Source organism: Glycine max, chromosome 19 (genome assembly GCF_000004515.6).
Source record: "Glycine max cultivar Williams 82 chromosome 19, Glycine_max_v4.0, whole genome shotgun sequence".
In the NCBI taxonomy this organism is placed as follows: Eukaryota; Viridiplantae; Streptophyta; class Magnoliopsida; order Fabales; family Fabaceae; genus Glycine; species Glycine max.
Genome location: NC_038255.2, coordinates 35,037,564 through 35,105,293, shown reverse-complemented (window position 1 = coordinate 35,105,293; position 67,730 = coordinate 35,037,564). Strand labels below are relative to the sequence as shown.

The 67,730-nt window shown below is 34.3% G+C and overlaps 3 protein-coding genes, 2 non-coding genes and 1 pseudogene across 9 annotated transcripts; 3 read left to right on the top strand and 3 right to left on the bottom strand.

Moving 5' to 3' along the window:
* Window positions 1-15,295: 15,295 nt before the first annotated feature.
* LOC100811435 (acyltransferase-like protein At3g26840, chloroplastic) lies at window positions 15,296-28,976 on the top strand. 2 transcript variants are annotated; one of them, XM_003553922.4, is made up of 15 exons: window positions 15,296-15,405; window positions 15,592-15,994; window positions 20,540-20,591; window positions 20,763-20,818; window positions 21,031-21,189; window positions 21,830-21,934; window positions 22,935-23,041; window positions 24,751-24,872; window positions 25,324-25,438; window positions 25,602-25,732; window positions 25,995-26,364; window positions 27,396-27,509; window positions 28,158-28,243; window positions 28,391-28,500; window positions 28,596-28,976. In XM_003553922.4, the coding sequence occupies exons 2-15, from the start codon at window positions 15,634-15,636 to the stop codon at window positions 28,784-28,786; spliced, it is 2,079 nt and encodes a 692-aa protein (XP_003553970.1). In that variant the 5' UTR covers window positions 15,296-15,405; window positions 15,592-15,633; the 3' UTR covers window positions 28,787-28,976. The 2 variants fall into 2 exon arrangements, with proteins under 2 accessions (XP_003553970.1, XP_014627298.1); XM_014771812.3 differs by lacking the exon at window positions 15,296-15,405 and having other exon boundaries at window positions 15,479-15,994.
* On the top strand, window positions 23,048-24,769 carry LOC102670220 (uncharacterized). Of its 3 annotated transcripts, none has more exons than XM_006604114.4 (2): window positions 23,048-23,806; window positions 23,915-24,769. In XM_006604114.4, the coding sequence occupies exons 1-2, from the start codon at window positions 23,507-23,509 to the stop codon at window positions 24,284-24,286; spliced, it is 672 nt and encodes a 223-aa protein (XP_006604177.1). In that variant the 5' UTR covers window positions 23,048-23,506; the 3' UTR covers window positions 24,287-24,769. The 3 variants fall into 3 exon arrangements, with proteins under 3 accessions (XP_006604177.1, XP_006604176.1, XP_040868403.1); XM_006604113.4 differs by having other exon boundaries at window positions 23,903-24,769; XM_041012469.1 differs by having other exon boundaries at window positions 23,048-24,296; window positions 24,377-24,769.
* Window positions 28,977-29,915: 939 nt separating the features above from the next.
* MIR10444 (microRNA MIR10444) lies at window positions 29,916-30,038 on the top strand. The gene has a single exon (NR_161746.1). It is a non-coding gene; the product is annotated as a microRNA MIR10444 (primary transcript).
* A 628-nt stretch (window positions 30,039-30,666) lies between these two features.
* On the bottom strand, window positions 30,667-34,605 carry LOC100784365 (pentatricopeptide repeat-containing protein At1g77405). 2 transcript variants are annotated; one of them, XM_026127178.2, is made up of 3 exons: window positions 32,658-34,605; window positions 31,764-32,009; window positions 30,667-31,251 (listed from the first exon to the last, which is right to left on the bottom strand). In XM_026127178.2, the coding sequence occupies exon 1, from the start codon at window positions 34,143-34,145 to the stop codon at window positions 32,805-32,807; it is 1,341 nt and encodes a 446-aa protein (XP_025982963.1). In that variant the 5' UTR covers window positions 34,146-34,605; the 3' UTR covers window positions 30,667-31,251; window positions 31,764-32,009; window positions 32,658-32,804. The 2 variants fall into 2 exon arrangements, with proteins under 2 accessions (XP_025982963.1, XP_040868402.1); XM_041012468.1 differs by lacking the exon at window positions 31,764-32,009.
* On the bottom strand, window positions 34,292-34,394 carry LOC113000502 (U6 spliceosomal RNA). Its single transcript, XR_003265838.1, has one exon. It is a non-coding gene; the product is annotated as a U6 spliceosomal RNA (small nuclear RNA).
* Window positions 34,606-48,469: 13,864 nt separating the features above from the next.
* On the bottom strand, window positions 48,470-51,001 carry LOC100783836 (blue-light photoreceptor PHR2-like; annotated as a pseudogene).
* Window positions 51,002-67,730: the final 16,729 nt, after the last annotated feature.

Sequence of the window (67,730 nt, the reverse complement as noted above, 5' to 3'; positions counted from 1 at the left end):
ATGATAATGTTTATATGAGGTGATGTTGTTATTGATTATAATATTGATAAAGAATGATATTGTTATTGGTGATGATATTGATATGAAAATGTTTTTGTTATTGATGATAATGTGACATGAGGTGATGTTATTATTGATGATAATATTGAAATGAGATTATGTTGGTAATTTCATTGAGATGAGATGATGTTGATGATGATAATGCCATTGAGATGAGATGATGTTAATGTTGAAAATGACATTGAGATGAGATGATGTTGATGTTGATAATGACATTGAGATAAGATGTTGTTGATGTTGAAAATGTCATTATGATGATGTATGTTGTGTATGTACATGGGGGGTGCAGTGACCGTGATGGATATCCCTGGTGGGGGAAATAGAGTGATTAAAGAATTTTAAGCATCTCTAGATAGGGATAACTTAAAATCTTTAATTATCCACGGTCAATGCATTGATGGTGCCCATGTTTCATACTTCATACTGCATGAAAATAGTATAAACTTTGTCAATAAGTAATTGTAATTTCTCATGAGGGGAAATACCCTTACTTGGGGGCATGTCACTCGGTTTGGAACTCCCTTGAGACTCGGGTTGATCACCATGGGGGAGGGAGTTGACTGTGCATGACAGGGTGACCTTGACACTTGTTGTCCAGTTTTCCTAAGTGTGAGTGTCGCATGGACATGCTTAGGCTATTTCCTGATGATACCACATTGCATTTAAGAGTTGAGGTCAGGTGCATGCATCATACTGAACATGATTGATTGGAATTCTGAAAAAGTTTATGAATAGTTATTAAGTGTATGTTGTATTGATTGATAGTTGTGTATGACCATGGTACTTGTTATTGTTTCTCTTGCTAGTTATGGTTATTTGATAATTATTGGTTTCTTTTGTCATAAACTCACCCTTGCAATTTTTGTACCACGTGGTTGGTACCTGTGATAATCACAAACCTTCATTCATGGTAGAAGATGGACAACAGTAGATTACATGGAGTGAGATTCTTTTGTTGGAGCCACTAAGCCGACATGATGACGTTGGGATTATTTTAGGAGTGAGTTATGTTTTGTTAATCAACTCCTCCGTAGCTGATTCTATAGTTCTTTTGAATTGAGGATGTAATCACGATTTAATTATATGTATGAACTAATTTACTTTCCATCATGTGAATGATGTGTACTGAGTTAATATATATATATATATATATATATATATATATATATATATATATATATATATATATATATATATATATATATATATATATATATATATATATATATATATATATATATATATATATATATATATATATATATATATATATATATATATATATATATATATATATATATATATATATATATATATATATATATATATATATATATATATATATATATATATATATATATATATATATATATATATATATATATATATATATATATATATATATATATATATATATATATATATATATATATATATATATATATATATATATATATCATGAAAATTTACTCTCGTTTTTCAGAAGCAAATTAACGGGATTTTCATTTAAAAATTGAAATTTTACGCGGTTTGAAGTAGTGATATCATAGCGACGAGGTGGGTCGTTACAAACCACATTTTGACATGTGTCATGATCTAAAAATCCCTCACACTTTGTCTTAAATTGAAGGGTCACAACGAATCCAATATAAAAAATTACCATCTTGTCAAAACACCTACGTCAACCAAGTTGACCATAATCAAACACTTGACCACCTCGACCATTAAAGCAGACTGGCCATCTCGATCATCATACTCGCCTTAACACATCATATCGACAACATATTGAACAATACTATCATTCATCCAACATAATCATCCTTGCCATATCTCCATTAATCTCAAGCTCTTTCTTTCTCATTGAACTTAGAGCTTGAGGACTTTTGTACCATATGGGACCCATGAAGTCCTTAGACGACACCAACAAACCATGCACGATACAAGCACGTCCATAATGGATGCTACTCAACAATTACCTACTCAATAACCATTGTCGTTATAAAGAAGAAAATATCATAAAGGAAGGTAGGCATTGTTCATTTTCACCATATACACAAATCAGACACCTACTTGTGTATTGGAGTCCTTTTTCAAGTACTCCACGCCTCACCTAGAGACAAATCTTGGAGCACAAAGAAGATAGCAATCAAGAGATCAGACGAGTGAGAACTAGGTAAGAACAAATAGTGATGTCATGTATATTTTAAATAAAAACTATTGAGAAATCATACAATATACATGCATTATTTATGGTTGATCAACAACAAAATGGACATGATGTAACACATAAAGATATAATTGAATAGAACTTAACGATTTGCAGAATTACATAGGAAATAATGAGTATTGTCGATGGATCTAACTCGGACTTCATCCTGTCGTCTTACTTTATTAGTGCTTCATTTGAATTATTCTAGTTAAAGTAGATTCCCATTATGCTATTGTCGCAATGAGACGATGAAAAATAAGTTAAAATTAAACAGAGAAATCACTACCAATGTTTATTAAAGGAAAACATTAGAAAAATCCTTTTTGAAAACAAAATAGCCTTTGATACTAAATTTGAGTCTATGAGTCAATTAGGAATAGGGAAAGTGTTAGCATCGTACGCCATTTGTCTTAAAACAATTACCACTAATTAAATGTTCAAATTTGAATAACTTTAAAGTTATTTATTATATCCCTCAAAATAAAACAAGAATATTTTTGGATATCTTATTTATTGTTATTAGTATGAAAAAATTTATTATTCAAAAGAGAAATGTATTATTATGAAAAGAGAGGATCATCATTAAACATAATAATATTTAACCTTTTTAATTTCTTAATTTTATCTTTTTTTTAGCTCGACAAGAGTGGTTCCTTGCTCCTACTATCTCCAGGTGCAATGGAGAATCAGAGTTACACATTTATTTGCAAAATATTTGGGTGTTGATGTTTGTTATTAAATCTTTATTTTTATTGAGTTTATTCTTGGTGGCATGTGAAGGCATGTATACTAAAACATTAACTGAACAAAAATTCAAGACTAAGGCTTGTCAAACTTTTGTTTAGGGACTAAAAATCGAAAGTTGGAAATGTTCAAGACTAAAAACATAATTAACCCTTAAAAATAATGTCCGAACAAAAATACTCTGAAGATAATAGTTATCTAGAGTATTTTAGATTAGAAATAAGTTTTACATTTGAAAGAAACAAGATAAAAAAATCAATGTTCCTTTTTTTTATTTAGTACTACCATAATTAGGATTTTAGGCTCCCCAATGGTACCCCAAGGTATTCCCATTAGCTTCGATCCAAAGGACCGACTATGAGACTAATCTATCGTTAGAGCTTAGTCACACTAAAAGCTTTTCTTCCTTCCTCAAGAGTATATCCTCTGACGATCAAACTCAAGATTTTTTTCTACAAATTCAGTGTGTGTTATCAACTAAATTATACCCATTAAATGAAATCAATATTCCTAAGGAAACTCATGATTCTCAGAATAATATATAATTAACTTGAGACATGCAATTAGAAAAACAATGATTAGAAATTTAGAATTTCTTAGTAGAAAATTTACATGTTTCTAGCTACTCATGGGAGTATACGTTAAGCGTGAGTGTTTATGTCTTTTGTAGATGTTAGCATCTAGTATTTTAGCTTCTTTGGTCCTATTATAATTATCATGTAAAATAATTATTATTTTAGTTTTTTAGTGTAACAATAAATTATTTTTTATACCCCTTATATATTAATGATAAATTATAAAATTTTAAAATAAATTAATAATAATATAAGGTTAATTTTATTTTTTTAATTTATTTATTATTTTTTTAGAAAATAATTTAGAACCATATATAATTATTTGCCACTTAAAGAAGTAATTAACGTTGGAATTTGGACTTTTGTCTCCGAACATTTAGAATGATGTACCTTTTCATCTACTTAATTATAAAAAGTGTTCGTCACTTCAATATTTAAGGTTTTAGTTTGGAATTAGATTTTTGGGGGTCCAGGAACTGCAAATTAATTAACTTAGCTAGTTTGGAGAGTTTGATGAAATAGTCTATTGTTCATTATATGGAATTTGGAAACTTAGCTGGAAAATTATAAGTGTAATATTTAATTTTTTTCCTCAAGTTTTATTAAAATGTTTAATGACATCCTTATATTTTAAAAAAATTCAATTAGGTTCTTAAATTTTTTATAATTCATCAATGTTATCTCTTCTGAACATAGCCATTCCTTCACCATCGCCACAACACTTTCACTCCTGCACCACCGCCGCACCACCAAAACCTAGATCTGCAGCGCACCAATCGCCATAGCCGCCACTATTATTGCTGTTCTAAGGATTAAACGGCTTTTCACACGATGAATTGGTCGATTTCTGAAATTCAATGGGAATAAAAAGTACATTGACAATGAACAACCACCACTATCCATAGATAAAAACCGTCATAATTAATATTTTAACATTAGTTTAATTGAATATGAAGGACTTGATTGAAACCTTTTTAAGAGTCAGAGGATCTCATTGAATTTTGTTTAAAATATAAGAAACTAATGGAACACTTTAATAAAACTTCCACACCAAATTTAGCGTTAAACCAAAATTGTATAATGGTCTTTTCCACTTTACTTGCCCAAAATATTTTACCCCTTTGGTCCTTTGCGTGATAGAGCCATCGAGAATTGATTCATCTTTGGTAATTTATAGTGAAGTGCAACATGAAGTGTAAAGAAAAAAATTTAGAAGATAACCAAAGTCTAATTAAGTTAATTACTTGAATGGTAAGTAGATTCAGCATATCATTGGATGCCTCCACAAACGATATATGAAGAAAGCAAAGTCTCTACGGATATCTAAATGAGAGTTCTCAAATTAGTCACGTTGAAAATTCAAAATCTTTTACGTTGACACTTAATTATTATAATTTCATAATTTTGCTTGATCAGAGAATCAATATGAATCTTGTTAACTTGAGGCATTGTTTAAATTTATGCAAGTTAGAAGAGAAAGAGACTCGACACCCGAAATGGGTGGAAATGCACAATAATGGTTAAACAATAATTGTGTTGAATAGACTTTAAAAAAAATTGTGGAATAAACTGATCACAGATTCATATTCTTCTTGACTTTGTAAATGTTTAGGTTAAAAGAAAGAAGCAAAATTAATTGCCCTGATATCATGACAGTAAAGGATAAATTTTTCCAAAAAATAAAATATTTTTTTTCATTTATAGTACATAATTATAAATGAAAAGTTAATATGAAAAAACTTCTAGAAATAATTTATGCATGAGTTAATTTTAACTTATAATTTTTTTATTTTCTTATTATATAAATACTTATAGAAAAATTTATCCAAATTAATCTTAATTACCATCATTTGTCGTTTGGATAAATAATAATTGACAACAAGGAGTCGTATAAAATTGCACCGTCACTAGAGAGCAAAATGGCTAGTATAAAAACCATACGGAACAGCAAAGCTACGTCCAAACAAACAGTTGAATGTTGATTTTTCAACGTATTCTTATTTTTATTCACTTAATTCGTATAACCAAACAAAGAATATTACTCCAGCATTCCACACGAACCAAAATTAAGTTGGAATGGTACCTACTAATGATAATTATTAGGATTGAGCTAGCGACAAAATTAAGTTAGACTGGTGGAGAAGAAAATATCGCCGTTGTCGTGAGAGAATTCTCGAATGAATCCATGATTAATTTCCTGTATTTTTATGTTATCGTTGTCATGAAATAATACTCATAAATATTTTAAATTTTTATGTCACCTTCTTACATAAGAGAATCACTGTTAGAATTCTGATAATTTTGTAAATGAGTGTGTGATTAGAGTTCTTTTATATTCCTCTCATGTAAGGTGACATGACATGAAAACTTTCAAAGGGAGTACTTTGAAAACAACTTTTGATAAACAAACCACAAAACTCATTTTATTTTGTTAAATTACAAATTAGTTCTATGTCTCACACTATTTTTCTTTTGTTTTCTTCCAAATAATTGAAGAAAGATTATGATTTATATCTGCACACTAACATAAATATCCTAAGTAAAATAAAATAAAATATGATATAAGTAAGAATGTTTTGATACTCGTATTAAAAAAATGCTTCACTCCCTTTTCTGTTCCAAAAAGAAGGGAAGGCTAAAAAGCCATGTGACACACAAAATGCTCACCTTGTCTCCTCTGAATCTCATTATCAAATGAACGAAGGAGTAGTTTTAGTTTTTTTTTAACTTTTCCTTTCGATATTCTTCACACTATCCTCCTCTATTCTCGCGAAACAAATAAAACCTTAATCTCTTTGTCTTTGGAAAGAAAAAAGTTTAGTAATATAGTAGTGTTCTTAGTGTTGTTTTAAAAAATAAATTGAGTTCAACTTCATGTTTACATTTGGCTCTTTGTTTTTTTTTTTTTTTAATTAGAGTATGATATTATCGAAAGCACTGCAAAGTAATGATAGAAAAGTCACTACCACACAAAGAACATATGATGAATAACCGATTTCCAATAGTTTTGATATGAAAAAAATGACCTATTTAGTTATTTGTGTTTTTTTTATTCTGATCTTTTATTTTTTTAAAATCTTATTTTAATCCTTTGTTTTTTTTTAAAAGATTCAAAATGATTCTTTCATTAATTTGAAGGTAACGATAATCAAATTTACTGACAAAAAATTGCCACAAAATAAAAAAATAAGGAAGAAACAATAGTGTATCATCAATAATTTCATCATTCACAAACTATAACTTTCTTTTTCCCAAATCAAAAATTACAAACCTTACAATTCAATTTCAGTATAACATCATCCATATAAAATTTGATGCACAACCTACCTTTCCTACAACCACATGCACAACATCCTCTTGGTTTTCTTATCTCAACTCACAAAATTGTCAACCCACAACCTTTTTCGTATTCAAACCCAAGAAGGTCGTTAGATTCAACAAGAACCTTGATTCTCCAACGAGATCATTTGCAAGATGTCAAAATGCAATTATCCTTCATCCTTTCAACAAGAATTTGGAAGCCCACCTAAATGATTCTTTTTATTATTTTCTTTGCTTTGATTCTTGAAGGTTTGGTGGCGATTTTGGAGATTTCAATTTGGGTTTGAGGTTTGTGATTTTTAATTTGAGAAAAATGAGAGTAGGGTTTGTGAAGAATGAAACTATTGGTGCACTACTACTTCTTTCTTATTTTTCATTTTGTGGCGGCTTTTAGCTGCACATATTTGATTATTGTTAATTTTAAATTAATGGAAGGATCATTTTGAATCTTTTTAAAAAGATAAAGGATTAAAATAAACTTTTCAAAAGATGAAAAATCATAATAAACCAAAAAATAAAATAAAAAATCAAATACATCATTTTACCTTTTGATATTATTATCATGAGTTGTGTATGGACGCTTATTTTCGAATTGGGTTTATATTTGGATGTTAAGGCCCAATCTAGTGCCTGAAGATAAAGCAATGGACTACCAAAAACAAAATGGGCATGCATGGACTAGCCATACGCAACACATTACACATGCTAGTATTTATTTGACACTTATTATTTACACCCATGTTTGCTAAGTACGCCCTTCCTTTCTCTTTATATTTTATTTCCAATTATACCCTATTATTTGTTAAAACAATTTTAAAAATTACTTTCCAGAACATTATATATCAATTCCAGAAGGAAATTCCTAAAACTATGTTTTACCAAAGTACTATAGTTTTGGAACTACTTTCTAGAAGAACATATATATCAATTCCGCCAAAAATATCAACAATATGCAACGTTAACACTTGATTTGAACCACCCAAATCGTTTCAAGCACTTTCCACAAGCACGAGCAATTAAAATTGTTTTAATAAAATTAAATTTATTTTAATTGAACCCAAATTCTTAAAATTGTAGCATTTGAATCGTAGTTTTGATAAGGCACTGTTGTTCGTGGCCAAGAGAGTGAAACAAATGCAGAATTGTTTGATTTTGATATGAAAATAGCAAACTATGAAGATAAGGGTCAACGATAAAGAGATATAACAAAGAAGCTAAATCCCATAGATAAAATCATCGGTAACTTTGCCTCGATGTGGGAGCACCACTCAAACATTGGTTGTAGTGTTAGTAATTTTGGGTTATATATATATATATATATATATATATATATATATATATATATATATATATATATATATAAAAAGTATGGCTAAGGACATATATGTCGTCATGAAAGGCTAATTATATAGATATCATCCGTGATGTTATAATGTAATGAGAGACCAAATTATAATTATTAAATTTGGGATAACTGATGGCGGTTACCAAGTTTATGGTCCCCATTTGTAGAGAGCAACGCGTGAAGTTTTGCTTTTTCTCTTTCTTTATCTCATGAGAAGATAAATAATATTCAGAGAAGAAAAAAAAAGGGGTACTCTACGTTTGGAAGATCATACAATCAATCTTCTCATCAACCCTTCCATCATCATCCCATTATGACTAATCCACTTACGCTTCCACATTTAGTTTTTTTTTATCATGATTTTGAGTATGGGAAGACAAAGAGGTTTTATTCATCTTTGTACATACAGTATGTGATTAGGATTGATGATTATTTGTTAGAATAAAATTAGGCTGATTGATTTGAAATTGAATCCCAACATTTGGTATCAGAGCCACCCATACTTAATTCATGTATGATTTTGGAAATTTTATTATCCAGGCTGCTGGCATATTCTAAATTTTAAATGAATTTAGATATTTTATATTGTTGGTAAGATCAAGCAAATTACTTTAGATATTTTACATATTTTCATGTACTTTGGGCTCGTTCTTACTTTTAGGGTCCATTACACTAAATTAAAATAACAATCAGGGGCTTTTAAAATTTAAAATAAATAAAAAAGTTAAAATAATTTACTTTAGAAATGTTTTAATTTTGGATTTGGTGCATCAATGTTCAAAATTTAGTTATGATATATCATTTTAATTATTTAGCATTTAAATGAGCTAATTGAATCAATATATCACCAAAGTGACCTCTCTTGTGTAGATTGTTGATGAGAAATATTAACGTGCGTGATTATTTATATGAATGGTGATTGGCCCAAAGGAAAAGTCACCTGTGATGTTAAACGTTTTACAGATAAATGATAAGTCACATCAAAAGATGAGTTTGTTATTTGATATGTTTTTATTATCAATGTTTGAACATTACAACAAGGATATGACTAGCAATTAATACGAGTGTCCAAAGACTTGATATTAATAATGGTGCACTAGATATCTTGAGATGGGATATACCATTATCTAAATGCATTGATGACTGCTACATGAGCTTATTGTATTATTTGTTTTTATCTTTTCAGTTGTTGCTTCTATATCTACTAATATGAATTCGATTTTGGTTCTTAATGGTACAAATTTTAAGGACGGGAAAAACATGCAAATTGTTCTTGGCTGCATGGATCTAGACCTTGCATTAAGGATTGAGAAACCCCCTCCTCATACGGATTCCAGCACCTCTCTAAACAAAGGAAACTTCATGAGAACTGAGATCACTCAAATCGCATAAGTCTTATGATCATTAAGCGTGGCCTTTTTAGATGATATAACTAGTGCCAAAGAGTTCCTTACTGAGATTGAAGAGCACTTTGCAAAAAGCAATAAGACGGAAACAAGTACTCTCCATCAGAACTTGATTTCCATGAAATATCAAGGTAAAGGAAATGTCATGGAATACATTATGGGAATGTCAAATATTGCTTCAAAATTAAAGACACTAAAGCTTGAGCTATCAGAAGACTTGCTTATTCATTTAGTGTTAATTTCTCTACTTTCACAGTTTAGTCAGTTTAAGATCTCTTGTAACTGTCAAAAGGAGAAATGGTCTTTTAATGAGCTCATTTCATACTGTGTGCAAGAAGAGTAAAGACTGAAGCAAGGAAGGACTGAAAGTGCTCATGTTGTGAGTACCTCTAAAGACAAGGGAAAAAGAAAAAGAACTGAGGAGCCCAAGAATGAAGCTGCTAAGGGTCCAACACAAAAGAAACAAAATCAAGGTGATAACTATTTCTTCTGCACTAAGCTTGGACATGTAAAGAAGAAATGTACCAAATATCATACTTGGCATGAAAAGAAGGGTATGTTTCTTACTTTGGTTTGTTCTGAGGTCAATTTAGCTTAAGTACCTAGAAACATTTGGTGGTTAGATTCTGGTGCCACTAGTGTTTCAATGCAGGGTTGCCTAAGCTACCGGAAGCCAATTGATTCTGAGAGATGGATCTTTGTTGGAGATGGTAAATCGGTGGAGGTGGAAGTTATAGGACATTTTAGATTATTATCATTACTAATTTTTTTATTTGAAAGATACTTTTGTTGTATCGCCATTTAGACGGAATTTGGTTTTAGTTTCTTATTTGGACAAATTGGGTTATTTGTGTTCATTTGGAAACAATGTGTTCAGGTTGTCTTTTAATTTAGATATTGTTGGAACTAGTTCACTCTTGGTTAATGATAATCTATATTTACTTGATAATGTAGCTTCCTATGGTGAATCCTTTAATGCAGAATTGTGTGGTACTAAGCGTAGAATTGATAATACAAACTCAGGAGCATTATGGCATAAGCGCTTAGATCACATTTCTAAGAACATAATTGAACGACTTATGTCAAACAAAATCTTGGATTCCATTGATTTCACAAGATTTAATGTTTGTGTTGAATGCATTAAAGGTAAACAGACCAAAAGCAAGAAATTAAGTGCATATAGGGCTACAGATGTCTTGGAATTGATACATACAGACATTTGTGGGCCATTTCATACACCTTCATGGAATGGTCAACAATATTTTATATCATTCATATACAATTACTCCAGATATGCATACTTGTTTCTTATACATGAAAAGTCATAATCTCGGGATGTGTTCAAAACATTTAAAGTTGAAGTTGAAAATCAACTCAACAAAAAAGTAAAGTGTGTCAAATCTGACCGTGGTGGTAAATACTATGGCAGATATGACGGTTCAGGTGAACAATGTTCGGGGCCTTTTGCTAGGTACCTAGAGGAATGTGGAATCGTCCCACAGTACACCATGCCAGGGTCACCTATCATGAATGATGTGGCTGAAAGACGAAACAAAACTCTTAATGATATGGTAAAAAGCATGATTTTTCATTCTAACTTACCAGAGTCACTCTAGGGATAAGCACTAAAGACTGCGGCTTACATTCTAAATAGAGTGCCAACCAAGGCAACTGCCAAAACACCTTATGAACTTTGGGTTGGGTGAAAGCCTAGTCTTAAACATTTTCATGTATGGGGATGTCCAGCTGAGGCAAGGCCTTATAAGTCAAATGAAAGGAAATTGAACTCCCGAACAGTGAGCAGCTACTTTATTGGTTATTCTGAAAGATCCAGGGGTTATAAATTTTATGATCCCAAATTAAAGACAATTTTTGAGACGGGAACCGCCACATTCTTTGAGGATATTGAGTTTGGGGGGAAGAATAAGGTTAGAGACTTTGTCTTAAAGGAAGAATCAATAACAATTCCAGAACCAATTCATACAGTTGCTTTTGATAAAGCAAATTCGGAACCTCTACAAGACATTGTTATTGAATCTCCCACTCAAGATAATTTGGTCGTTCATGAAGAACACACTTAAGATCCTCAAGAACATATGCTTCATGAGCTAGTACCTTTGCGGAGATCTAAAAGAGAAAGGAGAAGTGCTATTCCAGATGATTATGTGGTATTTATCCAGGAATATGAGAAAAATAATGGTATGATGGAAGATGACCCAGTCAACTTCCATTAAGCCATGCAAGATTCCAACTCAGAAAAGTGGATTGAAGCAATGAATGGGGAGTATAAGTCCATGCAAGACAATAAGGTTTGGGAACTTGTCCCATTACCAGAAGGTGTGAAACCCATTGGTTGCAAATGGATATTTAAGACCAAGCGGAATTCCAAAGGCAATGTGGAGAGGTATAAGGCTCATCTTGTGGCAAAGGGCTATACCCAAAAGGAAGGGATTGACTTTAAAAAGACTTTCTCTCCAGTTTCATCGAAAGACTCTTTTAGGACAATCATGACTCTTGTTGCATATTATGATTTGGAGCTTCATCAAATGGATGTCAAGACAACATTTTTCAATGGCAACATTGATGAGACAATTTATATGGTGCAACTAGAAAACTTTGTGTCAAGAGATCCAAAGAATATGGTTTGCAAACTGACAAAATCTATTTATGGGCTAAAACATGCATCTTGTCAATGGTACTATAAATTTCATCAAGTAATTCTCTCATTCGGTTTCGAGATGAATCTTGTTGATGATTGTGTGTATCACAAATTTAGTGGGAGCAAGTACATTTTCCTGGTCTTATATGTTGATGACATACTGCTTGCCACTAATGATATAGGCATGTTGCACGAAACCAAGAGATTTCTATCAAGAAACTTGGAAATGAAAGATCTTGGTGATGCCTCCTTTGTATTAGGAATTCAGATACATCGAGATCGATCTCGGGGTATTCTAGGATTATCACAAAGGAGCTATATCAAAAAGGTACTTAAAAGGTTTGGTATGCAGTAATGTAAATCCGGGGATACTCCAGTTGCTAAGGGAGACAAGTTTAGTCTCAAACAGTGCCCAAAAAGAAATTTGGAAATTCAGGAAATGCAAAAGATTCCCTCTGCTTTAGCTGTAGGGAGTTTGATGTATGCCCAAGTATGTACGCTCCGGATATAGTATACATAGTTGGGGTATTAGGCAGATATTTAAGCAATACATGAATAGATCATTGGAAAGCAGCCAAAAGAGTTATGCGGTATTTGAAGAGAACAAAGTCTTATATGCTCACATACAAAAGGTCAGATCAGTTGGAGATCACTGGGTATTTTGACTCAGATTTTGCAAGATGCCTAGATAGTTTGAGATCCACTTCAAGTTACATTTTCATGTTAGCCGATGGTGCGATTTCTTGGCACAGTGCCAAGCAAACCCTTACTACTTCATCCACTATGGCGGTAGAATTTGTGGCATGCTATGAGGCATCAAATCATGGAATATGACTGAAAAATTTTGTCACAGGGCAACAAATTATGGAAGGAATTGAAAGATCATTTAAGTTATATTGTAACAACAAATCAAATGTATTATATTCTAACAACAATAGGAGCTCGACCAAGTCGAAGCATATTAACATCAAGTTTCTAGTTGTTAAGAAAAGGGTACAGAGTGAATAAATTTCCATAAAATACTTAGGGACAAATTCCATGATAGCAGATTCTCTTACTAAGGGACTTCCATCCAAGGTCTTGCATGAGCATGTTGCTCATATGGGTGTTTTACAGTTTGAGGAATCTTTGGTTTAGTGGGAGTTAGTCACTTTTATGTATTTTATGTTCTATGTTAGATTTTATGTATGCATACATTGACTTTTGGATATATTTGGTTATATATATATATATATATATATATATATATATATATATGATTTATTATTCAGTTATTACACTTTGTATATTAATGTTATTAAATGATCTCATTGAGGTAAAGTAGGACAAGTTAAAAATAGACGTGTACAGGTCACCTTCACATAATTTTTCATGCTACACATTTCAGGATGAGTCTATGTCATTTAATTCTGTTAGCATTAGTGATCATTGACGAGTTTAGTTGTGATTGATACAATAAAAACTGCTTTAATTTTACATGTGGATGTAATCAATGGACAAGAATTTTGGAATATGCTAAAGGCATGTAATGACAAATTTTGAGCTCATAAAGTCTAACACATTCATAAGGATATAGTAATTTTGGGTCATACATATATATATATCACATAATTGAATGAATTAGGGCCATTATATAATTAGCAAAAATATTAAAGTGGTATAATCAACATAAAAGTATGGCTAAGGACATATATGTCATGAAAGACTAATTGTGTAGATACCATCAGTGATATTATAGTTTGATGAAGTACTAAATTATAATTATCAAATTTGGAGTAACTGATTACGGTTATCAATATAAGAGAGAAAACAACGCAGTTTCGCTTTTTCTCTTTATACTGTCATAAGAAAAAAATGACTCTCTACATTTAGAAGATCATACAACCAATCTTCTCATCAGTCTTTTATCATTATTCCATTATGGCTAATCTAGGTACGCTTCTGCATTTAATTTTTTTTTTATCATGAAATTAGGTTGATTGATTAAATCTCAACATTTAGAATTGAATCCCAACATGTACATCTCACACACATGTTTGTCAAATTCAAGTAAGGTGGAGGTTGAAACCGTGCGTCAAATGAAAATAATGGCATCGTCGTTCATAGATTTTTTCAAATTTGTGATACCTATGTTCAAGTTCTGGACATATACCACATTTTGGATCTGGATCGTACCCCTTGATTTACAAGCTTCAACGACGAAGGTTGTATGAGTGGCGCGAATTTGGGTAAGGCGTGGTTTTTCATACTCATGGTGATTGTGTTGTGAGCGGAAGACAAAGGTTTGTGGGTTGAAGGCACGATTTTGTAGTTATTCTGACCATCTTTAACCGTTATTATTCTAAATTAATTATTTCAACATTAAAAACTTAGCAAAACACTAGCAGTAACATTGTTAATGAAAAAATGAAAGAAAAGATGAAAATAAAACTTTCAACACATAAAAGACCATCAGACTTTTAAAATTTAATATATTAAAACTAAAAAAAATATTAAAACACAAAGAACCAAAATTAAAATTTAACCTAACTTTAAAGATAATTATTAAAATTAATAAACCTAAATTATATTATAATTTGTAATTAGACGAGAATTTAAATTTTGAGACTGAGTTTGCTGTAAACCATTTACTCAATGTCTAAAGTAATTTCATTGTAATTTTTAACAATTTTTAATATATTGATTTGAAATTAATATCATTAAAACATTGAAAACAAAGTATATTTAAAAAAAGGCTTTATATGATATATTTCCTTTTCAATTTACTACCTACAAAATATTTTTTTATTATTTAATATTTTTAAACTTTTGCTTTGCATATCTATTCTTAGTCTAAATAATGACGTAACAACATATACCAAATGTAAAAGTTTTAAAATATTAAATAATAAATAAAAAACATTTTCAAATAATAAATTGAAAAGGAAAAAATTACAAATATAAAAAATATATTAAGTCTTAGAAAAAAAAAGTGTGAAAAAACAAGTAACTGGTGACGAACAAAGTACGCAACAGAGACACCGGACACACCCATGGAAGAATCGTTGCTCTTCCTCAAACCTCGTGTCTGATTTTTCCACAATTACGTAATATAATAATACACTTACTTTTAAAAATTATTAATATTATTTAACTATATATACCAGTGTGTGCTGTGTATATTTTCACTTCCAGTTTCAGATTCAGATTTTCATTTTTGTCAATCATTGAGTCCTCATTCAAACATTTCCGCAAACTATAATCATTTCCGATTCGCCTTTTTTTTTTCCTAGTAACTTCCTCAAACGCTACTCACGTTCGAATCTCCCGCCGCCATGGCGGCCGCCGGAGCATGTCTCTTCTCCGCCGCGCTCTTCCGCCGTGAGCCGCCGTCTCCTGCCGGGAAACCGAGCTCCCACCGGATCTCGAGTACGACTCCGCGACTCGCCGTGTCGGTGGACCGAGTTCCGGCATCGACGGCAGCGGTGGAGAGCGGAGAAGGAAACGGTGCGGTGGTGAGAGAGAAGCGTATGGAAGAGAAGGAGGAGAAGGAGAATCGACGCATGAACGGTTGGAAGGAGTATTTGGAGCAATCGAAGGAGCTGATAGAACCGGACGGTGGACCGCCACGTTGGTTTTCGCCGTTGGAGTGCGCTTCCCGATTGGACTATTCTCCTCTTCTGCTCTTCTTGCCGGGTAAGTATTTTTTTTTCTTTTTCTTTTCAATTATAATATTTTACTACTATTTTATTTGTTCTTTTTTTTTTCCTCCTCTGCTTTATGGTTGCGCTCTAGTTTTGTTTTCTTCGTTTACTTTTAAAATAGCTCATTTAGTCAGGCGATTATGCGACCGCGTTTGTTGTATGTCTTAAATCTTTATTCACTTCCTGAAGTTAAATAATTTAGAGTTTATTTTTGTTAGTTTAATAAATGAGTAAATAGTTTATATGTTATCACCGTATACAAATAATTAAAAATTAATTTTAGTAAAAATTTAAAATAATTATTATAAAAATTGATAAGCTTACTTTTTTATAAAAAAAATTTGTTGACAAATAATTAAAAATTAATTTTAATAAAATTTTCAAAATAAACTTACCTACTACTTGATTCAAAATACTTTGTATGTGCTTGATTTCATATTAAATAATTAATTTTGAGTCTAAAATTAATTTTAAATTTATTTTTTTATGTTTAGTTTAAAAAATTTATTTTGGGTTTAAAATTAATTATAAATTAAAATAACTTTGATCTAATTTATATATTAGATCCAAAAATTTGTATTTAAATTTATTCTTAATTTAATTTTACAATAAAATATCTAAATATTAATTATGTAACTTCAAAATTAATTTTAGTTAAAATCAACTTATTCAAAATTAATTTTTTCAATACCGGTGAAACACACACACTTTGTACTTAGATGATGGATAAAAGTCACTTTACACTTCATATGTTATTTATTCAACAAATCTAACCCACTTTAATGTTGTCACAGCTCACAAGTCAGTGAAGTCACAACCGGACTGCTGAACTGAACTAAGCATGGATAGAGTTTCGTTATTTAAAAATTGAATAATTTACAATATAAATTATGCGTTATATAATTATCTTTATTTTAAATTATTTATTAGTTTAAAATTGTTTATTTGTACCAGAATATTTATCATTTTAAAATATTAATTATTCTTTATGATAATATTCTCATTTAATATCTCACTTAAATATTAATTAATTTATATTTATAATTATAATAAAATTAATTTGATAAAAATACTTTTGTTAAAAAAAATACTATTTTATCCTAGTCATAGTAATTAATATAATTAATAATATTTTAAGAAATATATATTACTTTAAGACACAAATAATATGGGACAGAAGAAATATTGTTTTTTCTGTATACATACATTGCAAAAATACTTTAAAATTATCTCAACTCCTGTTATTATTGTTACATTTTTCATATAGTTAAATGTTAAAGTTGTATTTATGGTCAGATCAGTTTTAACTAGTCTACATTCATTAAAAATGCAATTCAAGCTAAGCATGGCAATAGACAAATAAACCCAATTGGCAAAGATAATAGTAAAAAAAAATTGACAAAATAAAATAAGAGATTATCAATTACAAACGAATTAGAAATATATGTTTAAATTCACTGGGATCGACCAAATGGTGGAAATTGAAGTAGAATGCTGCAAACCTGTGCGACCATTATTAAAAAAAATAGAAATTTATGTTAAACCCTAAAAAATAAATCCCACATATTAACTCAACAAATAATTATCCTTGGATCATTATAAGTTATAGTCGGATTTCATTAAATGTTTTTTGGTTGCATACATTTTTGTTTTTAAGAAAAATAAGGTATAAGAATAATCTCTAGAATGCAGTAAAAAAAAGAATAATATATAAATTAAGAGTTTTCATAAATTGATTTAATTTTCATAAGAAAATAAATAAATTGATTTAATTTAATGCAAATTTTAAAACTTGATTTGAAAATTAAAATCAAATAAATTAAAAATTTTAAAGTATCATCATATAGATTTGTTTAAAATATAATATAAATATCTATTAGGTTAAATAAATATAATTTAACTTAATCATAACAAGGATATTAGTTTATTTTATTTAATAGTTCATTTTAGCAAGTTATTATTATTTTTTCAGTAATAGGCATCAAGCTACTGGTGTAGACAGAAAAATATTATATAGACAATGAGACAAACTTATTATTTAAAATTATTGAGTAGTTAGAAAAAAATATTTTTTGTTGATACGTATTATATATTTTTTTGATACATAGAAAAAAAATTATATGAAAATACCCAAATATAAAGACTAATGTCTTTAACATTTCTGTTTAAGCAAAAAAATGTGAAATTAATGCTTACATTTTTATCTTATATTAGAATTGTTGAGTAGCATTTTAAATAGTATTTTTGCGGTAATCAAAATTTATTTTATATTGTTTCCGTTCTAACTTCTAAGTATAACATTTATTAATTATTGCTTTGAATAAAGCGATACAATGCAATTAGTGATATACGATCAAAAACCACTTTCCTCTAAAAAGAATTCCTATAAAGATTGTGTTCAACATAGCCACTTTCAATTAGTGAGAGTGGGAGAGTGGGAGAGTGGGTGCTATTCCACTGGTTCATATACGATCAAGGTAACATGACTTTTTATTTTTTTGAAAATAGGTAACGTGACTAAGACTTCAAAAGATGAGACAAAAATAAAATAAAATAAAATTTGAAAGGCCTAAACATGTTGAAGGTTATGGTATTGAATAAAGACAAACACTTTAATTAGGCTTAGCTTCAGAGTTTGTAAAAAATTAGGACATCTCTCGTCCATGTCTTTTTGCCTGCCCCAGTAGTTTGTCTTATTTCGTCCCTCTTTTTTTATTGGTTAAAGTCTTATGTTGTCTCTAACACTATTATAAAATTTACTGCAGTAACATTATTTCTTAGGTATATAGTATCTATATTTTCTTGTATATAGTATCTATATTTTCTTGTTTGAAATAATAAGTGTAACAATGTCATTTGAAATGTATCTTACATTTTTCATTTATTTATATTATATAAATAATTTGATCCTTAAATTATTCAACTTTGTTTTACATTGGTCCCTATCAAAGAGAAAAAAAAAGTCGAAAATGAATTTGCATAATATAAGAAGTTTGGGTTAATTTTTATAATAACTAATATAAAAATGTAATTTTTTATAAACTACAGTTACTAATTTATGAAAAAACTATGTAGCTATTTAAAAAAAAAGTTATTTCTTTCAAAAAATTATGTAAATATCTATTTTAAATTTAAAAACATTACAAAAAACACAAACATTTTCCATATTTAAATTAAAAATAAAATTATAAGAAATAATATAAATATTTTCAGTCTCCCTCAGGTCTAATGAGTCAATAGTAACTTTTTATTTTCAGTCTAAGCTTCTACTTCAAGTTGCTCTTAGAAATTAAAAGTCTTACTTTCATTTATTATCTAGGTTTATTTTCTTTTTCTTGAATTTTTAGGTCACAGGTTCTTTTTCATTTAATTAGTCCTTTTTCCTTTTTTTAGCCTTTCAATTTGTTAGCTGGTATCTCTATCTCTTTGTTTGGGCATCTCAACAAGGTCAACTCAGTGGGTAGAAGGATTTGGATAATATACATACAGTGTTTAAGTTTGATTCTTATTGCCCCATTGAAAAAAAAAACCCTCTTTATTTGGGCTTCCGATATAAATATAAGCTTTCACATCATATTAGAATTTGAGTGGACATATGTCTAAGGGTATGAGAGAATAAATTAGTAAGCGATCAGCACTTGTCCTTCATTTGAAGGTCACAGTTGTCTTCATTTACTATGTTTTTGTTTTTTTTTTTTATTTAAATTTTGGTCTTACCTTTTTTTTCTGGGGCCATTCATTTAATTTCTAGTCTTTCTCTCTTGGTTTAATTTATTTGCACTTCACGTTTTTATTGGTTTAATACGGTATTGGAATTTGTGTCATCGTTTGTAGTGTTTTGGAGAATAAGCCAGTAAACTTTCAAATTAAGTTAGCATTTTATCCAAAATTGCTTTGATGCTTTGAATTCATGGTTCTCTTATTTATATGCTCTTTTATTTGTTTCTAACTCACTAATCTGAGATTTGTTCTACAACAATGATAGTTAACTTAATCGGCTCAAATATTTTTGTTTATCTATAAGTATTGATAATTTATCTATAAGTATTGAAATATCAAGGGATTTACAATAACTCACACCCCTTATAAGTATGGAAGATAGTATCAAGGGTTTTACAATAACTCTGCACCCCTTACATCAGCTCAAATATTTTAATAATACTTCTCAGTATTAATACCTTTTAATTCATTTTTTGATATGAATGTAACCTTTTACTTTAGTCATTCAATTAAATAAATGGTCAAAATTAAATTTAAATTAAAATATTAATTTTTCATGCATGGTCGTATAACTATATATTTCGTTCAATATTAAAAATGATTTAGTTGTCACATGACTATTTTAAAAAACCATATGTATCAATCAAATAAGATCTAATAGTTTATAATTATAATTCTTATTTTTCACAGTATGAAGTGTTCTTATTTAACATACTTCCTATATATACAATGAGAAGCTTATCTATTATTCATGTCATGATTACAAACAAGGTTACTCATAAATTTGTGTGAATAACTTGTACTCCAAATTTTGCAGGGATTGATGGCGTGGGACTTGGACTTATTTTACATCATCAGAAACTGGGGAGGTTTGTGTTCATTTAATTTTAAGGCCTAAGTGCACCAAATTTTCATTTTAGGAATGCACTTTTTAGGCGATTAGATGAATTTGAAGCCAAAGTGTATCTTCTAGCTGGATGGTGCTCTTGGGTTATTTTCTGATATGTGAGAGATACTTTTTTTTTTTTTCTCGAATGAAGGATTTTTGATATGTGGTGCTTGCATATTCCAGTCGCTGATCGGACACCGTTTACAGGTAGGTACTCTTTTTCCCTTGTCCCTCATTATACTAACCATTAGTTTATTATGTTGCTTTTGCTGTACTTCTTTAAAATGGTTAAGAGCATGTTTATTGTGTTAAAAATGGGATCACATGTTCTTTCTTCCTTACATTTTCAGAAAATTGATGTAGCCTTTCAGCAATGTATTCGAGCATAATTTATTGTTCTGTATACTTCCCACTTGCAGATCTTCTAAAAATAGTTGAGAGAACAGTTAGGTCAGAACATCAACGTTCACCAAATAGACCCATATATCTTGTTGGGGAATCTTTAGGAGCATGCCTTGCACTGGCTGTTGCGGCACTTAACCCTGATATTGATCTTGTTCTAATTTTGGCGAACCCAGGTAACTTTTAGTGATGAAGATAAGATTTATTCTCTTGGATTTTATTGTTCCAGACAATTCAGCACCATTAACATGACTGAAAGTAAAAGTTTAACTTTAGAGAATCTCCAATAGCCATGATGAACTACTAATTCACTGTTATATATGTGCACTGATCTGTAAAGTCTGGCAATTAATATTCTGACAAATGAAAGCTGTAAATGTTAGAGTAAGCCACATGTGAGTGAGTGGATGCAAGACAATGTTGAAGAAGTAGATCACACATTGAGTAGAAATTAGAATTTAAAATATACCTTGACTTGAGGGTTTAAGTCTTGGATCATTTTGGTGCTAACCCAAGTGTGTCATCCTTCTCATAAGCTTGGAGTTAGCTTATTGATATTTAGATGGCAAGTCTGATAATTGATGCTATCAAGCTTTAGCTTGGACATCGATGGCTGATGTTGTTTACGAATATGGTGGGGAATAGTGCTTTTAGAATGATGCCATTGATTGACATTTGACAATGGTATAGCGAAATATGAGATCCTTAGCTAGAGCTTTGAATGAATATTCCTATATAATATTCAAGTTGATTTTCTGTAGCTGCACATCAATTAAAGATGGACAAAAATCTCACCTTCCCCACCCAATTTGGCAGCTACATCATTCAGGAGGTCAAGCTTGCAACTTCTAACACCATTATTGGAAGCGTTGCCCAATCCACTCTCTCCTGGCCTGCCTAACATTCTCAGGTCGACAGAAGGTTTGTGTTTCTTGTTCTGAAGGCTATGCTTTTTTTTTTTTTTTTCTTTTTCTATTAACTATTTTCTGAAGATTCATGGCAGATGTGTTTTAGGTCTAAATTCCACCTTAAGAGCTCTTTTATGTCTTGAATACTTTTGCATCGTTATGCAAGCCAAAAGAAACTTTGTGTGTTTTGGTTCAGCTTATTTTAAGAATATAATATCTTATTTAGCTTCTTGAGAGAACTTTTTTAAAAATTCTGAAAAAAGCTCTCCTAAACATGCACCATATATAAGACATTAAATACTGTTGAAACACAACCTGATGATGAGGACCTAGTGAAAGACTCCATTTGTAGGTTGTTTATACTACCAGGCAGTTGTCTAAGTCTCAGCAGTGAGTAACTTTTGCTTGGTCAGTTGTAGGTTTGTAGTTGTTTTCAATGCTTCAAATCATAAGCATAATTCCTTTCTTATGTTTTTCTCTTTGAATCAATTGATGAGAAACATTCATGGATTTCATGTCATTTACATATAATTTCATATTATTTCCATTCATCTTTGAAGCCATTTATGCTCCATTGTTTTACATCGTATGATATTTTCATGGATCTATCTCGTTTTCTTCCTTTACCATATAAATGTTTCATGCCTTTGCTAGATCTTGTGACTTGTCTATGATTCTTTTTGTCATTTCCCCCCTTCTGCATTTCTTTCATGATATAATATTTAAATGGTGACTAGTGAAACAAGACTTTCCCATGTTTTGTTGCTTTTGCTTATTTTTAACTAAATATTTATGAATCGTAGTTCTTTAGTTAATTTAATATAATAAATCAGAAAGCACTTAACTTCAATGTCTTTTGCTAAGTTTTCTACTTCAAGATCCTTAAACACTGAATAATTTTTTAGGAAAATGTCATTTATCATTCATAGATCAAGGACCAATATACTGATTTTATCTTTTACAAAAGAAAATTATGCCTTTTTCCATTTATGCCTTCAACATTTCTTGTTTAGGTGAATCTCTGAGGATGCTGTTGGATAATGTGGTCCAAGGACTTCCTCTACAAAATACAGCTGGAGAGCTAGTGAAGGATTTTACTGCTTTCTCATTATCTCTGCCTGTAAGGTTCAATTATTGCTTTTGTTCAAAAAATAAATTGGAATAGCAGCGTGTGACTTTTTCTTTATTCTTTGAATATATGAAGCATTTTGTATGAGAAGTAATGACCATGCATGAGGCATATTCCGAAGAAACCTAAATTGAAAATTGGATAGCTTATTTTCTTTTCTTTCTTGTAACCAAAACTTCATAAAAATGGAATATGCTGGACTTTTGAAAAACATAGATTGACATGACTCAATTTTCTTTACTTTGTCTTCTTGGTGTATTAGAGTATTCTTACTCCATTGTATTGACTACTTACTGTCAGTGTGCTGTCACCAACTGTAAGGTAGTTACAGTTACTAACTATAGTTATTTAGTAACTGTCAGGATAAGTTTACAGTTGAGAGTTAGTTACAGTTGAGTCTCTCTATATAAAGAGATAACACTGTTGATTTTAACCTTGTCTAATCTTTTCAGATTAATGATAAACACTATTTTACTTTTTTCTCAAATTCTATCATGGTATCACAGAGCTAGGTTGCAATCTGCCACACATTTTTTGGGGATTTCCTCATCTTCTTTATCTTTGATTTTTTTTTCTTTCAATCTCTTCTTCGTTTTCATTCTCTGCTTTTCCCCTCCTCCTCCACCTATCTCTGCCGTGCTTGCGGTCATGATGACTACTCCGGTTACCACCGGTGGTGGCGGTGGTGATCCTCCGCCAAACGGTGGCCATGTGCAGCTGATTCAACCTCCATCAGTGAACACAAACTTCAATCAGGTCATTATCGAGAAGCTCAATGCTGTGAATTATCTCTTCTGGAAATCGAAGGTTGAACCTGTGATTTGTGGCCATCATCTTCTCCATTTCATTCAGAATGATGTGCAGATTCCGGCGATGTTTGTGATGATTGCTGATCGTGATGCTGGTCACGTAACTGAAGCTTACCATGCCTGGGAGCAACGAGATCAATTGTTGCCCTCGTGGCTTCAATCCACCATTTCTGCTTCAATGCTTTGCAAGTTCATAGGTTGCACAAATTCTTGGTCACTATGGGACAAAATTCACAATTATTTTCATGCTCATACAAATGAGAGAGTGAGACAGCTGCGTACTGATCTTCGCCAAATCTCCGTTGAAGCTCAATCTGTTTCTGATTTTCTTTCTGCAATACAAAATATTGTTCACTTTCTTGTTTCTATTGGTGATCCAATTTCTGTGAAAGAATACATAGACATCATTATTGAAGGTTCTAAATAAACTACTTCAGGTAATTTATGTTCCTGCTACTAGTCAGTATACAGATATTCTTACCAAAGCTTTGTCCCCGAGTAATTTTGAAGTGTTCAGGGCCAAGCTCACACTGTGTGATCCCTCCAATTCTTCTCAGTCTCACCCACCATGAGCTTGTGGAGGGTATTAGAGTATTCTTACTCCATTGTATTGACTTTTGCTTACTGTTAGTGTGCTGTCACCAGCTGTAAGGTAGTTACAGTTACTAACTGTAGTTAGTTAGTAACTGTCAGGATTAGTTTACACTTGAGAGTTAGTTACAGTTGAGTCTCTCCATATAAAGAGATAACACTGTTGGTTGTAACCTTGTCTAATCTTTTCTGATTAATGATAAACACTATTTTACTTTCTCTCATGGTGTTAAGCTTGTGTTTGAACTTTCCCATCATTTACTTTCAATATTGAAAATCTATCTTTGATTGAACTCTCAGGTTCTTGCTGATATATTACCAAAAGAAACACTTGTGTGGAAACTAAAGATGCTTAAGTCTGCTTCGGCTTATGCCCATTCACGCCTTTATGCTATCAAAGCTCAGACTTTGATTCTTTGCAGGTTCATTCTCTGACATTACACATCTTATATCTGTCACAGACTCATAATTTGAAATCTCATGTACTTTGTTAACTTTTCACTTCCTGCTGGAATTGAAGTACATCTTATAGTTAGGCTTCAATGTAGGGAATCTGTTAACTGAAGAACTCATGATCTATTAACCAGATTCTGATCAATTGCTATGGGTTAACTTGGACAATAAATAAAGCTTAAATGATAAAAGCAGTTGATTTTATCTGAAAACAAGATTGCATTATGATAAACATGAACCTAGTGGGATTTCCCATTCCTGACTGCAATTCCTTTTATCTAATATGTGCATTTACTTAAACTGAGTAATGAACTCCCAGGGTGGATGCTAAATTAATCCCACCTAATATCGCATATACACAGTTTATTTTCAAGTGTATGAACTATGAAGTGAAACTTACTTTTCCTTTTGCCCTTCTAGTGGAAATGATCAGTTACTACCTAGTCAACAGGAAGGTGAAAGACTACTGAAGTTACTGCCTAAATCTAAATGCCAGCTTCGTAAATTTGATGACAGTGGACATTTCCTATTCCTGGTATATATTTCTCGATTTCTACTTTTCTGCATGCATGTTTCTCCTGTGTTTGCATTCAGGCATGCATCACGATCCTTTTCATCTGATAGGAGAAAAAAGATATCAAATGTCAGTTGGAAGTTCAAACCAACCCTAATATGGTGCCTCTGTCCACTGCTAACAGGAAGACAGCATTGACCTGGTAACAATCATCAAAGGCACTTCATACTACCGCCGTGGCAAGTATCATGACTATGCATCAGATTTTATACCTCCAACACTTGATGAGGCCAAAAACATAATAGAATCAAACAGGTAAAAATAACAGGATGAATTTGATCGTATGAGCCATCAATTAAGAATAACAAGATACTTCATAGTATATATTATAAAGATAGTAGATTGCAAGGAGAGCTCAGCCTACTGCTAACCAGGATGAGTTGCTTGATAAGTTGATGTTTCAATGACTATATATATCTGGCGATTTTTCTTTGTTCATTTTTTATTAACTGATTGTAGTATAATCATTAATCAAACTAGATATAAGATTGACACCTTTCAATTGTAATGCTTCCAGTTTGTTTAACCTTATTGCAAGTGCTGTAATGCTCTCAACTTTGGAGGATGGGACGCTTGTAAAAGGCCTTGCTGGAATTCCTTCAGAGGGGCCTGTTTTGTTTGTTGGGTACCACATGCTACTCGGATTAGAAAAAATTCCCCTGGTTTCTCGAATTTTTTTGGAAAGGAATATCCTTCTTCGAGGGGTAGCACATCCCATGATGTTTATGAGATCTAAAAATGGAAGGTTACCAGATTTATCTTCTTTTGACAAATTCAGAGTTATGGGTGCTGTCCCTGTAGCACCAACTAACCTCTTCAAGCTCTTTTCTTCTAAGTCTCATGTCCTATTATATCCTGGAGGGATGCGCGAGGCTCTTCATAGAAAGGTAAATCCCAATAAGTAAACTCTTTCTATTGTAAGTGAGTTTCATCTTTCACATGAATTTGACTACTTCTAAGGTCTTTAACTTGTATATACCATCCTGGGCATTAATGCAATCAGGGCTATAAATTTTGGAAAGAGCATGCGAAAGTTACACGATTTGAATGAATTATCAGATATCACTATTGTGTGTTTTAAATTTCATTTAAGAAGAAAAAAACAAAGAGAAAAGGGAAATTGCATGAAATATCATAGGTTGTAGGTATGCTGGAGAACAAGATCATTACTTTCCTTTTACAACAAGCAAGCCATGTTTAGATAAACTATTGACCTTTAGTTTCTTCTTATTGGTTTCACTTGTAGCTTGACACTCCAAGATACTTAAACTTGTATTATAGTCTCCTATTTCCCCCTCTAAGCAACAATTTATGCCCTTCCTACTAAACTTATATTCCATATTCTCCATATTATTTCTACTTGAGCAAAATCCATGTGCTTCCAATTATTACTTTCCTTTATTATCATAAAATTACTCAAACTAGTTGACTGTGAGGTGATATTTAATACATTGGAGTTACCATGATAGTCCCCTATGATTTTTCAATCAAATGCTTGCCATTCAATTTGCCAATGCCATACGATGAATGCAGAGTTCTGAGGTGGAACATCGAGTGTAGACATATAAGATGTTGGGGTATCTTTCAGGTTTTAAAATAATCAGGCATAAACAATGAAAGCAAATGCATATTTTATCATTCTCACATTCATTACCTATTTGGAAACACCTTTTCATGAAAAATAATCTCTTTTTTCAAAAGCTCTCCCAGGAAACTGCAAGGGGGGGGGGGGGGGGGGGGGGGGATGTGATTAATATTCAAAAGTAAAAATGAAACACACACTTAATATGAAATTTTTTAGGATTGGTTATTTTTTAGGTTTGGTTATTTTTTAGGTTCACTTTATCTGTGTCTCTGTATTTGTGCTTTGAAATGCACCGGAGTAGTTTAAAATCTTCAGCATTGTAATAATTCTCAGGGTGAAGAATACAAGTTATTCTGGCCTGAACAATCTGAGTTTGTAAGGATGGCAGCAAGATTTGGAGCTAAAATTGTACCTTTTGGTGCAGTTGGAGAAGATGACCTTGGTGAAGTAAGTTTTGGTCTTTTCTGTACCAATCCTTTTCCTTTACAAATCTATTATGGCATGAAAATGCTTGTATCAGGAAAAGAGTGACCACTTGTTTTTATGAAAAGCATAATTCAAGTAAACTACCCATATTTACAAACTTTTCTGTATGAACTTAGGGATTTAATTGTGCTTCGCTGTGAGTGAAGTGCATTTATTTTCACTGTCATCCAAAGTTTTACCACATCATTAAAGATTTTGACTTTGCAGGTGGTTGTTAGCATAGTCAACTCAAGTTATTTACATAAAGTGATAGCACATGATTGGAATTTTTTTATAACATTGATATTGGGTAAAAAATAAACTGTGTGTGTGTGTGTGTGTGTATTTGCATGTGTTAGAGGGCTGAGTAATTAGGAAAGGCTTTGCATTTCGTGGGGCAGCAAATGTTATCATTATTTTAGTTATTCAATGGTCCTAATTAAATATTTAGAAGCTGACTTTTCCATATTTTGTACCGATCTTAGGGTAGCTACGGCTCTACAAGTAACAGAACACTCTTGTTAACTTAATGCATGAATATGGCCATCTTTGAATTTCATTTTCCCATGATCTGTGGATGCCTTGGACATGGATTGACCATAACACATCATATCACATTGGTCTTTTCAGGTAGTTTTTGATTATGATGACTTGGTGAAGATTCCTTACTTTAGGTCGGAAATAGAAAGCCTCACAAATGAGGCTACGCAGTTGAGGTATCTTGTTTGGTGTTGTTTTTCTTTTATTCTTACCAAATCATGAAATATAACGTTTTGTATATGCATCTTTGTTGTCATTTTTTTCCATCTTCTAATATGTATGTATATACATTATTATATATCCGTTATATATTGGAAATCCAGGAGTGATGCTGGTGGTGAGGTGGCAAATCAGCCAGTGCATATGCCGTTGATTTTGCCTAAAGTTCCTGGTCGGTTCTACTATTATTTTGGAAAACCATTGGAAATGGAAGGTATACTAAATGCATATTTACAGCTTGGTATGTCCATGAAAAATGGTGCTAAAAATGGTTTTTCCTTCTTAAAATTAATGAGATATTTTTGACAGGGAGGAAACAAGAACTGAGAGACAGGAAGAAAGCTCATGAGATTTATTTACAAGTGAAATCTGAGGTAGAGAGATGTATTGCTTATTTAAAGGTGAAAAGAGAAAGCGACCCCTACAGAGGTATAGGGCCTCGACTATTATACCAGGCTACACATGGTTTTGAGTCAGAAGTTCCAACATTTGAAATTTGATTGTTTTGCACAAAAAATAAGGCAATTTTCTAATTGGTTCTGAGGCTTGTTTTGCATTCCCTAGGTTAGAGGCAAACTATGAATATTGCCAGTAGTTTCAGGATTGTTTTCGGGCCGAAAAGGCATGATTTCTTAATAGAAACATTGTACAATTTTACCAAGTTTAAATCAATAAGAGATAAAATACAAATAATAGATTATTGGGGAAGGAGAACAACTACCGAAGTTCTATTTAAAAGAGATTTTCTATTTTGTGTGCATGACACATGATAAAAAATTCTTGGGTGTATCAAATTCCACTCGGTGCAACTGAAAAAATTAAAATTTGACAGAGGTCTACGATTGAAAGTTTTTGGTAGCATATTTGTTCTTGTATACCTTCGTATGGTGTCCATGGGAATGTCACTTGTACTTGTAAAATAGACAAATATTATAGTATTAAAGGTTCCCTCCATCTTCTCTCCAGCAGCATCCTAGACCATTGGAATCACAAAAGTTTAGTGCTCCCTGCAATGTATTTTTTTGGAAACAGAAACAACGTAATTATTTAGTGCTTTGTCCCCATATTATTAAAGATTATAAAATAATAATGAAAATTAGCAATAAAAAGAGAATTGTTAGCACCAAAATATTTTTTGTTTTGGCAATGAACATATCTTTTTTTAGATAGATTCGAGCATTGTTTATTTTACAACAAATTTATTTGACGTCTTATTTTTTTATTTATACCTTATATATTTTTCTTTTTAATATCACAGTACTTAATTTATTTTTTTTCTTTTCCTTATCTCATCTTTTTATATATATATATATATATATATATATATATATATGCGGAGAAGCGGGGGAAGATAAAAGAGAGTGGGCAAGAAGAGTTGGTATTTTAGTCTTGGATAAATTATAAGTCTTCCTTGATATTCAAGGAAATTAAACATGTTTTTTTTAAAAAAAAATATATATATACACAAATACATAAATGATGTCATGTGTGTTAATAAATTTGATTAAACAAAAATAAATTACGTTTTTTTCCTCATAAATATGAAAATATTCAAAATTTATCATGCAAAAAATAATTATCTATTTTTTGTAGTCACAAAATTTAAATATTTTACTTTTTAACTAAAAGTTAGGTTTGAGTATTTTCGAACTTACATGTATGTTATTATAGAAAGTATCAAGCAATATAAAACAATTGAAAAATCTGATATTTTCTACGACATACATGTGAGTTCGGATGTACCCGAACCTAACTCTGGATACATAACTGATGTAGAAAAATTAACCTAACGGTGTCTATAACAACATACACATAAGTTCACATGTATCCAAACTTAACTCTGGACCAAAAAGTAACATTCAAATTTTACGAGGGCAAAAATTTTGCAATTACGAATTCCGAATATTTCCATATTTATGAAAACAAAAAAATATTTTAACCTTTTTAAACCAAAATTGTTAACGCACATAATTTGCTATTATCAAATACTTAGACAACATTTAAGAAGTTTGTGTAGGTTTTAAAAATAAAAAAGAAACATATATAATTTTCTTAAACCTCGGGAAAAACATGTGTAAATTTTTTAAAAGAATAAAAGACGTGTAATTTTCTTAAATCTTAAGAGAAACATGTGTAATTTACTCTTAAAGTCTTTGAACATTTTGTACCTTTAATAAAAAGTTATGTTGTGGTTGAGTGAGTATAAAAAAATTGAAGTTTTGTGTTGTCCATTGTTATTTCTCTTGTGCTATCCCGTGAGCAATTTTTTTAAAACAAACATGGAACAGTTGAATTTGTGCTGTTATGTACTGTCATTTAAAACAAACCAAACGGACCCATAGGAAATTTAGGATAACTTCATATTCTTTAGTTCAGAACCTGTTGGAAATTGTAATAGGTGATGCTTGATTTATTAGCATTAGAATTAGAATGTAGAAATGCGACCCCCATTGGTTTAGTTCATCACCGTGTTTTATATGTCCATATACTTTACCCGTGCTTAAACTGCACTTTACAAAAAATGTTGGCCAACCAATTCTATTTAGCTACATTTAAATCTTCAACACATTATCTTCTGGAGTGTCTTCACTGTTCCTATTTCGATACCAGCCACTTCTTATCTGCATTAAGGGATATCCTTTCTCCCTTGTATTGTTGAAGCATGTGGTTACAACACATTGTCTTTGATGCTCTGGAGCATGTAGTTACAAGAGAGTTAAAAGTTCAATTTCTCAAAACCTATTTGCTTCCTCGTGGATAGTGGATACTTTAGGGGCATGCTGCTCGGATGGCAATTAATCTAGAGCTAGTGTGTTAGCACCAAGATGGAGATGTGGCTTTTCTCGAAATACACGGATGCAAATCCAAAGGCTATATATCTTTAGACCAGATCCCGGGTGGTGACCTTGCAACTGTGGATCTGCCAATCATGAAAATTCCTTCTGTCTCTAAACATTGGAAATGCCTACAGACATTAGGAAACCAAGCTATGTTAACTTTCCAACAGAAAAAACAATCTTGACCATGCTTATCAAACTGCAACTACTTATGTAGGGCTAGAACATGCAAACAGAACAAGCAATGCAATAATATTCCCTGGATATTATGTAGCAAGTTGGAAAGTAAATATTCTCTAATTATAAGCCTATTATCATTCCTTTCTACAATACCAACACACCTGCACATTCATAGATTAGCAACAGCTAATCAATTAAGAAAATTCTTCATAATCCAGCTTCGTCCTCTTTCAAGTGCATAAAGATAAATTAGAAATGCAAAATACAAGAGTAAGCATAGCATGAATTTCAATGGAAGACTGGTGAGAAAATGTACAACTTGAAACAAATGTGATCTAGTATGTTTAGAATATGTATATATGTATATTATTCAACTGAGAGAGAGAAAGTGATATGTTATTAATCCTGGGCTGAACCAAAAAAAGAAAAGAATTATAAGTTTATAACTATGAATAATTACCCAATCATCAAGATGCTTTTCAGGGCCATGGGTATCATCACATGCTCTATGTCCAGTAATTAGCTCCAATAACACTATGCCAAACACGTAAATGTCAGATCTCATCGTTAATTTTCCAGGAGTGGTATATTAAGTTAAGGGTACAATAATCTTGTTTTTCCCATAACCCTAGGGACAACATATGATTGGCCTCCAGCTGCCCCAAACTGTCACTATCCACATTTGGAGTTCTTTTTTACCTCAGTCCTGCATCAAACCATGTGATGTCAACTTGAGCACATAAGTTTACGGCACTTCAAATTTGTCATCATCTCCATAACATAAGCCATAAGTCATGGTTTCTGATAAACCAAATTTGGTTTCTAGAGTAGTGCCATTTCACAAGGTTTATCAGCGAAGGAAAAGGAAGAACCGAGTTTATACTATCAGTACAACTATTATGCGTAAAAAAAAAATAATGTAGTGTTAATGCAAGTTACTACCACCTGTTAGTATGATGGCTTCTTATGTTCGAATAGTCCTGTAATTCTGTAATTTATATTTCTTAAGATGGGTAGGACTAGTTTCAATATTCAACATTAACAACAAACAAACCCCTTTTCCCTTCCCATTAGGGGCAGCCAGTTAAAAACATCAGGTAAATTCAGCAACTGAAAAAAGGTAATGCAGAAACTGCTGCAAGCATAACAATGATTTACACAGATATACTACTGCAACCAACGCCTTAACAGTCTTAAGCATGGTGTTATTCCTTCAGTGCAAAGGAAAGGAAAGATTATTGATATTCTAAATCATTATCATGTTACTTCCTTGGAGTAACTATACAAAACCAGTCCACATATCTAGGCAACATGTTTTGGAAGCAAAACAGCAGTACAGCGTAATGTGGAATACCTGCATCTGAAGAATCAAGACCCCTCCCCCCCCCCCCACCACCACCCCCCTAGCTCAATAATAATCATTTGAAGAAAACCACACTCCTGATTGACTTCACTAGCAGAAATTCAAATCCAATTCAACATTTGATTTATGCACTCAAACTCAAACTGGTTCCTCCATCTCGGGATAGCCCTTGCGAGCCATAACAGGTTTCACCTTCATCATTTGCCTGTACCTATTCCATATCCCATCCTTAATTCTCTTGTGCACCCCATCATGATCCTCCAACAACCCACCCTCCCCCGCCGCACGAAGCCTGTCACAAACCAGCCCATAAGTATATTCTCTTGGCACAGACCCTCCCTCAACCAACTCAACAAGAAACCACCAAGCCTCAACAACCCTCCCAGCTTCACAAAGCGCGTGAATGATGGGCGTATACGAACTCGAACCGGGAACCCCGTGCCCCAGCCTCTGCATCTCCCTCAACATCTCAACACCCTTATCAATCTCATTAACAACACAATAGTACCTAATGAAGCAACCATAAGTAACACGGTTCGGCACAAGGCCCCTTCTTTTCATGTCATCAAACAGCTCCAGTGCCCTCTCCACGCGCAAAGTCTTACAGCACCCATCAATCAGGGCATTGTAAGTGACAACATCAGGAACCAATTTTCTGAAGAGCATTAACCGGAAGAGACGCCCGGCCTCGTAAATTCGCCTTCGCCTGGCCTTCCGGCAGCCGGTGAGAATTCCATGGCGGCAGTAGGAGCTTATGAGTATGGTGTAGGTGAAGGTGTCCGGCGGGCACCGGAAACCGGGGAGCTCCATTTGCTGGAGAAGGGAGCGAGCTTTGGTGAACTTCCCGACACGGCAGAGCGCGTGGATTAGGGTATTGTAGGAGTGAGTGTCGGGTTTGCAGCGGAACTGCTTCATTCGGTGGAAGGTGAGAAGTGCTTCGTCGGCGAGAGCTTGTTCGCCGAGGAGTTTGATGAGGCACGTGACAGTGGCAGTGGTCACGTGAGGGGAGTGTTTGAGGAAGTGCCATAGGGGTTTGAGGGCGTTGGCGCGGCCGAGGAGGCAGGCGAGTTCGCGGCAGGTGGGTTCGGAGTGGGGGAAGTTGAAGCGGGCCTCGACCCAGCGGAAGAACTCGAGGGCTTTGAGTGGGCCCAGGTGGTGGGCCTTGCGGGGGTCGAGATGGGCCGCGGGGCCGAGGAGGAGGGTGTTGCTGCGGAGCTTGTGGTGCTCGAGGTTGAGGTTGCGCTGCCGGAGAGGGGTGCGGTGGCGGAAGGTGTGCTGGCGGCCGATGGAGCGAGGAGATTGGAGGGTGTAGCGGGAGATGAGGCGGAGGACCTCCGTGACGGCGTCGTTTGTCCATGGAGGGGGTGAGGGTGAGGGTGGGGGTGGGTGAGCATCGAATGGGAGGTCTTTGATTACCAGCACCAGGGTTTGGCTCGCGAGATGTTTGTGAAAATGTCGCAATGAGTTTGTTCTTATCATCCAGAATTTGCTCTATGGAGTGTGGGGGGTTGCAATTTGCAAACGGCTGTAAACTATGCAAAGCATAAAACAGAGGCCATAAACATAGGAAGAAGCAGGGAAATCGAAGTGCTAACTGCTATAATCGGAGAAATTGGAAATGGAAAAAAAATTTGGACCATTTCTCGATTTGTGCGTGTCATCCTTGCGCAGGGGCCATGCTAATCTTCTCTGTATCGTTCCAATTTTATCGGATGTCCCCGAAGGGACAACCAGTTTGTTCCATCTCTGTTATATAAACAGACTGTATGAAGCATAATTACTCGATGTGGGACTAAAGAGACGGTCACTGCAATAACTAACCGGAGCGCGACGCACAAATCCTGCACGGCCCTTTGCTGAATACAAACAACATGAATGTTAGTCAGAAGGATAGAGAACACAGATACTTCGATGTACTCTTTTATTATTATTATTTAAGTTTAAGTTTTTGTTCTTAAATTATGTTTTAGGAACAATGAATAGGTGCTATATGTTGAATGAACCACCACCTCATAGACCATTTGATTACTATCCTCTCCGACTTATTGACATAATAATGATATTATTTGGGTTTTCATTTACTTTACTATTTATTTTTTTCTTAACGATTCTCTCTATTTTAAAATAAATCTACTATATTTTTTTAATATGACGTGTGGTGTGATGATTGAATCAGCCGTCCTTGTATAAAAAAACAAAAAAAAAAAATTATGAATATAAATGGATACTTGGATAGAGAAGCGCAAAAACATGGCAACAAGAACTTAGAATAAAAGAAACAAGGTTACCGAGGAAAAACATATGACGTGATTCTATAATAAACCACTTTTATATATCATTGTTTATATGATTCACCCTCTCTGTTAGATTTTTTTTTTCTCTTTCCTTTAATTTTTAGGTTAACTAAGTTTTTAGTATTTAAATTTTTTGAAATTTTGAGTTTTAATCCTCAAACAAATTTTTAATTGATCAACATCATTAATCTTTTATTCCGTTACACATTTTCGTTCTTTCTGTCTATCTCTATGTTATATGTTGATATGAATACACAATTATCACCTATCTATGTTCCACACTAATCTTTATGCTCACTTGACATATGTTATGTTGACATGGAATTTTTGTGAATTAAAAAATATTAAATTTTTACATTAATTTTTCTCATTTTGGTAATTGAAAAAATAATTAAATAAATTTGTCATTTAGTTAAATAAAATAAAAAATAAATATGTGCTTTATTTATTCCTCATCTTTTTTTAATTTAAAATGAAAAATGAATCTTGTACTTTAATTTATTTCCCCTTTTTCTGTGAATTCTTAATAAAATTGTTAAATAAAATGAAAAATGTATATGTACTTTAATGCTTTCCCATTTTATTTTGGTGAAATTAACAAATAATTATTAAATAAAATGAAAAATAAATCTGCACTTGAACTTTTTCCTTTTTAAACCTGTAGTGCCTTTATCCCCAAAACCAGATGCCTTTTTATACCATTAAGAGGTATAAAATAATTTGATAACACACAAATATGATAATAAATAATTCCATAATTGAAGGTATTGCATATTATATCAAATGACATGTCATGAGTTTATAATTTACACCATCATAATTACTTGATTGTAATAATGATGGTATAAACCAGTTACATTCTCATTACCAAATCCCACCATAATTGTCATTACTTACAACCAAAAAGTAAGTTATCAATCAACCATCCCTCCAATAAAATCAAAAAAGTGAAATCCCATGAACCAGTCAATACTATAATCAGGTGTTACACAACAAAAAACATATGACTATAAATGTATTAAAGCTGCATCAATTAGCCACAACCCAAAAAAAACCCACTATTCTCCAAGCAACCTATTTTTTTTTTTTCCTTTTTGCCATTTACATGATTTGGGAATTTTCCACCGCTTCTTGCAAACAAATAAGAAGGGGCAAATTGTTAGCTCCAAAGCTCCATTCATGTTTAACTGAAATTATAAAATATCATAAATTTACATGAGTTTCTTTTATAGCATTGTAAGATTCAAGAATTCTCATTTGCCTTTGCTTTATCCTTTACCTACTTAGAACCACTCAGTGATTAATGAAAACAAGTTTGCAAATGGTATATTATATGTTACCATCTTTTCTACTAGAGGGACCATAAACCCAAGCATTTCTTCAGTTTTTTCAGTCACACGACTTTTAAATCTTGTTTTTCTTACAACCCTAAGTGGTGTTGCGTTTGTTGGTGTTTTGGTACCTTTATTGGCTTTGGTTGTTCCAACTGGTCCTTTGCCTTTTGCACTAGATGATGATGATGCACTTGATTTTGTCTTCTGACTTGGTCCAATGTTAACTGCAACAACTGCAACCAAGCCACCCTCATGCAAAGTAGATGCAACTGATCCAACATTCGGTGCAACATGTAGTATGTTAGTACTAGCAACGGTTGTTTCTGGTTCAGCAGTTGCATTATCAACATTGTTTATGGTTCTTGAATCCTACAAAAGAATAAATACAATGTAAACGATCACATTATTGGTATATTTCACCAAAAAAACATAACAAAGCAAAGGTTTATTTGTTAAAGATGCACTTGAAATGCAGTCCGGTTTGCCCCTTGAGATCCACTCTAATGTGTTCCATGAATTGTAGGTGAAGTTGCATCTATTACTATTTACTACTAATGATCGAGCATGTTGTAACAATTTTAAATTCAAAATATAATAATCTTCATCAGCCAAAAACAATAAGAAACATAACTTATTGAGTTTAGGGTCTATACATATGTGGGAGTAGCAGATTGTTGTGCTTCTATACTTGATGTTGTACCATTATCACATGTTCTCCTATTATGTCCATGTTTATCACAATTCCACAATTGATAACAAGTGTTTTGCCTGTCTTCCTTAATTTGGTTTTGGGCCCTTCTTCATCAGGCTCTCTTTCTCAATTTCTTTATCCTTACAAGTTTATGTTTATAATTTGGTGGGAAACACCCATCATACGGAGTTTTGGGCCATTGAGGTTGACCTTCTAAGGGAGATATGACATTCTCATAGCATATTTTTTACAAGTTCTTATGGTAATATCTATGCACATACATTTTTGGTTTTTCTGGAATTGACTGTAAGGCAACAACTACATGCCTACATGGGATACCAACTAGATGTTGGGAATAAAGTTGTATACTCACGATCCAAGTCATCATGTAATCCGTTCTAATTTTAATAATAAAATATTATTTTATTTTCATTGTCCTATTTCACTATTTGATTAAATGGTCCATTTGATAATGTCCTTGATTAAAATTAAAGACTTGTTATTATAATAGAAATTATGATAATGAGAAATAAGTTTGTTCTAATTTTAATCTAAACCGTTCTTGATCATAGGATTATTGTAAATAGGATATCAATGATTCGGATAGATTAATATATATGTGATAGTATTTATTGGATAAATATTAATAGATCTCATTTATTAATTTGCGTATATAGATGAGTCACATGTTGATGTGATTATTGAACTGACTCAATTGAAATTTTCTAATGGTTAAAATTTACCATAAACTGTCAATAGAAAATTCTCAAGAAGAGGTATAATAGCTTTCTTAGAGCACTTGTTGAATGGATATTGGATATGATTAAATACCTGTAGAATTAATGATTAATTAAGAAGGAATCCATCAACTCTTGGTAATGAGTTTGAGCTCTATGAATAAAATTATATCCTGGCCAGAAAAATTAAATGAAAGAAGAAATGAGTTCCTTAATTCATTATGAGTTAACTCAAAAGGGTTTGACAGTAATATCATACTCTAGAGTTAACCCAGAGCTGTAAAGATGGAAGAAATTATTACACTACTTTTCTAATGGTTCTTGAAAGTAAAATGTTACTTCATGCTGTCTAGACGTTAAGGAGTGTTGCTAGACGCATACCTTGATTAGTATATTAATTTGATTAATATATTATCGGCTTAGTATTGAACCTACGGGGTCACACACAAGCGAGTGCTCTAATCTCTGTTAAAGAAATTATTTTAATATTTGATGATTAATTGATTCCAAAAAGGTGGAATATTATTATATTTTTGCTAGCACTGAAAATATAAATAATATGAAAGATTTGGTGAAAGAAGAGAAACAAACATGTATGATTTTATATTTGGAATTTGGGTTGAAAAGGCGGCTAGAGACAAGTTTGACTTGGTCAATTATTATTTCAATTTTAATTGCTAAATGGTTAGCAATAAAAGATAACAAGAAATAATATAGCTTAAAAAAGGATACTATCAATAATGATTTTGATTTGATCAGAAATTTGATATCTTTAGCGTGCTATAAATAGAGCCTTAGGCTGCATGTTGAAAAGATCTGAATATCACTTCTTTATTCTTATTTTCCACTTGTCAAAGTTGTTGACGAATAGAGGTCAGTTTCAGTGTGGATACACGTAGAGTCTTCACATTATTAAAGAATTTTTATGATTCAAGAGCTCATCAACTAGTACACTTTTTAATACGTCATCTGTTTATAATATAATTTAAATACAAAATAAATCATTTTATTCCGCAATGTGTGTTTTGAACACCTTTTTCTCCTACACTAGATTCCAAAAGTTACATGTGCATGTTTTTTTTTTATCCATGTCAACTATAAACCTATTTGTGAAAAGGTTGTGGGTCACTTCAAATATTGACCTTGTTGAAGAAGATGCAAACCAATTACCACTATATTCAATCTCTATTTAACATTTTCAATGGTTTGGGCATTATCCCTCCATGTTGTTTAAGTGATTTCTCTTTTAGTGCACTAAACTTATGCATTAAGTATACTTTAATCCAATCAACCACGGTGAGAATTAGTTTGTCCCTAGCAACTAAAAGTGTATTATTCAAGGACTAAGACAAATTATTGATAACAACATCACATTTGGAATGATACCTGATTTTATATCTACACCAACTATTCCTAGGTAGATTGCATAACCACTGATATGCCTCCTGAATAATGGCCCTGATTTATTCCATCTTCTCAACCCATGCAACTTCATATGCTGCCTTAGAAGCCCCTATCTTAAGATCTCTCATCATAGTGCCTCCTCCAAAAAAATTCTTGAAGTTCTGGTATAAATGTTTGACATAGGACCTGTGTTCACAGTCTGGCATCATTTCTTATACACACATATCGAATCCCTATAAAATGATAAAAACCATTAACATTATCAAATAAAATAATAATCCAGCAGTGGGGTCAAAATAATAAAGAAACATTATTATACCTTTTGATGATCTTACATAATTACCCATGGAACAAGTGTTGGACTGCCTATGTCTTCAAAAAGCAGTGTCAAAAACCATCTCCATGTGTCCTTTGTCTCGGCCTCAACTCTCAACAACATAAATACTATTGGTAGATTTTGTTCATTGGGGTCCCTCCCAATAGCCACCAACAACTGCCCTCCAAATAAGTACTTCAAGTGGCATCCATCAACCCCAATAAAAGGTCTACATGCTTGCTTAAATGTTGTTTTACACGCTTCAAAGTAGAGATAAAATCTACTAAATCGAGGCTACACATCCAGAAAAGGCTTATGAGGTGCCAACATAGAAGTGCTTTTTTTCACATGCACTTCTTACTGCTTCACAATAAGACCACAACAACCTATATTGTTTCTTAGCATCCCTTTTAACTTTTTTCCAATGCCAATTTCCTTGTTGTATCAATAATGGTTTTTGTTAGACCCATTGAGAATGTATTCTTAATGTAATCAATAACCTGTGTTATAGTCATCTTTGGATTTGACTTCAATTGGTCTACCAATTGTTTTGCAACCCATGGAGACTTAGCTTGGAACTTTTAGTATAAAACACTCTAGCAAACTAATGCTCTGGATGTAAAGTCTTCACCCTATAAGTAAGGTCATCCCCTTCTTTGCTAACATAAATTTTAAATCCACAATTCTGTAAGTAAATGGCCCTTACTCTAGTATTGTCATTTTTGTTTATAAAAGTAACTTCTTTGCCATTTAAAACTATATGCTCTAATATGGCTTCTTTACATTCTTACAAATTGCAAAACTCCATGCTAAGTGTAAACTTGAAGTCTTTTAACATTGCTTCCTCTCTCTATTTGTCCAATTTATTTGCATTTACATCTTTTGTATTAGAATCTATGTCAATATCCAATTCCTCAAATAAATAATATTCATCTACATCTTCCAAATTTGGCAAATCATATGCTACCCCACCAAAGTAAAAATGGTTATGTGTTTCCTTCGAATTTACATCAGCAGTATCCTACTCATTCTCATTGTCCAAGCTAGTCTGCAAACTATCCTCCTCAACTTGAATACGTATAAAATCTTCATCTTCATCACTACTTTTAATGTCACCGTGTCCACCATGTACAATTTCAACACCAACCATCTCTGTCCATGCAAAACTTCCTCCACATTAATTTCATCACCAACATGATCATCCCCAACTACATGCACATTAATTTGAACACCATCATCCACAACTGCCATGCCATTATTTATCCAAAGCAGTGGGTTTATAATACCCACATCAGTAATAGGAATTGGAATATGATCTACATATATATGCACTTCTTCATTAGTTGAAAGTGCATAATTTTCTAACTCCATTGCTTGTATGTCATCACTGATTAACTTTAACCCTTGCTCAAAATCCATATGACTATGCTTCCACCACAATTTGAACTTATCTTTTGGGTACCCTTTTTCAACAACCAAACCAACAACTTAAAAGAATAACCAAGTGACCACATCCTAGTTGTGAGTGGCATCTAGATCTTCTTCTTTGTAGTGCACATGAGGATCTCTGCAGAAAGAACCCCTATGATGAAACACCACAGAAAAATCCATGGTTGGAAAAAAAATATTAAAAAATTTAAATAATTTGTCCAAAAAATAAATATAATATTAAAGTGTCACTCTATTTATATCACATGCAAGCACAAAGCATAGTCATATAAGATGTTGGGGTATCTTTCATGTTTTAAAATAATCAAGCATAAAATGAAAGCAAATGAATATTTTATCATTCTCACATTCATTACTTATTAGGAAACCCCTTTTCATGAAAAATAATCTCTTTTTTTAGAAGCTCTCCCAAGAAACTACAGGGGGGAGGGAGGGATGTGATTAATATTCAAAAGTAAGCTAAATGAAACATGCACTTAATATTAAATTTTTTAGGCTTGGTTATTTTTGAAGTTCACCTTATTTGTCTATCTCTATATTTGTTCTTTGAAATGCACTAGAGTAGTTTAAAATCTTCAGCATTGTAATAATTCTCAGGGTGAAAAATAGAAGTTATTCTGGCCTGAACAATCTGAGTTTGTAAGGATGGCAGCAAGATTTGGAACTAAAATTGTACCTTTTGGTTCAGTTGGAGAAGAAGACTCTAGTGAAGTAAGTTTTGGTCTTTTCTGTACCAAGTCTTTTCCTTTACAAATCTATTATGGCCTGAAAATGCTTGTATCAGGCAAAGAGTGGCCAATTGTTTTTATGAAAAGCACAATTCAAGTAAACTACCCATATTTAAAAACTTTTCTCTATGAACTTTGGGATTTAATTTTGCTTCACTGTGAGTGACGTTGATAGCAATCGTACCAAGAACCACAGGCCCAAGAGGATAAGCAGACCACTTGGGAGATTACATGTGAGCTCTAGCAGGCCGTTATGGCATTCCACTACTTTGCCAGTAATTAGTTGTAACAACCTACCATTCAAATTATCAAAGTCTCTTAGTTTGTTATCTCCAATTTCCTGCAAATTATCTTGTATTCAACTATAAATATAGAGAAAATGAAGGAATAAAGGTAGAGATGAATTAATACTTATCTTGATTGTCATAGTAGAATAGTTTCCCTATCATTTTGGTCCAACCTTCCGCCACGACAATTCTAGAACACAATACACTCCATTTTGCCATTGAGCGACTTGAGGAGGCAGTCCATCATTTGTCGTAGGCACATTCCACCCTGAACGGCAAGCTCGAGTCGATTTTGGAGTGCCTCTCCATGTTGTCCTTACCACCTTCGCCACCCACCCTTGTCCCACAGCCAGTCATGCACCATCCGCACCTCAAACTGGAGGTCTCTCGTTTCGATGGACAGGACCCGTTTGGATGGATATTCAAAATATTCCAGTTCTTCGACTACCAAGGTGTGCCTAAGCCTGAACGACTCACCGTCGAGAGTAGGAGACACTACACCTTGTCTCCCTTTCAAGCAACCGCGACCTATGTTACCATTGTGATGAACAGTGGAGCCGTGGTCATTAGTGCAAACCATGTCCCCAATTGCTCATTACAGATGAAGACGATGATTCCATCACGACCTCTTTGTCTCCTACTCTCGATTTTGCTCCTGAGGGTTTTTCTCCTCAGCTTAGTCTGAATGCTTTAGTAGGAATGCCGACCTCGGAGACCATGCGCCTCTTCGGCACCATCAACAACCACCAGGTGCTCATCTTTGTGGATAGTGGGAGTACCCACAACTTTATCCAGAGTCGTATCGCGAAGTTTTTGGCATTACAGTCAACCCTGACACCACCAGTGAAGGTACTGGTGGGGAACGACACCACCATGGACTATGATACCTCTTGCCCTCAGATACCAGTGCTCATTCAGGGCCACAGATTCATGGTGGATTTCTTTGCCCTACCCCATAGCGGCACAGATGTTGTGTTAGGGGTTCAGTGGCTATGTGAACTGTAAATCATGAAGATTTTGATGATGTCACAAAGATCAAGCCTTGGATAATGAGCGTCATCATCAAAAAGGGGGGAGAATGTGGATCATGCATTGTTTTGATGATGTCAAATGTGAATGTATGTATACATAATTTTGATGATGCCAAAGATAAGCACTTTTCAAGTTTGATCCAAGTCAAGAATTCAGAAATTCAGAAAATAACTTCTAAGAGTCACAACTTTTCATAAAAACTACCAACAATCACATCTTTTCATTGGATTGGTGAATGACCATCAAAGGCCTATAAATAGGTGACTTGGACACAAATTTTGGAGAGAGAGTTTTGTTGGTCCAGAATGTCTTATCCTCTCAAAAGAAAATGAGAGAGATTCCAAGAGAACTTCATTGTCAAATGCTCTCTCAAAAGAAATTCTTAGGCAAACACTTACAAATCCATTAAGAGTTTCTCCATGGACTTCAATTGTAATATCCTTCTCTTCAAGAGAGAATTCTTCTTTCTTTCTTCTCATTCAAAGAGATTGTTTAAGGGACCGAGGGTCTCTTAAGTTGTAAGGAATGCTGAACACAAGAGAAGGGTTGTCCCTGTGTGGTTCAGACTTTGTAAACGGATTTTTACAAAGGGAGTGAAAAATCTCAAGTGGGTTGCTTGAGTACTGGACGTAGGCATGAAATTTGCCGAACCAGTATAAAAATGTGTTTGCATTCTCTCTTCCCTTATCTTATTTATTTTGTTACAATCAATTGTGTCTTGCATGTTTAAAGAACATTATTAAATTGATTGCTGCTTCTTCTGCATTCTGTGCGTATCTTTTTTAGAAGGGGGTTAAAAGTTTGTTAGTGGAAAATTAATTCACCCCTTCGTAAGTTATTGAGGCCACAAGGTCCAACAAGTGGTATTAGAGTAGGATTCTTGTATAAAGTTTAAAAACTTCAAGAATAGATATGGCCTCATCTAACTTATGTTCAATGGTGAGGGTTATCATTATTGGAAAACTCAAATTCAGATCTTTAAGGAAGCCATAGATTTAAAGATATGGGAAGCCATTGAATTTGATTCCTTTATTCCCACAATGGTAGAGAGAAATACAACTACATAAAAAAAAACTAGAGAAGAAAGAAGATGATGATGAAAGAAGAAAGAAGAAGATTCCTCCTTAGCCCCAAAATGCTGAATGCGATCAATCTGGGCACATGAGATTCAATTGTCTTGTCTTCAAAAGAAGAATGAAAAATATGACAAGAGGAATTTCAAAGAGAAGAAAGAAAAGAAAGGATACATCACTTGGGAAGATAATGTAATAAATTCTTCAAGTGATTCAGAGAATAAAATCATAAGTCTGAGTATCATGATGAAAGACTATGAAAACGGAGAAGAGCAAAGTCGATACATTGATAGAAATTTCTCCAAATACATGGCATGCATCAAAGTTTATTCATATTTCTCCCCAAGATAAGTGGATATGTGATTTATGAAGACAACAAACAAAGGCCACATTTTTCCCCAAGAAAAGTGAATATGTGATTTATAGAGACACCAAAGGCCACTTGATCAACAAGTCCAACAAGTGATATCAAATGATACCAACAGGTCACTTGTCTTTGATTGATTACTTTTGATGCTTGTTTTCTACTTGAGTTTAGACTGTTCTTGATGATTGTGATTGAATTTGATTGATTGTGTTTGATGATTGATTGATTGTGTTTTTTGATTGATGTTTTTGTCTTTGCTTGATTGATATTCAATGTTTGTTAGTTTGATTGATTGATTATATTTTATATTTGATTAATTGTGTTTGATGATTGTTCTTGATTGAGTTTTGATTGTCTTTGATGGTTGTTCCTGATTGAGTTTTTTATTATGTTTAAAGAATCTATTAAACTTTTAAAATTAGTTTCATATTTTAAGAAAACTATTTCAAATTTAGAAAAGGAAATTTTGAAATTGAAATTTGAAATTTGAAAAGTTAAATTTGAAATTAAAATTTGGAAGTTGGAAGTGGAAGTTGGAAGTTGTTGGAAGTTGGAAATGGAAGTTATTGGAAGTTGAAAGTTGAAAATTGGAAGTTGGAAGCGGAAGTTACTGGAAGTTGAAGTTGAAGTTGGAAGTTGGAATTTGAAATTTAAAATTTCAAATTTCAAATTTCAAATTTCAAATTTCAAATTTGAAAATTGAATTTTGAAATTTGAAATTTGAATTTTGAATATTTGAATATAAATTATTGTGCATAGTTAGTTGATTGTTAATTTAATTAATTTGATTTGAAATGTTTGATGATTGATTGTATTTGATTATGTTTGATTGATGTGTTATTGTACTTGTTTTTGCTTGATTAATATTGAATGATTGTTTTAATGCCTTTTGGTATCACTTGATTCTCATACATTGGAACAAGTGGTAACATTTTTCTCCTCTCTATTCATAATTTGTTTTTGATGTTGACAAAGGGGGAGAGATAGATAAAAGATATACGAAATCTTTATGAGACAACTTTTTATATATGAAATCTTCAACTGTCTCATATAAGAAATCATTGCAAAACAAAAGGGGAGTAAAACTATATACAAATGGATTTTTTTTTTGTTGTTGCTCCTAACTTACAGGTGGTTGTCATCATCAAAAAGGGGGAGAATGTAAATCATGAAGATTTTGATGATGTCAAAAAGATCAAGCCTTGGATAATGAGCGTCATCATCAAAAAGGGGGGAGAATGTGGATCATGCATTGTTTTGATGATGTCAAATGTGAATGTATGTATACATGATTTTGATGATGCCAAAGATAAACACTTCTCAAGTTTGATCCAAGTCAAGAATTCAGAAATTCAGAAAATAACTCCCAAGAGACACAACTTTTCAGAAAAACTACCAACAGTCACATCTTTTCATTGGATTGGTGAATGGCCATTAAAGGCCTATAAATAGGTGACTTGGGCACGAATTTTGGAGAGAGAGTTTTGCTAGTCCAAAATGTCTTATCCTCTCAAAAGAAAATGAGAGAGATTTCAAGAGAACTTCATTGCCAAATGCTCTCTCAAAAGAAACTCTTAGGCAAACACTTGCAAATCCATTAAGAGTTTCTCCATGGACTTCAATTGTAATATCGTTCTCTTCAAGAGAGAATTCTTCTTTCTTTCTTCTCATTCAAGAGATTGTTTAAGGGACCGAGGGTCTCTTAAGTTGTAAGGAATGCTGAACACAAGGGAAGGGTTGTCCTTGTGTGGTTCAGACTTTGTAAACGGATTTTTACAAATGGAGTGGAAAATCTCAAGTGGGTTGCTTAAGTACTGGACGTAGGCACGAAATTTGCCAAACCAGTATAAAACTGTGTTTGCATTCTCTCTTCCCTTATCTTATTTATTTTGTTGCAATCAATTGTGTCTTGCATGTTTAAAGAATATTATTAAATTGATTGCTGCTTCTTCTGCATTCTGAGCCTATCTCTTTTAGAAGGGGGTTAAAAGTTTGTTAGTGAAAAATTAATTCACCCCTTCGTAAGTTATTGAGGCCACAAGGTCCAACATGAACTAGGACCCGTAACCACTGATTATACGCGACTCACTATGACATTTGCAACATTGGGCCAGCCTATAACACTCACTGCAGATGTCCCATCCCAGCCTAGCTCCGTCTCCTCCCAACAGGTTCAACGCTTATTCCAGACTAATAGCATATCGGCCCTGTTTCACCTCTGCTTGTCACCGGTGACATCTCAGTCCTTCGAGGAACCCCCTTCCCCACCTGAAGTCACTTGCATTCTCCACCAATACTCTCACCTTTTTAGTGAACCCAAATCCCTTCCCCCTTACCGACCAATTACTCACCACATCCACCTTTTTCCTCAATCTAACCCTGTAAATGTCCGCTCGTACTGCTATCCACACTTCCAAAAGGCCAAACTTGAAAAACAAGTTGCTTCCATGCTTGCCAATGACCTCATCCAGATAAGCCACAGTACATTCTCGTCTCTTGTGCTCCTTGTGAAGAAAAAGGACGGCACGTGGCGTTGTTGTGTTGACTATCGGGCCCTTAATGTCGTCACGGTGAAGGACCGCTTTCCCATGCCCACCATTGACGAACTCTTAGATGAATTGGGGCAAGCTAAATGGTTCTCCAAGCTCGATCTATACCAGGGCTTTCATCAAATTCGTGTGGCAGAGGAAGACATACATAAAACAACATTTTGAACACCTCATGGTCATTATGAATTTCGGGTAATGCCGTTTGGGCTCTGCAACACCTCTACCATATTTCAAGCTACCATGTTAACTTAATGCATGAATATGGCCATCTTTGAATTTCATTTTCCCATGCTCTGTGGATGCCTTGGACATGGATTGACCATAACACATCATATCACATTGGTCTTTTCAGGTAGTTTTTGATTATGATAACTTGGTGAAGATTCCTTACTTTAGGTCAAAAATAGAAAGCCTCACAAATGAGGCTACGCAGTTGAGGTATCTTGTTTGGTGTGGTTTTTCTTTCATTCTTACCAAATCATGAAATATAACGTCTTGTATATCCATCTTTGTTGTCATTATTTTCCATCTTCTAATATGTATGTATATACATTGTTATATATCCGTTATATATTGGAAATCCAGGAGTGATGCTGGTGGTGAGGTGGCAAATCAACCAGTGCATGTGCCTTTGATTTTGCCTAAAGTTCATGGTCGGTTCTACTATTATTTTGGAAAACCATTGGAAATGGAAGGTATACTAAATGCATATTTACAGCTTGGAATGTCCATGAAAAATGGTGCTAAAAATGATTTTTCCTTCTTAAAATTAATGAGATATTTTTGATAGGGAGGAAACAAGAACTGAGAGACAGGAAGAAAGCTCATGAGATTTATTTACAAGTGAAATCTGAGGTTAAGAGATGTATTGCTTATTTAAAGGTGAAAAGAGAAAGCGATCCCTACAGAGGTATATGGCCTCGGCTATTATACCAGGCTACACATGGTTTTGAGTCTGAAGTTCCAACATTCGAAATTTGATTGTTTTGCACAAAGTAAAAGGCAATTTTCTAATAGGTTAGTGGCAAACTATGAATATTGCCAGTAGTTTCAGGATTGTTTTCAGGCAGAAAAGGCATGATTTCTTAATAGAAACATTGTACAATTTTACCAAGTTTAAATCAATAAAAGATAAAAGGCAAATAATAGATTATTGGGGAAGCAGAACAACTATTGAAGTTCTATTTAATAGGGATTTTTTATTTTGTGTGCATGACACATGATAAGAAGTTTTATGGTGTATCAAATTCTACTCGGTGCAACTTAAAAAAAATCAAAATTTGGCATAGAGATCTACGATTGAAAGTTTTTGGTAGCATACTTTTTTCTTGCATGCCTTCGTATTGTGTCCATGGGAATGTCACTTGTACTTGTAAAATAGACAAATATTAGAGGGTAAGAACTTTTTAGAAGAATTAAGTAATATTAATTTGTTTAATTAAATCTTGACAAGTGAGTGGTTCTTAATTTAACTACTTAAAATTTTGGCAGAAATTCAAATTCTTAATAATTTCTTTTGATTGGGTAGTATTACCCATTACTCTATAAAATATTGGGATTTGGATACTCTCCTGTAAAGGTTTTCTCCATCTTCTCTCCAATAGCATCCTAGACCATTGGATATATCTAATGGTTAAAATTAAAGAATTAAAAAAAGTCAAAACAAAAGTAAATGTTAACCTCATTCCCTTTCTACCTCTGGAATCACAAAAGTTTAGTGCTCCCTGCAATGTACTTTTTTTATGGAAACATTTTTTTTTTTGGAAACAGAAACAACATAATCATTTAGTGCTTTGTCCTCATATTATTAAAGATTATAGAATAATAATGAAAATTAGCAATAAAAAGAGAATTGTTAGTACCAAAATATCTTTTGTTGTGGCAATGAACATATCTTTTTTTTTTTTATATAGATTTGAGGATTGTTTATTTTATTAAAAAAATTGACATTTTATTTTTTATTTATACCTTATGTTTTTTCTTTTTAATATCATATTGCTTAATTTTTTTTTGTTTTTCCTTATCTCTCTCATCTTTCAATATATATATATATATATATATATATATATATATATATATATATATATATATATATATATATATATAAGATTTTATATTGAATATGTACACATAAAAAATGATGAATGAATTATTATTTTTCACATTAGTTGTTGCAATGAGTTGAATGAGGTACATATTAGAAAGGGGTATGCGCGATATCGGGGGCATCGTTGTGTGGGTGGGTGACCTTCAAGGTGGGGGGTTGTGATGGAAAGAATATCAAATATTCACGATTTTAAACCAAATTCAATCAGTTTTTTTATACACTGATTATGTTTAAATGAGAGTGAGAGCAAAAGAGGGAAAGGGGAGAAGTTGGGGAAGAGAAAAGAGAGATGGGCAAGAAGAGTAGGTATTTTAGTCTTCAATAAATTATATGTTTTTCTTAATATTCAAGAAAATTACACATGTTTTTTTTTATTTTTAAAATATACACAAATACATAAATATTGTCTAAACATTTAATAGTAACAAGTTATATGCGTTAATAATTTTGATTAAACAATTATCTATTTTTCGTAGTCACAAAATTTAAATCTGTTACTTTTTAACTGAAAGCTTGATTTATGTTCGAACTTGTATGTATGTTGTTGTAGAAAATGTCAAGCAATATAAAACAATTGAAAAACCTGACATTTTCTGCAATGGCATATATATAAGTTCGGATGTAGCCGAACCTAGCTCCGGGCATATAACCGATGTAGAAAAGTTAAAAACCCAACACTATCTACAATAATATACACATAAGTTCATATATTCTCAAACTTAGCTCTGGACCAGAAAGTAACAGATTCAAATTTCGCGAGGACAAAAATTTTTGCAATTACGGATTTTGAATATTTTCATATTTATGAAGACAAAAAACATATTTTAGCCTTTTTAAATCAAAATTGTCAACACACGTGATTTGCTACTATCAAATGCTTAGACAACATTTAGGAAATTTGTATAAGTTTTAAAAATAGAAGAGAGACATGTATAATTTCCTTAAATCGCCCAAGAAACATGTGTAAGTTTTTTAAAAGAATAAAAGACGTGTAATTTCCTTAACAATCTTTTTGGATGGAGAAATTTAATAGGGTAATTCAATATTTTAAAAGATTTTAATTATTTTTTCAATGAAATAAGATGTTTGGATAAAAAAATTGAAAAGAAATTAAAATTTAAGTATTTTGTTCAAGTATTTTAATTAACTTAAATATTAGGATTTCAAATTCTTTCAAAAAATGAAAGAATTTGAAATTCTTTTGTGAAAAGGAACACGTTCTCTCGCACCTTTATCATTTCCAACAGTTTCTCCCTCTTCTTTCTCTTGCAACACTTAGGATACAACGCCTTGGCGAGCTTTGCCAACACCGTCTCGAGCTTCCTAACTCGCACGACGAGATCGAAGCCGCGCGCCTGGAGGTTGCGGCGGAGGTCGGAGATAGAGTCGATAAGGAAGGCGGCGCGATAGGGGCCAATCTTGTCGAAGCAGAAAATGGGGAGGACGGAGAGGGAGTCATTGTTGGCAACAGTGAGGCACTGATTGTTGAGGAGGCCGAGGTTGTTATGAAACCAGACAAGGGCGGCACGACGGCGTTGGAAGGGTCGCGAGGGCAGTAGGGAGCGAGGGAGAGAGGGGCGTGGAGGGGATTGGCGGAGATGGTGGATTTGAAGGAGGTTTTGGAAGGAGGAGGAGTGATGGTGGAGAGAGAAAGGTGTGTGAAGGATGAGGCTTGGGTTGGGACTTTGAGCTTGCTTGGTTGAAGGGTGGTTGATGGGATGTTCTTGGGTTGGACGAAGGGGAAAATAATGGAGAGAGAGAGATAGAGAGTGGCTGCTTCATGCTCTTTTTCTGCTTCGAAATCCATTTTGGCTAACTCAACTCAAAGCTCTTCTTGGCTTATGCCTTATATGCTATGTGGCTTCTATGGATTATACCATTATCATGCTTTTTTATTTTTATATTTTTCATCTCATTTTTTAGTCTTATATATAGATTAATTTTCATTTTTAAAATTGTTGAAGCCTATATATTTTAAGTTTCTCCTTGTTAAATTATTATTATTTTATTTTCTAAACTAAACATTGTTTTATAACTAATTTTGTTTCTTTTTTTTATTACAGGCTCAATCCTGTAATAAAAAATTGAAACAATTTGTTTTTCTCCATTTTTATTCAAATATAAAATTGAGACTATAATAAAAAATTTAACAGGCTTAATTTTTTAAATTGTTTCAATCTGTTTTTATAACTAATTTTGCTTCTTTTTTCTATTACAGACTCAATCCTGTTTTTACTAAAAAAACTATTTTATTCAAATATAAAATTTTAAAAAATAATGCATTTGATTATTTTATCAAAATAAGAAATTTTGAAAATAAAGAAATTTAATTTCTTTACCCAAACACAAAATTTTGAAAATGAATAAATTTAACTTTTTATCCAAACACAAAATTTTGAAAATGAAAAAATTTAAATTGAAGCATTTTAAATTCTTAAAATATAAAATTCTTTAGAATTTTAAATTCCCCCATCGAAACACACTCTAAATTTCAATGGAAACATGTGTAATTTACTCTTTAAGTGTATAATTTGCTAGCTCTATTGCTTGTATGTCATCACTGATCATAGAATGACCAAGTGTCCACATCCTGATTGTGAATGGCATCTAAGTTTTCTTCTTTGTAGTGTAGATGAGGATCTCTGTAGAAAAAATCCCTATGATGAAACCCCACAAAAAAAAGCCAAGGTTGGAAAAAATATTAAAAAGGTTAAATAATTTGTCCAAAACAAATATAATATAATATTAAAGTGTCACTCTATTCATATCACATGCAAGCATAGAGCATATTCAACCAAGCTTACATATTAATGGCAAACACATGACCATAGAACAGAAAAAAGAGCAATTTGAAACCCTAAAAAAAGTTAAACAATAGCACTGACCCCACATGATTTCACTGGAAACACATGACTTGAATATCAACAACCCACCACTGCAGTATTCAATACACATCGAATAGCAAAAATAAAGACAAGACCACAAACCAAAAGAATCAAAAGCATTTCTCAAAAGTATGAAACAAATGGAAAAAAGACAAAACCTACCTTGGCCCACCATACGTCTCTGTTGCTACAAAAGCAACTAAAAAATCTCTGCCTTCAATATAAATTGGTAGTCTTGTGTCGCCTTCACTGAATAACCTTCTGTCTTCTACGAGTTCAACATCACAACTTTTCTGTTAGGGTTTAAATATATTAAGGACGATAGGGTTTCAAAGAGGAGTTTCGATAGACATGAGTTGTGTCGAGGGTAGGGTGTCATCGAGGATGGGGTTCCATCAAGGATGGTCATTGAGGGTTGGTGCAGTTAAGGTTGGGTTTGTCAAGGGTCGTCGTCAATGGTGGGTTCGTCAAGAGTGGGTTCAAGAGAGCCTAAAGAGGTGTTCGAGAGAGGTGAGAGTTGGGGAAAGTGGGTCTAAGATTTGGGGAAACATTATTTTTTAATATTGTGAACAAATTAATTAATATTCAAATATTTTTTACCTAATAAATTTCAATTTAAATTATTCAATTTTTTTAAAAAAAATACAACCTGTCCTCTACTAATATGCCATGTCAACTTCAAACTCCACGTGACACATACGTACTTAACTGTTGTACATCCACACCAATAGATAATGGCAACATAGACAAAAAGGACGAAAATAGGTAATGGAGTAAAAGAGTATGGACATTGACCAGTCAAATATTTGTTTAAGGATGAAAACTCAATTTCAAAAAGTTCACGACTAAAAATTTAGTAAATTCTTATTTTTTTTCTTCTTTCTTCCTCTCCCTTTTCCCTCATCTATTCCAATAACAGTGATACCCTCTCCCTTCTCCCTTACTGCAATGGCACCCTATCCCTTTCAAACCACCAAAGTTCCACATCCAAGAATTTCAAAATCGCTACATATCATTCATAACTCCCTTGGAGATTTTACATAACATCATTAAAACCGAAGCAGGTATGGGACAACCTTTGACAATTGACATTAAACCAGAATCAAATAAACCAACAGCCCCACTTAAACAAAAAAAGAAGAAAAACGGGGACAAAGATCCAAATTGAAAACACAACCTCTTATAAACAACTTGGAACATTAAGAAAAATGCATCCTTAACAAGCAAGTGAAAATAGAAGAATCAATTGAAAAGGGAGAAAAGCGTTGAGTGCATCATCATTGAACACCTTGACTCCATTAATGACCCTTTGCCAGAGACGCTAGTGCCGCTGGCGTAGCTAGTGAAGCTATCATCATGGCCAATGCTGCCGCCACTGTATTGACGAAAATCGTTCACTAGTTTTTGAAGATGTTAGTGGTGTAGTTTTTGAAGGATGCTAGTATAGAGCAATAAGAAGAAGAGAAAGGAATAACGAGAAGAGAGAGAAGACACAAAGAAAAATTTCTTGTTACTTGCACTTTTAAAAGCTTACAAGGTGTCTTTATATATAACACTAATGAGACACAAGTTTTACAAACCAAGTGATGTGGGACAAAGGAACTAAGACCACAAAACTCTAACAATTCTCCCAGTTGGGGTCTAAGTTACAAACTCTAGTAGCTCCTTGTAAGCAATGAGTTCATTGACTCTTTACCTAATGTAGCGCCTTCAACTTTAATTATCCTCGAAGGCTGACTGAGGCAATGCAAAGCCTCAGCTTGTCATTTGTAACAGCTTTAGTCAACATATCTGTTGGATTCTCTGATCCTAAGATCTTCAGCAAAGATAAGTCTCCATCATTTATCAACTCCCTGATAAAATGGTATCTTAATTGAATATGCTTGCATCTAGAATGGAAGTCTGGATTCTTAGCAAGACTTATAGCACTTTGACTGTCATTGAACATTGAAGCATTATCTTGTTCTTTCCCTAATACATTGAGAAAATTCTTTAGCCAAATCATCTCCTTAGCTGCTTCTGAGATAGCTATGTACTCGGCTTCCATGGTTGAGAGAGCAACTCTATGTTGAAGTTTAGACTTCCAACTCACAGTAGTACCTCTCAAAGTAAAAATGTAGCCTTTCTCAAGCACAAACACATCCCTAAAGTACCCTTTAGATATCTGAGTATCCACTTTACGCCTTCCTAATGCTCTCTTGCTGAATTTGATAGGAACCTACTGACAACTCCCACTGCATGTGCTATGTCAGGTCTCGTACACACCATAGCATACATCAAACTCCCGACTGCTAATGCATATGGTACTCTTGACATGTAACATTTTTCTTCATCTGTCTGCAAAGATTGCTTCTTTGAAAACTTCAAATGAGATCCCAAAAGGGTATTCCTGGTCTTAGAATCTTCAAGGTAAAACTTGTAAAGCAACTTGTGTATATATTTCTCCTAAGACAACTTCAAAATTCCTTCTAATCTGTTTCTAAGAATTCTCATACCAATGATTTTTTTAGATGGACCAAGATCCTTCATTTCAAAGTTTTCTGCCAACTGCTGCTTCAACCTGTTAATCTCTGTCATACTACATCCTGCAATCAACATGTTATCAACATACATGGCAAGGATAACATAGCTATTAGTATATTTCTTAACGTAGCATCAATGGTCCATGTCACATCTGTTGAATCCTGAGTTGCTCATAAACTCATTAAACTTCTTGTACCACTGCCTCGATGCTTGTTTCAAGCTATATAAACTTTTATGAAGCTTGCATACAAGATTCTCCTTGCCAGGCACTTCAAAACCTTCTGGTTGGATCATATAAATGTCTTCCTCTAAATCCTCGTGCAAGAATGTATTTTTAACATCTAATTGCTCCAAGTGAAGATTCTCTATAGCTGCAATACTCAGAATAACTCTGATTGTAGTCATCTTTACAACTGGAGAGAAGATCTCTATGAAATCAATTCTTTGTTTCTGCTAAAACCCTTTCACCACAAGTCTCGCCTTGTATCTTCTTCTACCGTCAAATTCTTCCTTTAGCCTATAGACCCACTTATTCTGTAAATCTTTCTTTCCTTATGGCAATTTAATTAAAGACCACGTCTTATTCTTCTGAAGGGATGTCATCTCATCTTTCATTGCTAGCTCCCACTCAATAGAGTCATTCCCCTATGTAGCCTCACTGAAACATTCTAGCTCACCAGCATCAGTTAACAACAAATAATGCAATGAAGAGGAATACCTATCTGGTGGTATTAAAATTCTGCTAGATCTTCTTGGAGGAGTTGATGATTCTGGTTATGACTCAAACTCTACTTCTGTACTCTGATTTTTATTGGCTACATCACTTTCTGAAATTTCTTCAAGTGTTGCTTACTCAAAAATTTCTGACAGTTTACCTGCACATGTAGATTCTGTAGAAAATTTGTCCTTATAGAATAAGTTCTCATTAAAAGTGACATTATTGCTTCTGATAACTTGTTTTGGTCATCCCAAAACCTGTAGTCATACATGTCAGATCCATAACCAATAAAATAACACTTCCTCGTCTTCAGATCCAATTTATTTTTACTATTAGAGTCTATCAGTATATATGAAACACAACAAAAAAAATTCTCAAATGTGAAAGTTTTACCTCCTTTCCAGACCATACTTCTTTGGGCAGCTGATAATTCAAAGGAACTGATGGTCCTCTATTGATGAGATATGTTGTGGTGTTTATTACTTCTGCCCAGAATGCTTTAGGCAAGCCAGATTAGATCTGCATACACCTCGCTCTCTCGTTCAAGGTTCTATTCATCATTTTTGCAACACTGTTTTGCTCAGGTGTTCCTGGTATTGTCTTAATCATTCTGATCACATGTTTTGAACAGAAGTCCTTAAACTCTTGACTATCATACTCCCGACCATTGTCAAATTTTAGACTTTTAACCTTTAGAACTATCTGATTTTCAACTTTTGTTTTCCACCTTTTAAACACAGAAAACACATTAGATTTATTTTTAAGAAAATAAGCCTATACCTTTCTGGTAGAGTCATCAATAAAGGTGACATAATAGCATGAGTTTCCAACAGATTTTACTGGGGTTGGCCCCCAAACATCTGTGTGCACCAATTCTAGCTATTCAACTTTAGGAGTCTTCCCTGCCCTTGAGAAGCTAACCTTTTTTTGCTTTTCAAAGATACAATGTTCACAAACACCAACATCAACATGCTTCAGGCTTGATAGCTTACCCTTTGTCGCCAGAAGCTTCATTCCTTTTTCACTCATGTGTCCAAGTCCTTGATGCCATAGGGTTGAATTATTGATAGCCTCAGTAACTGCTACCATATCCTCATTTGCAATCATGTAAAGAGATCCTCGCTTATTTCCACGAGCCACAACGAAATTGCCTTTTGTTACCTTCCAAGCTCCATCTCCAAAAGTGGTGTAATGCCCCTCATCATACAATTGCCCTATAGATATTAAATTTCTCTTTAAGGCAGGAATATGTCTGATAATGTGCAATGTCCATAGGGATCCACTGGAGGTCTTGATGTCAATATCACCTCTTCCGACAATGTCAAGAGATTTTCCATTTGCAAGGTAAACTTTCCCAAACCTTCCAGAAATATAGTTAGACAATAAATCTTAAGAGGGAGTGGTGTGGAAAGACGCACCTGAGTCCATAACCCGTGAATCAACAGGACTATCCGAACTGCAAATTAATGCATCATCAAATTCATCAATTGTTGCATTTGTGTTAGTCGTTATTCATGATTAGCGCCTTACCTCCAATTTATGGTTCTTTTTGTAGGAATTGTACATATTTTTATGTTTAGTGTGATTTTATAGAGTAGATACTCTCATTCTGTGAATTAATGTTGAATCCGACTCAGTTTCAGGCCAAAGAAGAGAAGCTTCAAGTAGCTGATGACTCACTTAGCGAGGCAGATCCGCTCAGTGAGTGGCATCTGCTTAGTGAGGCATACAACTCGCTTAGCGGGTCGAGAAACCCTAGAAGAGGATAAGTCAGAGATGTGCTCGCCCCATGCACAGCCAGCCCGCCCAGCGAGGACGTTGTCTCTTTTTGCGCTTAGCGCACCTAGTCTCGCTAAGCCAAAATCCACTTACTCTCGTTTAGCGAGCCAGTCTCGCTAAGCGAGCCTTTGAAAGCTGAAGAGTCCAAGAGCCTTTATAAGACTGAGGTTGGCAAAATTTTAGAAGAGAGCACATTTTTGGAAGAACTGAAGACAGAAAGAAAGCAGCTGAGAGAGCTTAGATTAGAAGTGAGTGAAGTCTAGGGTTTAGAGGTTGTAGGAGACATCCTCAACCATCCTTTGCCATTTTCTTTCATTCAAAATTATTCCTTCCATGTATTGAGAGATTGCATTACTTGTAATGGAAGGCTAAGCCTCTTTGTTGGGGAGTTCTGCTGAAAACCTTAATGTAACATTCTTCCATTATCTATTTAATGTTATTTTTATGTGTTCATTGCTTCTATCTATGCTTATTTTACATGCTTGTGGCTTGACCACCCATTTGTATGTATAGTTAGGATTTTTAGCATTGGGAAATGCTTTAAACCTTAGAACTTGGTAGAGCAAGCTAGAAATCTGTATGTCTAGGAATGGAGTGCAGGGATCTAGTTCATATTATGTTGTAGGCTTAATGCAACTCTTTTAGACTAAGTTTGTTAATGGATCAAGGACGAAGTTTAAAGAGAGTTAGGCTCATTTAGAGGAATCTTGGTTTGAGTAACTTCTCAACATAAGAACACTATGATAATGTTAAATAGAGGGAAAATACACATTAAACATCAAGAGAAATTCAGTAGAACTACTCAACGCTTTTTACTTGATAGTTTTCACCTTCATAAGTTAGATATTTAGTTTATGCTCAAATAGATTTTAGTCCAGAAGCCAACTTGATATTTGCTCTGCTTTTAATCCATATAAATGTTTGCATACTGAATGTGCAATGTCTGAGTGAAACAAATTCCTTGAGGATACGATACTCGGTCTTACCATTTTATATTACTTGAGCGACTCGATACACTTGCCGACCAGCGAACCAACAAGTTTTTGGTGTCGTTGCCGGGGATTTTATTTCCACTTAGATATTATAATTCAGTTTGAAAACATTTATTCTTTATTCTTTAATAAATTTTGTGAATATGTAGTTAGAATTCAATTTTTTCTCTTAACTTGGTTAACTGTTGTTCTGTTTAGTGCTTCTTGTATGCGAGGTAATTCTTCAGCAGGGAATTTAGCTCCACTAGATTTGGAGATTGAAGCTACTTGCAGGAGAAACAATGTAGAAAGGAGGAGAAAAGGTTTGCAAGAGGGAATCCGAAGTTGGTGCGTCTGAAGCACACATTATGGTGAAAGATCAACCATAGAGGGTTACTCTTGAGGACTATTCTAGCTCTATCGTGCCGCAATTTTTCACAAGCATTGTGCGGCCGGAAGTTCAAGCTCATAACATCACATATCCTCATTCCTTGATCCAGCTAATTCAAGGAAATTTGTTTCATGGTTTGCCAAATGAAGACCCTTATGCACACCTTGCAACATACATAGAAATCTGTAATACAGTGAAAATTGCATGGGTGCCAGAAAATGCAGTGAGGCTCAGCTTGTTTTCTTTTTCTTTGGCTGGAGAAGCAAAGAGGTGGCTTCTTTTTTTCAAAGGGAACAACTTAAAGACATGGGAAGAAGTAGTAAAGAAATTTCTAAAGAAGTACTTCCCAAAATCAAAAACAGTCGAAGGCAAGGCAACTATTTCCTCATTCCATTAGTTTCCAGATGAATCCTTGAGTGAAGCACATGAAAGATTCCGTAGCTTGCTACGAAAGACACTGACTCATGGATTCTCCGAGCCCATTCAGCTCAACATTTTCATTGATGGTTTGAGACCACAGTCCAAGCAATTGTTGGATGCTTCTGCTAGGGGAAAGATTAAGTTAAAGACCTCTGAAGAAGCAATGGAACTTATTGAGAATATGGCTGCTAGTGATCATGTTATTTTGCGTGATAGAACTCATGTTCCCACCAAAAGAAGCCTGTTAGAGCTTTCTTCACAAGATGCACTGTTGGCACAAAACAAGCTGCTAGCTAAGCAGCTAGAATCACTCACAGAGACACTTAGCAAGCTGCCAACAGAGTTAAAAGTGGCTCAACCTTCCCATTCAGCAGTTATGCAGGTTGGAGGTTGCAGTATATGTGGAAGAGCACATAAATCTAGTTGTTTCATACCCCTAGATGATGCTGCAAAGGAAGTGAATTATATGGGGAATCAAAACAGACAAGGATTCCATGAAGGCGGTTTTTCAGGTTACCAGCAAGGTGCAAATTTCAATCAAAATCAGGGGCAAGGATGGAGGTCACATCCAAGGAATCAGTTCAATAAAGACCAAGGAGGACCATCCAACAGACCTCAGAATCAAGGGCCTAGCTTGTACAAGAGGACCACTAAGCTAGAAGAGACTTTGGCTCCATTCATGCAAGTTTCAATGTCCAACCATAAGAGCACTAAGTCAACTATCAAGAACTCGGAGATTTAAGTGGGACAGCTAGCTAAGCAAATAGCTGACAATTCTTCTAGAGGTTTTGGAGCTAATACAGAGAAAAATCCCAAAGAAGAATGTAAGGCTGTCATGACTAGAAGCAAGATGGAGACCATGGTGGAAGATAAGAGTAGGACTAGTGGGGAAAAGGAGTTAGAAGCTAAGGGAGAAAAAGTAAAGGAGGAAGATAAGATGAGGGAGAAAAAAAATAAGTGAAGAGGAAGAAGAAAAGAATGAGAAAAATGAAAAAAAAAATGAGGAAGAGAAGAAGACTCGAAGTGAGTTGGCCAGGGAAAAGAAGAAGGAGGTTGTTCCATGTACAGGGAAGGAAGCACCATATCCCTTGGTGCCATCTAAGAAGGACAAGGAACGACACTTTGCTCGTTTCCTTGATATCTTCAAGAAATTGGAGATAACTGTCCCATTTGGAGAAGCCATGCAACGGACGTCACTCTACTCCAAATTTCTCAAAGATCTGCTGACCAAGAAGGGCAAATCCATCCAGAGCGATAATATTCTGGTGGAGGGAAATTGTAGTACTGTTATTCAGAGGATACTTCCACCAAAATACAAGGATCCAGGGAATGTCACAATCCCTTGCTTAATTAGTGTTGTGTCAGTTGGAAAAGCCCTTTTTGACTTAGGGGCTAGCATTAATTTGATGCCTCTATCCATGTGCAGAAGGATTGAAGAGCTGGAAATCATGCCAACAAGAATGACATTGCAGCTGGCGGATTGCTCAATTACAAGGCCATATGGTGTAGTGGAGGATGTCCTGGTCAAAGTGCGTCAATTTACTTTCCCTGTAGATTTCGTGATAATTGACATTGAAGAGGACTCTGAAATCCCACTGATTTTAGGCCGTCCGTTCATGTTAACAGCCAACTGTGTGGTTGATATGGGGAAAGATAATCTTTAAATGAGTGTGGATGACTAGAAGGTTACATTCAATTTGTTTGAAGCCATGAAGCATCCAAGTGACCACAAGGCTTGTTTTAAGGTAGACATGGTAGCTAGAGCCATGGTGCTGTAGTCCCCATTGGAAAAAGCATTGACTAATACTATGTAGTGTATGACAATGGAGGAAGAAAAAGAATTGCAGAACTGTTTGGAAGAATTAAAAGGTTTAGAAGAAAGTCCTTCTGAAAAAGTTGTATTTGAAGAATTGAAGAAGGACATTCTGGCAAAAAAGGCCAAAGTGGAGTTAAAAACTCTTCTAGAGCATTTGAAGTATGTGTTCTTGGGAGAAAATGAAGCAAGTCCAGTGATCATCAACAATTCTTTAAGAAAGGAGGAGGAATCTTAGTTAGTGGAAGTTCTGAAGAAACACAAGGCAGCTATTGGATGGCACATTTCTGATCTCAAAGGAATCAACCCTTCTTGCTGCATGCATAAGATCAACATGGAAGTTGATTATAAGCCTGTAAGACAACTGCAAAGAAGATTGAATTTGGTTATGAAGGAAGAAGTGTGGAAGGAAGTACTTAAATTGCTAGAAACATGTCTCATTTATCTTATTTCAGACAATGCATGGGTTTGCCCTATACAGGTGGTTCCAAACAAAGGAGGCATGACGGTAATTCAAAATGAGAAGAATGATTTGATCCCCACAAGAACCGTCATTGGGTGGAGGATGTGTATCGATTATAGAAAATTGAATGATGCTACCAGAAAGGATCACTACCCACTTTCATTCATGGATCAAATGCTTGAAAGACTGGCTGGACAATCATTTTATTGCCTTTTAGATGGATACTCTGGCTACAATCAGATTGTTGTGGACCCAAATGATCAATAAAAGACAACATTCACTTGTCCTTTTGGTGTGTTTGCTTATAGACGAATGCCCTTTGGTCTTTGCAACGCTCCTGTAACTTTTTAGAGATGCATGATGGTAATATTTGCTGACATGGTGGAGAAATGTATCAAAGTGTTTATGGATGACTTCTCTGTCTTTGGCTCATCTTTTGATTGTTGTCTAGCAAATCTAGAGCGAGTCTTGCAACGATGCGAAAAGACAACTTTTGTTCTTAATTGGGAAAAATGTCATTTAATGGTTCAAGAAGGAATTGTGTTGGGCCACAAAATCTCTATGAGGGGGATTGAAGTAGATAAAGCTAAAATTGATGTAATTGATAAGCTACCTCCTCCAGTGAATGTCAAGGGAGTGAAAAGCTTTTTAGGGAATGTTGGGTTCTACAAGCGGTTTATAAAAGACTTTTCAAAGATTGCCAAACCACTAAGTAATTTGCTCAATAAGGACGTTGTGTTTTTATTCGATGAAGAGTGTTTGAAGACATTCAACACTCTAAAGACCAATCTAATGTCTGCACCCGTTAATACCGCACCAGATTGGAGCCAAGAATTTGAGCTCATGTGTGACACAAGTGATTATGCTGTAGGTGCTATATTGGGCCAAAGGAAAGGCAGAGTTTTCCATGCTATTTATTATGCCAGCAAAGTTTTAAATGATGCCCAGATGAATTATGCCACCACAAAGAAGGAAATGCTTGCAATTGTGTATGCTTTGGAAAAGTTCAGATCATACTTAGTGGGATCGAAAGTTATTGTTTACACTGATCATGCAACCATTAAGTATTAGCTGAATAAAGCTTACTCCAAGCCTATATTAATCAGGTGGATTTTATTACTTCAAGAATTTGACCTAGTGATCCAAGACAAGAAAGGATCTGAAAATCTTGTGGCTGGCCACTTGTCAAGATTAGTCAATGAAGAGGTGACTGTGAAGGAGCTAGAGATAAGAGATGAATTTCCTGATGAACCAGTGTTTATGGTGAATGAAAGGCCATGGTTTGTTGATTTGGCCAACTTCAAGGCAGCTGGAATCATTCCAAAAGATTTGACTTGGCAGCAAAGGAAGAAATTCTTGCATGATGCCCGCTTTTATGTCTGGGATTTCCCACATTTGTTCAAAATTGGTGCTGACAACCTTTTGCGAAGGTGTGTAACAAAGGAAGAAGCAAGGAGCATATTGTGGCATTGCTATAATTCACCATGCGGAGGTCATTACAGTGGAAACAAAACAGCAGCCAAAGTCCTCCAATCAAGATTCTTTTGGCCAACACTTATCAAAGATGCTCATGAACATGCCACCCAATGTGATCAATGTCAAAGAATAGGAGGAATCTCTAGAAGAAATGAAATGCCCTTGTAGAATGTAATGGAAGTGGAAGTCTTTGACTGTTAGGGAATTGACTTTGTAAGTCCTCTTCCTCCATCTTTTGGCAATGAATATATCCTTGTGGCTGTGGATTATGTCTCCAAATGGGTTGAAGCAGTGGCTGCCCCAAAGAATGATGCCAAAACTGTAGTGAAGTTCTTGAAGAAGAATATTTTTGCTTGCTTTGGGGTGCCAAGGGTCCTAATCAATGATGAGGCTCTCACTTTTGCAATAGTCAACTGTAGAAGGTGCTAGGCCATTATCATGTCACACACAAAGTAGCCTAATCAGTGATGGGGCTCTCACTTTTGCAACAGTTAATTGCAGAAGGTGTTAGGCCATTATCATGTCACACACAAAGTAGCCTCAAAATATCACCCACAAACAAACGGTCAAGCTGAAGTTTCCAACAGGGAACTAAAGAAGATCCTGGAGAAAATTATGGCCTCCACTCGGAAGGATTGGTCAAGCAAGCTGGATGATGCACTATGGGCTTACAGGACTGCCTTCAAAACCCCGATAGGCCTGTCTCCAATTCAAATGGTTTATGGCAAAGCTTGCCACTTGCCAGTAAAAATGGAACATAAAGCATACTGGGCCTTGAAATTTTTTAATTTTGATGAGTCTCTATCAGGGGAAAAGAGAAAGTTGTAACTCTTGGAGCTGGAAGAGATAAGATTGAATGCTTATGAGTCTTCAAGACTATACAAAGAAAAAGTGAAAGCTTATCATGACAAGAAGCTGCTAAAGAAAGATTTTAGGCCAAACCAACAAGTTATGCTATTTAACTCAAGATTGAAGTTTTTTCCAGGCAAGTTAAAGTCTAAATGGTTTGGACCATTCACCATCAAGGATGTCAAGCCTTATGGAGCAGTGGAATTATTTGACCCTCGATCAGAAACTCCTGATAGAACATGGATAATGAATGGCCAGAGATTGAAGCTATAACATGGTGGGAACATTGAGAGATTAACCACCATTCTACAATTACAGGACCCTTAGAGGTAACATACATCAAGCTAGTGACATTAAAGAAGCACTTATTGGGAGGCAACTAATATGAACCCTCATGGCACAAGGGCTGACTTAGGATCGTCTAAAATTAAACCTTGATGGAAAATGCGGAAATTGATTAAGGAAAGGATGACGAATAAGGTGGTTAATTTCGTGAGTCTTAATAAGGTGGTTCTTGACATAAAATGGAATAATGAGATGAGAAAACATAGGTTAAGTGGTGGCTGGACAGAAATATAGAAATGGCAAAAACTCAAGCTACAGGGCTCCAAATGAGGTGATTCCAAAACGAGGTGAAAGGTCTCGTCTTGAAATTCAATTTAGGCTCAAGAATCACTTAATTTGAGTGTGTAAAACGGGAGTTATGGTCACGAGATAATTCTGGGCAGAAGTGGATTTTCTGGAATTGTGGTTTGAAAGAACAAGGTTGAAGATGAAAGGAAGGAAAGAATCACTCTTTCCAGCGAGGGCAACACACAAAAGTTGTGAAAGTCCTTTGATACAGCCAAGGTGTTCTTGAATCACTCAAGAATTTAGGAGAATCACTCAAGTCTCACTAAGATAAAAGAGATAAACTCTAATTTTCTGAATAAAACTCAACCTATGTTTATTGATAAAATGGTTCAACTTATATAGAAGCTTTACAGCAGATTTTAGTAATGACCCACTAACCTAGAATTAAAATAACTTAATGCCATTAACCTAGGGAATTAAAAAAAACTTAATGGCTGAGTGTAACTGAAATTGTGGCAACCAAAAGTCACCCCCAACAGCCAACAAGTCAGCCACCATTTGATCTCCCAAAAGACTGATGCCTAGGTTGCCAATTGGGCCTTTTATTACAACTTGAACTAAACCTTACTAAAGCCCTTTTAGTTGATTAACCCAAAACATATTTTTGGTCAGCCAACTTTACAAGGATTGGGCCATTATTTAGACAAACTAAACACTCTAAAATTGAGACAAAGTGGTGCCATTTAGTCCTCCTCCATTTGGGCCATGATACAACTCACAACCTTGGACTTTTCTCCTTGAAACTTGGGCTTGTATTCAAATAGTATGGACAACACTTGTTGAAGAGCTTCCTTGGCTTTCCTTGCTCTAGCCCTTGTTATAGGCCTTCCAAGTCCTTCAAGTGGATCCTTGCCCTTGCTTTTGGTCATGTCCTCATCAGCAACCCAGCTTTTTCTTTATTTTCTCAATCATTATTTTCTGTTCATCATTGCATATAGTTAGGTTTCAACTTATTCGAGATTGCTAGAGTAAGATAGTCAGCATGTTTTGTATGATAGAGGGGTTGGCAAAAGCTTCACTGAAGCATTGGATGAGGAAAGAACTTAGAAAAATTTCCAGTCATCCACTCGCTCAGCTCGCCTCATGCGCTAAGCGAGACGTACCCTATGCGCTGAGCGAGTAGCATCTATCGCTAACCGCTCCAACCCCCACCCATTGGCTGAAGGGGTCTCGCTAAGCGAGACAATTGCGCTAAGTCCAAAAACCTCTCTGAAATTGCATTTAATGGAATAGGTATAAGCGAGCCAGCTCACTGAGTGTGACATAGCGTCTCGCTAAGCACATATAGCTCTCTGCCTGGACCCCATGTCAATTGGGCTAAGCGGGTCATACCTGCTAAGCCCAAAACTCTTCTCTGGAATGGCATAGCGCTAAGCAAGACCATCACGCTAAGCGCGACCCCATTACTTCATCTTGAGGCATTTAATCCACTAAGTTGGCCATGTCCCGCTTAGCGGAAGTTGCAGACCAATCAAAGCTGCATAACTCACAAAGCGCGCACCTGTGCATTGAGCCCAAAACCTTCTCGGGTTTTCTAATTTCTGAATTGGGCTAAGCAAGCCTGTCCCGCTAAGTGCACGAGTTAAAATCCTGAAAAATTCAAATGTCACTGAGTGCTCGCTTAGCGAGTCACCCGCGCTAAGCGAGTCAATCGAAACTGCCAAAAATAAAACATAACTACCTTAGGCAATTACTTTTGCACAAACATAAAACCTCCACACTTTTATTCCTTGCAATCTTTGGCATTTTCACTGCACTATGCTTACATTTTCTGCTTCACTGCTTCTTGCTTTTGAATTCTCTCACTTCTCTGCAATCCAAGTAAGTACCAATTTCTTCCTTTTTAATTTCAATTTTGAACCCTAGGGTAGAAGACACTTTACTTTCTTTGTGATTTTTGATTCTGTGTTGTTGTTGTTGAGTAGTTAGTTGTTTGATTGTATGTTGTTAGGGCTTCAGTTTAGCATATAATGTAGGTTGATTGTAGGGGCTTTGCTTAGATTTCCTATGTCTAAAAGTGGCTAGGGAGTTGAGGCTTCGAAGCCCCAATTTTTTCTGGAAATTTCGATGTACTCGCTAAACGAGCCTGCTCGCTAAGCAAGTTCATCTGTTTTGGATGAGTTTCTGGGTTTTCAGATGAACACGCTAAGCGGGCCTTGCCCTGCTAAGTGAGTTCATCATTTTTGTTTAAATTTATGCATATATGCATGAAATCGCTAAGCCACTGCACAACGGCTTAGCGAGCATTTATATTTCAAGTTTTTAATTTCAGAGTTCGTATCAACTCGCTAAGCCGGCATGATGCGCTTAGCGAGTTAGTTTAGTTAGGTCTGAGTCATAGAGGCTTTTGGCATTCTAGTTGCGGCTAAGAGAGCCACGCTCGCTAAGCCATCATGCCTCTGAAGTCTGAATAAGCTTGGGTTAAGCGAGTTTGTCTCGCTAAGCTCAAGGCAATTTAGTTTTGCTGAATTTTGTTCATACGCTAAACGAGTCATGCTCGTTAAGCGCAATTTCTTTTCTATTTTAGAATTGGGCTTAGTGAGCCTGCTCGCTAAGCCATTTATGTTCCAGTAGTTAAGTCGCACTAAGCGCCCACTGGCACTAAGCCCATTTAGTGTGTCGCGCTAAGCGAGTCTGTCTCACTAAGCGCAATTAGCTCTCTGTTGAAGAATAAGGCTTAGCGAGCCATGCTCACTTAGCCACTGTGTTGTTTCAGCTAAGCGAAGGTGTCTCACTTAGCCAGAGTCTTTATTTTTCAGTAGTCGTGTTAAGCGTGCCCTACGCGCTAAGCGTATCATGTTATTTTCTGAAGGCGTGCTAAGCGAGTCTATCTCGCTAAGCACCCAGTCCTTTTTTCTGTTTTATTTTTCTAATTTCAGTATTCAATAAAACCTATCTAACTTTCTTTCTTGTGATTCTTTTGATGCAGATGGCCTCCAGAAAGAGGAAATTATCCACATCCCGACCTCATGTACCCTATGATATGACTAGATTTGTTTCTGAGGTCGCTTGGGAGATGTACAAGTAGCACGTACATTCCAGGAATATCCTCCCCGAGTTGAATGTGGATTTGTACATGACACAGTATGACGAGTTCTAGAAGGAGCTTGAAAGGAGGTGGTGGCATAAAGCCTTGACCAGGCATCCTAATGGTCGCATTGGTGTGGCCCTGGTCAAGGAATTTTATGCCAACTTGTTTGATCTTGAAGACAAGTCCCCCAGGCAAGTCAGAGTGTGGGGCAAGCTTATAAAGTTTGATGTTGAGATGCTTAACACATTCTTGGAGGCCCCAGTGGTTTTGGAGCCAGGGGAGCGGTACTCCACATATTCCAAATTCTGCCATGCTCATCCAGACCCACAGGAGCTTGCATCCAAGCTATGCATCCTAGGGCGAGGATTCATTCTGAACACTGAGGGTGCACCTTGGAAGCTTCTGAGGAAGGACCTCACTACATTAGCTCAGACCTGGAGCGTCTTGTCTTAGTCTAACCTCGCCCCCACCTCTCATATGTCTGATCTTAATATGGACAGGGCGAGGTTAGTGTATGGGTTGGTGATGAAGATGGACATGGACTTAGGCTCCATCATCTCAAGCCGGATCTCACAGATGGCCTAGTCCAACTCCTCTCGGCTTGGCTTCCCTGCTTTGATCACTGCCTTGTGCATAGCCAGAGGAGTAGTCTCTGACTTTCTCACATTTGAGTCTCTGAGCCCTACAATTAATTTGGCATATATCCAGAAGAACTGTTGGAACCCGAATGATCCCACAATCACC

Coding starts and splice junctions, on each gene's coding strand:
- LOC100784365 (XM_026127178.2), bottom strand. CDS start 34,145: ATGATAAGAACAAACTCATTGCGACATTTTCACAAACATCTCGCGAGC.
- LOC100811435 (XM_003553922.4), top strand. CDS start 15,634: ATGGCGGCCGCCGGAGCATGTCTCTTCTCCGCCGCGCTCTTCCGCCGT. Junction 21,190..21,829: donor TCTAATTTTGGCGAACCCAG/GTAACTTTTAGT, acceptor CCAATTTGGCAG/CTACATCATTCAGGAGGTCA. Junction 24,873..25,323: donor CAGACTTTGATTCTTTGCAG/GTTCATTCTCTG, acceptor TTGCCCTTCTAG/TGGAAATGATCAGTTACTAC.
- LOC102670220 (XM_041012469.1), top strand. CDS start 23,507: ATGATAAACACTATTTTACTTTTTTCTCAAATTCTATCATGGTATCAC.